The sequence below is a fragment of the Hyaena hyaena genome, unplaced genomic scaffold, assembly GCF_003009895.1.
Source record: "Hyaena hyaena isolate Hyena2069 unplaced genomic scaffold, ASM300989v1 scaffold_23, whole genome shotgun sequence".
Classification (NCBI taxonomy): Eukaryota; Metazoa; Chordata; class Mammalia; order Carnivora; family Hyaenidae; genus Hyaena; species Hyaena hyaena.
The window spans coordinates 1-72089 of NW_024080655.1; the positions used below are offsets into that span (position 1 = coordinate 1).

General features: G+C 36.6%; 7 protein-coding genes across 7 annotated transcripts; all 7 read right to left on the reverse strand.

The window, feature by feature from the left end:
• Nucleotides 1–4124: 4124 nt before the first annotated feature.
• On the reverse strand, nucleotides 4125–5039 carry LOC120228485 (olfactory receptor 4C11-like). The gene has a single exon (XM_039226910.1). The coding sequence runs from the start codon at nucleotides 5037–5039 to the stop codon at nucleotides 4125–4127; it is 915 nt and encodes a 304-aa protein (XP_039082841.1).
• Nucleotides 5040–10432: 5393 nt separating this feature from the next.
• On the reverse strand, nucleotides 10433–19101 carry LOC120228380 (olfactory receptor 4C15-like). Its single transcript, XM_039226693.1, has 3 exons — nucleotides 19066–19101; nucleotides 14095–14193; nucleotides 10433–13147 (listed from the first exon to the last, which is right to left on the reverse strand). Exon 3 carries the CDS (start codon nucleotides 12650–12652, stop codon nucleotides 11717–11719), a length of 936 nt encoding a protein of 311 aa, XP_039082624.1. The 5' UTR covers nucleotides 12653–13147; nucleotides 14095–14193; nucleotides 19066–19101; the 3' UTR covers nucleotides 10433–11716.
• Nucleotides 19102–23487: 4386 nt separating this feature from the next.
• LOC120228465 (olfactory receptor 4C6-like) lies at nucleotides 23488–24458 on the reverse strand. The gene is given in 3 exon segments (XM_039226830.1): nucleotides 23488–23554; nucleotides 23556–24013; nucleotides 24015–24458. Coding segments are annotated over 3 exon segments (969 nt in total).
• A 10464-nt stretch (nucleotides 24459–34922) lies between these two features.
• LOC120228445 (olfactory receptor 140-like) lies at nucleotides 34923–35849 on the reverse strand. The gene has a single exon (XM_039226801.1). The coding sequence runs from the start codon at nucleotides 35847–35849 to the stop codon at nucleotides 34923–34925; it is 927 nt and encodes a 308-aa protein (XP_039082732.1).
• A 6418-nt stretch (nucleotides 35850–42267) lies between these two features.
• On the reverse strand, nucleotides 42268–44184 carry LOC120228423 (olfactory receptor 4C12-like). The gene is given in 3 exon segments (XM_039226760.1): nucleotides 42268–42992; nucleotides 42995–43237; nucleotides 44091–44184. Coding segments are annotated over 3 exon segments (1062 nt in total).
• Nucleotides 44185–53520: 9336 nt separating this feature from the next.
• On the reverse strand, nucleotides 53521–54510 carry LOC120228453 (olfactory receptor 4A15-like). Its single transcript, XM_039226813.1, has one exon. It carries the CDS (start codon nucleotides 54481–54483, stop codon nucleotides 53521–53523), a length of 963 nt encoding a protein of 320 aa, XP_039082744.1. The 5' UTR covers nucleotides 54484–54510.
• An 8795-nt stretch (nucleotides 54511–63305) lies between these two features.
• LOC120228442 (olfactory receptor 4A5-like) lies at nucleotides 63306–64256 on the reverse strand. The gene has a single exon (XM_039226797.1). It carries the CDS (start codon nucleotides 64251–64253, stop codon nucleotides 63306–63308), a length of 948 nt encoding a protein of 315 aa, XP_039082728.1. The 5' UTR covers nucleotides 64254–64256.
• Between the last annotated feature and the right edge of the window lie 7833 nt (nucleotides 64257–72089).

Genomic DNA, 72089 nt, shown 5'->3' on the forward strand with positions numbered 1-72089 from the left:
GAGGAGTAGATGTCCATTTCTCAGGAGCAGTGGACAGGGAAAGCCCCAGGAGAACTAGGGCTCTGGAATGGATTTTGACAGGCAACTTACTGAAGATCGTGCCATATTCTGGAGTTATGTTTGGCACCGTTCAGTTCTGCAAAAGATTCTGTCTTTACTAAAACTGTTATATTGTGTCTCTGAGCTGTAAGTTGATTGCAGGGCTGGATCAGAGTTTGAAGGCCCAGGAATTATGGGAATTTAAAAAAGCCTTCAAAACTGGACAACTAAAGTCGAAAGAACCCACCCTTTAAAATGGAAGAGAAGTGCACTGACTGAAGGTGTGCTGCAGTCACAGGTAGATATGGCTTCATACTGTGCACACATGGAGCGAGGAGAGGGTACACTTGTCTGCTGCTCTTGGACATGAGAAGATTCAGCCATATACCTCCTCTGAGCTCCATAGTGACGTCCCCAGGAACACCCGTGCCATGGGAAGCCTTCCCAACATGACCGTCTCATGATGGCACTTCACTAGATTTGATACACAACACCAAGAAACGTCATTGCCATAACACCTCCAAACAACAAGTAATTGAAGAAGATGCCACGTCACGAGTGCCACCATAGGGTCACAGCTCACACTGAACCCCATCAGCTTAGTTTCACTCAATGTGACCCAAGGCTTCTCAGTGCAGTCATTCTGGAACTCATAATCTTTGCTGACTTCGGAATACACACAGCACAGCATAAATTATGCCATACTCAGAAGCTAAATGAAAACACAACATTTAAAATTTTTCACTATCGGAGTGCCTGGGTAGCTCAGTCAGTTATGCTTCTGACTCTGAATTTTGGTTCACGTTCGTGAGATCAAGCCCCAGGAGGAGCTGACAGCGCAGCCTGCTTGGGATTCTCCCTCTCTCTGCACTTCCCCTTCTTTGGCTCCCTATCTCTCTCTCTCTCAATATAAATAAATAAATATTTTTAAAAGTTATCACTACCGTAGTAGAATCATGCCTTTTTATTTACATTTGAAGCAGCCCAGGATTAGACATTTCAGAAATCTTGTGTTTCAGGAAGGCAGTTTTTATCATGACTGCCTAATTATGACCAAAAAGAACTTCTTCTAGGTAAAATAACATACATAATGAGTGGCCTGAATTCTCTGCCTTTTAAACCTGATTGGCAAGCTACCCTGAAAATAAATTACTTAATTCAAAGTATTCTCACAAAATGTCTTAGATGCCTAGAAATAATCAAACAGAAAATTTGGCACATATCAAAAGAAAGAAAGAAAGAAAGAAAGAAAGAAAGAAAGAAAGAAAGAAAGAAAGAAAGAAAGAAAGAAAGAAAGAAAAGAGAAAAGAAAAGTAACTGAACAAACCACTTCAGGCTAACATCTCAACTAGATTTTTTTTTTTTTTTAATCAGATTTCATATTGTCCCAGCTAAGGACTCTACGTTAAGTTTATATAACTGTGCTTTCCAATTGTGCCCATTTTAAAAATGTTTAATCTTTATTTTTGAGAGAGAGACAGAATGTGAGCAGGGGAGGAGCAGAGAGAAAGAGAGACACAGAATCAGAAGCAGACTCCAGGTTCTGAGCTGTCAGCACAGAGCCTGATGCAGGGCTTGAACTCATGAACTATGAGATCATGACCTGAGCTGAAGTCAGGTACTTTTTTTTTTTCTTTTTTTCTAGGAGACAGAGAAAGAGAGAGACAGCGTGAGCAGGGGAGGGTCAGAGAGAGAGGGAGACACAGACTCTGAAACAGGCTCCAGGCTCTCAGCTGGCAGCACAGAGCCCGACGCGGGGCTCGAACCCACGAACCGCGAGATCATGACCTAAGCGAAAGTCAGACACTTAACCGACTAAGCCACCCAGATGCCCCTGAAGTCAGGTTCTTAACCAACTGAGCCACCCAGGTGCCCCTCTTCCTTTATGTTTCTATAGCAATACTAAACTGTAGTAATTCATAGCAGAGCTAAATTTGTGGCAAAGCTGTCAAGGAAAGTAGCTTGTTGATGCCTTCTTTTACCCACCAGGAAATTCCTGCCTTATCCTCTACAGGATTTGTACTGTGATGTTTTTCAGGACAGAAGATGAACTTTAAATAAATTTTCCAGGGGTGTCTCCTGACTCAGTCAGTTATGTATGGACTCTTGATTTCAGTTCAGGTCATCATCTCATGTTTTGTGAGTTCAGGCCCTGCATTAAGCTCTCTGCTGATGGTGCAGAGCCTCCTTGGGTTTCTTTCTTTCTCTCTCTATTTCTGCACTCCCTCTCCCAAAATAAATAAATAAACTTAAATACAATACATATATATACATATATACAACATTGTATATATAATACAATATATATATAGTATATATATTGTATTATATATACATATCTTCCAAACTTCCAAACTTTTACTATCAGAGTTTGAAGAGCCACCTTTATCCCCAGGAAAGCATGCTTATGTAAAGCCTCTCAGATTGGCTTTAGATGATTTTATCTGCCACACTCTACACTCCAATCACTAGATAGAGGAAAATAGTCTTGATTATATTTACTACCAGAGCCAGACTCATTGTCCGCTCCCAAAGGGACTGGCTCCTGTTGTCTATAATCATTAGTTAACAGTACCTGTTAACTAATTCTGAAACTAGAATGGAAATCTAATGAGATACGTGAAAACTAAAAACCAAAACACCAAACTGCTTATCCCAGTTACTAGTCAATATCTTTCTCACCAGGGGAGAAAATCTCTATAGGAAGCCAAATTCTCAAGCAAAGTTTGCTTGATAAGGATGGAATTCAAGAAACCATAGCCTGAAACATTTCTCCCAATCCAGAAGTGTACATGCCATGCCAGACAGCCGAGCAATCTTATCCACTAGTCAGTGAAACACTTCTTTGCACTAAGACTGTACCTGATGCCTAATGAGACAAGTATTGCTTCTTTGACATATTTTCTGTATTTCCAGGTTGGAATCTTACTTATGTGGACATCTTCTCTTTGTGGACGGAATATTATAACAGTAGCTCTGTTTTCTCCGTCAGTTGTTTTATTATTCATATGTATGATCTTATTGACAAGGTGTTGGTTTTTATTATATAACTTTCACAATTGTATAAAACTGTCACCAATTCACCAACCAATGATTAGGGAAATTCCCACGGATTTATATTACAAATATGTATGAAACTAAGAATATGAACAAATGATAAACAAGATGAACAAAGAAAATAGATATTAAAGTAGATAGTATTATGAATTAATACAATGAATATATTTGTTATAAGTAGAATCGTCCTTTTTGAATAGAAGGTCATGGGGAGCCTGGGTGGCTCAATCAGTTAAGCGTCAAACTCTTCATTTCAGCTCAGGTCATGATCTTGTTTGTGAGATCAATCCCTGTGTCAGATTCCGGGCTGCCAGTGAGGAAACTGCTTGATATTCTGTCTCTCCCTCTCTCTCTGCTCTCACTCTCAAAAATAAATAAATAAACTTTTTTTTTAAAGGTAATGAACTATCTTCTTTTACATGTCCAAGAGGCAAAAAAAAAAAAAAAAAAAAAGTCCAATTTTTAAAGATGATGTAAAGAGAAGACAAGTATCAAGTAGAGGCTTAATTAGATGGTATGTATGCTCCTGGGGGAGGGGGGAGATCACTGGTTTCTTGTAGTGACTTTGGCTCTTCACTGTTAAGCCAGAAAAGATAAGATCCAGATTTGGTAGTGTCAGAACTGATTTGCCAACAAAGGAGGTCAGTCAAAATGAGGGGTCAATTTTTCAACACAGGTCAGAAACACGGAAAAGAGAAACACAAACCAGAATAACATACAAAAGAGGGAAGTAAAGCTATCGATACAACAGAAGGTAGCTACAAGCTGCAATGCAGACAGCAGAAGGGAAGAGTGGGCTTATCTCCCATAAGTATCACTGTACTAGATGTTTTGGCACTCTGTGAAATTGGCTCAAAATAATATGAGTCTGTGTTCCTTGGTCATTCTGCCTATGTCTCCAAAAGTCCTACCGGGAGAGAAGTCAATTGTCCACTTTGGGGTGAAAACGTTCTCTTTCTATTACTCCAATTTTATTTAAATTGTTACAGAATTAGCAATTGGAGTCCCCTGCTTTTTCCCACCTCAAGTCAGAGTTTGCTGCACCATAACTTCTTCATGGCATTTTTCATTTCTGCATTTCTCAGAGTGTAAATCAGAGGGTTGAGCAAGGGTGTCCCAATAGTGTAAAACACAGCCACCATCTTGTCCAATGGGAATGTAGTTACAGGGCGAGTATATGTGAATATACAAGGAACAAAGAATAAAATGACAACAGTGATGTGGGAAGTGCACGTAGAGAGGGCTTTCTTTCTTCCTTCTGCACTCTGGTCATTCAGAGAATGTAAGATGAAAATATAAGAGATAAGCAGGACTAAAAAACTCACCATGCAGATAGCCCCGCTGTTAAAGACAATGAGTAAATTGATTACATAAGTGTCCATGCATGCAAGTTTCAACAAAGGTGGCATATCACAGAAATAATGATCAATAACATTGGGTCCACAGAAGGGTAGTTTCAAAGCCAAGAAAATCTGTGCAGAAGAATGGATACAAGACACCACCCAAGCTAGATTCACCAGTGTACCACACACATGCCAACTCATAATAGTTGTGTATCGCAGGGGCTTACAAATGGCCACATAGCGATCAAAGGACATGAGGATGAGCACCAAGATCTCCATGCACCCAAAGAAGTGAACTGCAAAAATCTGGGTCATGCATTCATTGTAGGAGATGACTTTCTTCTCAGATACAGAATCTACTATTAACCTAGGAGCAGTGGTTGATGAGAAACAAGCATCAGCAAAGGATAAGTAAAAAAGGAAGAAGTACATGGGGTTCTCAAGTGTCCGGCTGTATCTTATAGTCATCACAATAAGTAAATTTGCCAAAAGGGTTGTGAGATACAGAAACAAGAAGACTGCAAACACTACTTTCTCCTTTACAACATTCTGTGTTAACCCAAACAGAATGAACTCATTCACACTGCTATTCAACTCCATGGCCACAGTGAATGCAGAAAAACACAGCTGAGAAATTGTTCATCTGCAGAGAAAATTGGCAAAATGGAGACTTAGCAACAGCAGTGAACTTGATCCAGAGTTGCACTATTAGTTCTAATTCCAACAACAAATAAATCAATGATTCTCAGTTTTATATGTATTATAATCACTTGGAGAACCTTTTGTTTTTTAATGCTGATGTTCACCCTTTCACCATGAGCATTAACTGAAGGTCTTCCAATGTAGACTGAAATTTTGAGAAGGAAAATAAATCTCTCAAGTGATCATGATCAATGTCAAATTCTGAGAACTAATGACTTTGCTGTATGAACTTGATCAGGTCACTTTAATATCTGGAAGCTTTTTATTCATTTGCAATTAAACATTCTAAAAGATACTTTATTAAGTATGTACATATGTGTATGATATATATGTGTATATAATGTATATGCAGCTCAATCACTGAAAAATAATATCCCTGTATAATTTTAAAATATATACACTTAGAGACTCTCTCATGAAAAAAACACATTTCTTAATTTGGACACCAGTTTGAACCTATTATCCCTGACCTCTTTGGTATCTTGGTTAGATTGTGTTATAAGAAGAAATTATTTCCCCAAATTCAGGTTCATGGTAGCCATAATTTTACCTTCTATTACTTCAGTTTGGGAAATTGCTATAATTTGTTTTTATTCTGTCTTACAATATTTCTGTACCTTTTAATATTGATATGAAATGATCTAGAATTTAATATGAGTTTTGAGATCCTCTTCCTTTCTGATAAATTACCAATCCTTCAATGAATCAATAACAACAACAAATCAGTCACCAATATGTACTAAGTACATGCTCATATCTGCAATCTATGTAACAGGGCCAGCAAAGTTGGAGGGATCACACACCTCTAGATAGGTATAATTAACTATGTAAGAATTACATACAACTCTAGGTGATAATCCTGAATTTTGGTTCCAAAAGTACAAAGATCCCTAGATTATAATTTGATTGGTCGGTGAAGTTTCAAAAATGAGAAAGATGTGAAGCAATGGTTTTAAATATGTTAAACTCATTCCCAGTATGGTTCTCTGAAACTAAAGTATTCCATAATTTTATATTGACTTTCCCTAAGTAAAATATATATTTCAAAATTACTACCTCAAATTGTCCATTTACCCCTACTAAAGTTATGCATCTAAGTAAAACTTAAAGTTTCTTTGCCTCCAGCTAAAATAATATTAATGCAATATGATAAACTAGAGATGTTATAATTATAAACTCTGATTGGCAGTTCCAATTATCTCTGACAGCTATAAAAAAGAAAATAAATTAATTATTACTTTGTTTTGAAACATTGGATTCCTAAAAAGGGATTTAAAAAAAAAAAAAAGGAGGGAGCCCTTGGCTGAGAAGAAAGGAGCAGTTATGTGAGAAGAGTCAGTAAAATATAATAAAGAAGAAACATGCATTGCTTCAGGTTAACATAGAGATGATCTCCATAGAAACTATACTGTCATGAAATCAAAGGTTGTAACAGAGAAGTTTGGGAGCAGATAATGTACAATTGTGAAAGCCAGGTAATGTAGTTCTATTTGTTTCATTTTAAATAAGCAAAAAGAAGTTTTGGGGATATAAAGACAAGAAAGTAGCACTTGATAAGATGTATGCATTTTGTGAGATCAATACAACCACTTAGAGTTTTATCACTGAATTCAGTCATCATTTCCAATACTACTGATTGTACTTTTTCTCTGATTTGGGAGGATGTCACGGTAAAGGAACACACTATTTTCTCTTCCTAATCCTTAAGTTTTATTTTTTACCATCGAAATATCTGTCGAAATTTTAGCCAGTTCAAATGTATATATACCAGTAAAATATATATATTTATATATATATAAAAGTATTTTATATTGCATATAAAAGTATATACAAGTATACTTTTGGTATATTGGTACCAAAAGTCTTCCCTTGGTTTTCCCAGATAAGAGACATCGGCTCCTAGATCCTATATTACTATGTGCTTTATTAAATATATATATAAATATATAAATAAATAAATAAATATATATATATATTCATAGGGATGCCTGGATGGCTCTATTGGTTGAACATCTGCTTTGTCTCAGGTTATGATCTCACAGTTGATGAGTTCCGCCCCAAATTGGACTCTGTGCTGACAGTTCAGAGCCCAGAACCTGCTTTGGATTCTGTGAGTCCCTCTCTCTTTCTGCCCCTTTCATGCTTGTTCTCTCTCTCTGTCTCAAAAATAAGCATTTTAAAAAATTTTAAATAATACATATATTTAAATATACATATTTCTATATAATTTAATAAGGCATTCCTAGATTATATATTATTCATGTTATATAATCTTACCATTCAAGAAATATTCCACTTTCGTTATTTTACTTGACCTGCACATTTTCTTGCAATGTAGGTGTGGGCATTTGCCCTGTGCACAAAGAACTCTATGTGCAGAGCTTCAGGTATAATACAGAAAGTTTTGCCAAGTACAATCAGGCTAGAACTTGAGTTGGATGATACTAGATAGCATCTCTCTCTATCATTTACCCTCCAGGTCATTTAAAATATCAAATCCCTATCCTCATGTAGATTGCATCCAAGAGAAGATAAATCCTGAGCCGTCAGAGAACGTTGCCAACTGATACCTAATTCCCAGTCCCAACTCCAAAATCAGGTTCTGTAAACTTCATGGTGAGGCAAAAGGAAAATTAGATGTTCAAATTAATAATGGTGAAGGGCAAAGAAAGAAAATAGAACAGGAGAGAGGAGAGTGACACTGAGCAGACACCAGAGAGATAGAGTCAGAGATAAGATTCAAAAGATATGTAGAAGGGAAGCAAAAAAAAAAAAAATGTTGAAGAGGGTTATTTCACTCAAGTTTTCATCAGGGTGTAGCTTCTTTCTTCCTGACCCACCACAAACCAGACAGAAGGTGTAGTTTTGGGTCATGAGCAAGGGTTAACAAAGCTCTTGAAAACCCAAGTGTACAAAAGTAACACTCCCATCTTGTACACCATTCCAAAAACATCACCGCTGACCTAAAACCTTTCAAATCAGAGGACCCCCAAAGCAGAAACTTCTGCCAGGTTGGCCTCAATGCCATGGTGCCGTTTATCATTCTTCACCCTCTACATTAAGCAGAGATCATCTGAAAGCCAGTATAACTTTGTGCTGAGGCCAAAAAAGTCTTAGGAACCCTGGACCACATCAACCCTTCATGGGTGGAAATACTGTCCAGGAACTTCACCATTTGTTAGAAGACACCGTGAATATTGATATCATCAGACAGTCTTAAGACACAACGTGAAGAAAACATCTCAGACAGATTGGAAAACTTACCCCTTTGCTTAAGAGGAAATAGATGACTTTCAATGTAGTAAATTTTTTTGTATCATCAATTTCCATTTACTTAGTAGGTGAATTATATGAAGCCCGAATAACACATGAAAACCATGCTTAATCGACACGTATCAATTTTTTTTTTTTTTAATCACAAGAGGTGATGGGGTGTAGAGAGTTTATGGAGGGGACTCTGCGTGTGGCCACACAAAACACAGGTCCTCCCCAGAAGCCCTAAGTTAGACAAAAACGATAAGGTTTGTATTGGAGCAAGGGAGGGGGTGGTGAAAAAGAAAAGTTTCTTAGTTCAGTTCCTCAAAATTTTACAGAGGAACCTCATTCCTGCATTCTGACAGAGAAATGCCTCTGAAGCAGCCTGTCTTCTCAGTTTCTTTTTTGGAGAATACAAATGAGGTAAGCGTTTTCTTCTTATGGTATTGGGTATTTATGACAATTCTCACAAAAGTCTGCAAATGCCTACGACATGCTTTTAGCCTCAGGAGCTCCAGGAAAACCATTACTCCTAACCCAGTCCCAAAGGATGTCCAATGAGCTACCTCGTTCAGATGGTCCAAGGGCAAATGCATGCTTTGGGCCCAATTAGTTAGCTCCAATTCACTATGAATTGCAGGTTAGGAAAGTCGGTTCACTTCTCCATAGGATTTGTTTCAGCTCATCTCTTCTAGAAGCATGAAAGTCATTGATGCTATTTAAAGGCTCAGATAGATAAATATGTCAGATAGCCAGACATGAGTCCCACCACTATCTGCTATGTAATTTTAAGCAAGTTACCCCATCTCTTTAATTTCCAGTTTCTCTTAGGAAAAATCAACTGGTAATAACCATTATTTTCAATTTTTAACAATGTTCAGTTCTCCCCTATTCCTAATCTTACCTATATTTTTTAGTCAATGAAGAGAGAAAGATGGGAAAGAAGGAAAAGGGAAGAATTTTTGAATATATATCTTCTGTATTTTCTTTTTATTTTTTAAGATTCATTCCCTTTCACTTACCATAGAGAAATTTGCTTGTGAATGGTTATAAGCTATTAAAGGTAGGATAGACTGCATTAAAAATTACTTTTCACAAAGCAAATCATGTGTTAGCCATCACCCTGGTCTAAGAATTGCATGGCAGGTGTGTCACTGTTCACTAGGCACCTTCGGTGAGGATGAAGTGATCCATTCAGGAGACAAGGGAATGACAGAGCGTGGTGACATAAACAGAAGTAGGAGAATACCACAAAGACTGCACAATGTTTCGCACTTTTGCTGAAACGTCTAGTGGCAACCAGCAAGGCCTAGTGTCTCACAGAAATGTCTGAGAGAAAATCACACCCCAACACTTGGCCTTTTGTATTAGAAAAGGACTGGAGGAATCCTGAGGAAGCTTTTGGGTCTGTCACTTAAAGTCTTAGAGCGTCAGCTTTCCCATAAATTAAATGGGAATATGAAGACCTACCTTTAAAAACGTTTTTGTAAATCTTAAAATATATAACACAGGAAAATAACGAGTCCCCGGATCATAGAAAGCACAGAAGAAATATACATATGCTTTTATTAATCTTACTTAAACATGAGGAACTGAGAACCAGAGAAGTGAAATAACTCACGAAGGTCACACAGCTAATTAGCAACAGAAGTGAGCCTAGAATCCACATCTCTTAAGGAAAAGTCTAAACTTCTTTTATTTTCATATGATATGCACAGTAATGTCATAAGATATCTGAGCCTGAGAAACAAGAACAACCAATGAATAAGCCCCTCCCTTAAACCTCCCAGTCAAAAATCCCTATTTTAAACTCCTTATATTTGAAGGATAACTAAGCTCTCCAGTTCTGGTGGGAAATTTTTGCAGACAGCAGTTTCCAATAAGATCTTTGAAGTGGTCAAAGGCAAGACGCCAAGTCAATGATCTCTTGAAGCTTCTTCAATCTCTAAGTGAACTGACCCTTAGTGCTCATTAAATTCCTTGTAGGCCAAAGGACTGAATGAGACCTGGATTCCAGGTTCTGTCAAAACAATGCCAGGGTTTTGTAATAGTTTGAGTCACCTCTGTCTTCATTAGGATTATTTAAACTCTGCTCATTTCAATCTGTATCTTACTAAAGTAAGGCTTCCAATGAATAATTCAGAAACTCTGGATAGATAAACCCAACTAATAAAGTGCAAATTTGAGGCAATAGAGGACTTTTGGGATTATAAATATTTTATGAATAAAAGTCAGATCACTGAGAGCAAGATTTATTGTTGCAGAGAATGGAAGAAGGGATAGAGACTGAAAATGAGAAAATGGATAGGGAGTAATGGCTTTATTTCCTATTTGAATTTTTATGTATTAAATTTAGATTTTAAATATGGGGAAATTTGCTAGAATGTAGAATTTATTTTTAATGGTCTGTGTCAAGGATCAAGAGCAAAGAGATCTAAGAGCTAGTATCAACAATCACTACACTCCATTGCCAAATTTGACACCTTAGTGTGTTAATGTTAAAGATAGATTTAAATGTGAATATGGGAAGATATCTTCTTATTGACTTACTCAACAATTATTTACTGAACTCCTACATCAGGCTGTTCTAGATGCTAATGATACATTATGAACCGAAAAAGGAAAAATTTCCCTGCTTCGGTTGAGCTTATAGTCCATAAGAGAAGGCTGACAAAAATAAAAATAAAAAATAAGAGAAGTAAATAGATTATGTACCATATCAGAAAACAATAACTTCTCTCAAAAATAAAAAGAATGAATAGTAGGTAGGGAAGTGGGGTTATGACATCTAAGGTGTGAGTTACTGTTTTTCAAAACATAGTCCTATGATACAGGAACGCTTATAGCTGAGGTCCTGAGAATGCACTGATCTCTTCCACTGAACCTGACTTCAGTGGAAGTCACTGAAATCAGTGCCCTATGCATAAACTTCTTTTCATTGGAAATAGTGTTAAGTGTCTAACCTCTTAAGATAGTATTGCCATGCCTCCACAAAAAATTGCCAAAGCAAGGGTTGAGTGGCAAGAGGTCTGATAGATAATTTCTCCCTTCAATCATTTTTTGTTTGTTTGATTGATTGATTTTTAGATTTTAGGTAAACATAATATCCAACTCTTTTTTAAATTTACTATGAAGATACTGAGATACCAATTCAGAGTCGATAAGTGATCTAAGTGTGAAAACATTTTTCATGATCCATATTACTGGGTTTTTAAAATTGCATTACTTTAGCTCCTATCAAACAGATACAAACACACAAAGGTTTTGTCTAGGGAATTTGACTCTTTTACTCTTTACCATTTTTTTTAAACTTCAAAGTTTTAATTGTCACTACAAACTACCATTATTCTGTTCCACATTTTCCTTATGGCATTTTTCATTTCCTTATTCCTGAAGGTGTAAATCAAAGGATTGAGCAAGGGAGTTAGGATGGTGTAAAATATAGCCACCATTTTATCGAAAGAGAAAGCAGATGGAGGTCGTGCATACACAAATATGCAAGGGACAAAGAACAAAACCACAATAGCAATGTGAGATCCGCAGGTGGAGAGAGCTTTCCGCTGCCCTTCAGGACTATGGGTTCTCAAAGAGAGCAAAATAACAACATAGGAGATGAGTAACAAAGAGAAGATTATAATGCAGATAGACCCACTGTTGGCGACCACCAAGAGGCCAAAGATGTGAGTGTCAGTGCAGGCAAGCTCCAGTAATGGGTACAAATCACACATGAAGTGATCAATGACATTGGGGCCGCAGAAGGGAAGCTGGAAAGTAAAGAGAATTTGTATCATGGAATGCAGAAAACCCCCCATCCAAGCTACACCCATCAGAATGGTACAGAGCCTCCAGTTCATAATGGTTGTGTAACGTAGGGGCTTGCAGATGGCCACATAGCGGTCATAGGCCATGGCTGTGAGGACAATCACTTCCACCCCAGCAAAGAAGTGTTCGGCAAAGAGCTGGGTCATGCAACCTCCAAAGGAGATGGTTTTCTTCTTATAGAGGGAGTCCACAATCATCTTTGGGGCAATGACAGTAGAGAAGCAAGCATCCAGGAAGGAAAGGAAAGCCAAGAAGAAGTACATGGGGGAACCCAGGAGTGCTGGGCTGCTGCTGATGGTTGCCACAATTAGCAAGTTGCCCCCGACAGTTGCAATGTAGCTGAACAAGAATACAACAAATACTATTTTCTGAACACTGGGATTCTGTGAAAGCCCCAGGAGGACGAACTCAGTTACAAAGCTTTGGTTTTGCATGATTTCCAAGAAAAAAGCTAAAAGCTGCCAGAAGGAACATGTACAGTCTACAATTATGAGAAAGAAAACTTTGTCTCAGACCAGAGCAAAGTAATACAATAGTCATAAGGAAGTTGGTGCATCCACATGAAAAATTATCTTCTGTGGTGCTGGCATTACTGTGAATCATACAAAAGTCAAAATTTGTTGAAGGTGGTAGTGGAGGTCAGGCAAAATTGAGGAGGAGAAAAGGTATTATTAAATACTTTAAAATAGCCAGTGTTCCAATAAGGGGGAAGAATGGAGGTACCCACTTGTAGAGAAATAGTTTATCTCAACTACCAACTCTGGTCACTTAGCAGTGGCTTCCTGGAGTCAACTGTTGTTGGCAAGGCTTCTGAGAAACATCCAGGTCCTGAGGAAACGACCATGACAATGTGGTCATCATGTCCACCATGAGCATGGAATGGGAGCCAGGGGGACTTGTATGCCGTCCCTGATAGGAGTCTGCTTGATCTGCAAACAGAAGAAGAAATAACATCCAGGTTAAGGGGCACTTGCAAATCATGGCTACTCCCCAAATATGTCTTTAATCATCTGAAATGAACTTGGCCTTTAAGATGGGTTCATTCATTCCTTATAAAATAGAAAGATACATGAGAAAACTCCATGTGAACACAGAACAAGTATGCATGTGTTAAATTGGAATTTTTTCATTTATCATTTTAAAATAAGAACAAAAGCTTTCTTTTAAATACCTATTTCAGAGTCTTGCCATGATTACAAAGTTAATTAATGCAATAAAAACAATTGTTCAGGGCCTATTGCCAAGAAATAGTCCATGTTAGGTCTTACCCTTATTTTACTAATGGGAAGCATAGCAAATAACAGATGCTGATTTCGGATTTTAACAGACAAATTCTGGCTTTAACAACCAACTGCTTCCCACTGTGTCAACAGAAAGGAGTAAGAACTTTCCTTTTCTAGCAAGAACACAAGGCAGGGTGGCCTTTCTAATGTCCATCCACCTGTAGCGGCTCTAACCTTCTGATTCCCTTGTTCATGTTTGAATGAGGCCCTTTGATGAAGGGCACAGAACAAATGAATGTAGAATCAGAAGATAATGACATAATTACTTGCAGATACAAATTAACAACAATCACATAAGTAAGGAACAGTAACAGCATGGTGAATATTGCCAGAATCTTAGGGCTTTATTAATTACTTGCTAATTAATTATATACAGTGGCCCAATGTGATTAAGTACAACTTGCCAACCTATATCTGTCTGTAATGAATATGACTTTATGGTAAAGTGGAGATGTTCATATATAACCTGCCTGCTCATCTAACAGGATTATGATGTGGATCAAATTGGAAAACATAAAAATGTTGCTTAAGTTAAGAATCTTACTTACCAATCATAACTACTTTTCTATTACTTAAAAACCCAAGCACCTTACCCACAGAAATCTTTTCCATAAGCCATCCAGATAATTCCTCCAACTTTTGACTTCATTTTCCATAGCAATACACAGATTTGAAGAATTTTATGTCCTCACCTGCACATATAGCAGAAATTTATCCATCCATATGTATATGTGTGTGTACATATACATATAATCAATGCTTATTAAACAGGTGAATAAAAGAATAATGGGCTTACTGGGCGAATTAAAAGTAAGCTGATTTTTATGAACACCACTTACAGCTAACCAAAACAGTTTACAATGTTAGTAATACTAGCAAATATACAACCATGTATATGAGTATTTGTTGTGTTTTACTATAAAATAACTATTTCCATTATTTTTTCAGCATACTAGACATTCCTAAACAGTGCCTGGACTGCAAAATTGATATCTGGTCATAAGCATTCACTAAGAAAACAAGAATATCAAACAACACTAGAAGGTCATTGGATCAGTCATTTACTAAAAAGTAAAGAATACCAAAGCAATGCATGATCTGGCAGTGATCAGCTTATCCTAGAGTCAAAGCAGGAAAGAAATGAGGAAGAACATCGGTTCCAGATTCATACAGACCAGGCTGTTCTACTTAGTTATGTGATGGAAAAAGTCACTTAAAATTCTCAGAGATGCTGATTTTACCTCTATAACTGTGTATAATAAAAATGCCTATTGGTAGAGTTCATGTGATAATCAGATAAGATGAGACACATAATAACATTTATGTGATTAGGATCATAGGAGAAAAATAATAATAAATGGTAAGAGCAAAGCCCCAGAGCTATTGACAGAGCAGAAATGACAATGTTTTTATTCGTCATTCCTGCTTTACCATGACCAAAGCTGAAAAGCATTTTTAGTACCCATTTTATTTATTCACAAGGATAATTTTTTTGGTCACAGTGAAAAACAATGTGACATCGTTTAAATGTGCAACCCTTTTAAATGACCTTAATAACCCCTGAATAAATCATTGTGGACCCCAAGACCACATGTGTCCACTTCTCTTTCAGATAGCTTCATTGTACAAAGAAAATCAAATTGGGTAAGGAGATAGAGAGGAAGACTCTAAATTAATCTAATAATTAAAGAATTCTTAGGCTCTCCACTTCCCTTGTCTGGGCATTTCTAAGAGTAATACCATTTTAGAATTAAAATGTTTGTTACATATAAATAAATCAAGCTTTGGGGGTATTTTTCAGTTAAAAAGATCTACAATTAGCATTAAAACTTTAACAATGGAGAGTACAGTGTCTTCATAGTTTATCATGATAAAGTTTATGACTTTATTTAATTTAAAAGGTAATTACCCCAACTGCAATGAGTTCCCCTGAACTGGATCCTAAAACAGAAAAAAGACTATAGTGGAAAAAACATCATGAAATATGAATAAAATCCGGTGTCTCATTAAGAGTAATATATTAATATTTCTTTCATAGTTTTTGACATATATACTCATGATAATATATTAGGGGAAACTAAGTGAGGAGAATATAGGAACTCTATAGTATATATACTCTAGTGTGTGTGTGTGTTTGTGCGTATTCTATATATAGAGAGAGAACTCTATCTATCTATCTATCTATCTATATATATATAGAAATGGCACCTTTCTTATTAATCTAAAATTACTCCAAAATATGAAGTTATTTAAAAATAATATAAATAATGGGGCGCCTGGGTGGCTTAGTCGGTTAAGCGTCTGACTTTTGTTTAGGTCATGATCTCTCAGTTTGTGGGTTCGAGCCCCGCATCGGGCTCTGTGCTGACTGCCAGCTCAGAGCCTGGAGCCTGTTTCAGTCTGTGACTCCCTCTCTCTCTGACCCTCCCCTGATCATGCTGTCTCTCTCTCTCCTAGAAATAAATAAAACATTTAAAAAAATAATATAAATAAATATTCAGTTTCTGCTGTCAAAAAACTAGGGATTACAGCTCCATTGCTTAATAGGCACGTGTCATTGAAGAAAACCACTAAGCCTCAGCATCCTCTCCCATAAAATAGATTTAGTAATGCTTGTTCAAGCTGCTGGCTCACAAAAGTCAAATGACACAGTCATTATGCATGTGTTTTCCAATGTATAATCAAAAGGAAGATGTGAAATATTGATATCAGAGCTACATTTATGCAGTGTTTACACCCACAAAGCATGCAGAAAAGTTTAACCCATCATGAGATAAAAATGTGTCTTTAAAATCATGGTTTTAAAAAATTATTATTAATTCTAAAATTGCAATGAAAATCTTTCATTCATGGAATCATTTGGAAAATATCTTTTTAAATATTTTCAGAGTCATAAATATATTTTTATTCCTTGTAGTAGTGACTCTCACCCTAAAAATAATTATTCTAAAAGTGAAATAAGGTGGTGTAATGTTTTCTGTTTGTTTGTTTCCAACAACAGAAGTGTATTCTCTCATAGTTCTGGAAGCTAGAATTAAAAAGCAACGTGTTAGCAGGGCCACATTTCCTCCATAAGCTCTAAGAAAAAATCCTTTCTTGTCTCTTCCAGCTTCAGGTAGTTCCAGGTATTCTTTGGTTTATAGGCGCACAGCTTCAATCTCTGCCTGTCTTCATGTGACTTTATCATCTGTCTCTTCACATAGCCTTCTCCTCTGCATCTTTGTCTTGGACTTTGGTATCTCTGTCTTCTTTTCTGTCTTGCAGGTATACTTGCCATTGGATTTAGGGCCCATCTGGATAAATCTCATCATGAGATCCTTAACTCAAGTACATTTGTAAAGACCTTTTTTTTTTTTTTTTTTTTTCCCCAAATAGGGTCACATTCACATGTTCTGGTAGACGTATCTTTTGGGACATGTTATTCAACCAGCTCTAATAGGATTCCCCCAAGAGCTGATATTTTACTTATGCTATCTGATACATTGTGAATTCTCCAGACTGAAGCTCAAGTATTACGTATGTATCAAGATATTATAAGATAATGGGCTATCAGAATATGGTGACATTATTGAATACTGCACAAAAGTCAGTAGACAGAATACTTTACTTTTGGGCTCACTTTTAATATAGGAATAATAAATTTACCTGCAGGAAGCCTAGGAGTTAAAACAAATGATTTCCTGCGGTTTCTTTTCTTTGAAATACCTTTAAATCTTTATTTTAGCTAAGGTATTTTGGGTTTTGAGGGTTTCTTTAGGTTTTATTTAAGTTCTAGTTAGTTAACATACAGTGTTATATTAGTTTCAAGTGCTCAATACAGTGATTTGACACTCCCGTATATCACCCTATGCTCATCACAAGTGCCCTCCTTAATCCCCTTTACCTATTCCACCCATCCCACTACCCACCTCCCTTCTGGTAACCATCACTTTGTTCTTTATTATTAAGAGTCTGTTTCTTGGTTTGCCCCTCTCTCTGTCTCTTTTATTTTCCCCTTTGTTCATTTGGATTTTGCTTAAACTAAGGTGGCGTAACTTTTATAATGGAAGATGTTGTCATGTCATTTATAATAGCGAAAATTTGAAAATACCCAACATGATGAAAAATAGGAAGATGCTTCTGTAAATCAGACTACTATAAACTGATAGCACAGGATGCTGTCAATAAAATGCTAATCAATGTGAAATAAGAAAAACAAAAATAGTATAATAACTGCCCATTTGTACAGACATTTTAATAAAAATTTAAAATCAAGAAGTGATCATTCTAAGACAGTGGAGTTTTATTTTCAGTATGTATCTAGATATAACTATAGAAATTTAAAATTAAAAATCAAGTTTAAAATCCACATCACCATATTTTCCATCACGTTAACAGTTCAGAAAAAGGAGATTGGGGGGCTGGGGCACCTGGGTGGCTCAGTCAGTTAAGTGGCAAACTTCAGCTCAGGTCATGATCTCACGGTTCATGAGTTCAAGCCTTGTGTTGGGCTCTGGGCTGATAGCACAAAGCCTGAAGCCTGCTTTGGATTCTGTGTCTCCCTCTCTTTCTTCCCTCTGTTCTCATGCTCTGTCTCTCTGTCTCTCAAAAATAAATAAATATTTTAAAAATTAAAAAAAGGAGATGGGGTATAAGGATAGTTTTATTAACTGTCCAGAATAATTAATTTGCATTTGGTGGCATTAATATGGTAACATAACATAAATTCCTTTTTTTTTTTATGTTTCATTTATTTCTAGGAGAGAGAGAGAGAGAGACAGCATGAGCAGAGGAGGGTCAGAGAGAGAGGGAGTCACATATTGAAACAGGCTTCAGGCTCTGAGCCTGCAGCCAGCACAGAGCCCGACGCGGGGCTCGAACCCACGAACCGCGAGATCATGACCTAAGCGAAAGTCGGACACCCAACCGACTAAGCCACCCAGGCGCCCCCATAAATTCTTAAACTAAAGATGTTTGAGTATTGTAACCTTTTCATAAATAGCCGTGTCATTGGGCCCAAACTTTCCCAAAGATTCCAAGGTCCATCCTTTCTTGATAGCCATAATCTTTAATATGCTGCAGGTATACTAGAGATTGCTCAGGGGTCCTCATGGCCATGAACTAAGCTATTGGCCATTTCCTGGGGCTGTGACCTTGGGATTTGCCTCCCCACTAACCTCAGTGCCCACTATTTCCTTCCCATTCATTTTGTAACAAAACTAATCAAGCATCAGTCATTCTGAAAATAATAGAAATTCCTGTTTCAACTCTGAAGTGTATATTTAAAACTAGATGAGGAATTATTGGTAAGGTCATCATTAAAGTTAGTATTTTATAATTATATTACAAACAAATTTAAGATACATTTTATGTACTTATATGCACATCAATCACATTTGCATGTACTTTTAAATATACATGGTTACTACAAGTTAAAAGAATGGATTAAAACTTCATTATTAACAATATATTCTCCCTAAATTCCTAAAATCCACTGTATTTTTGATCCAGATTTTTATTTACTCCTGCAATAAAAAGAGTAAAATCCTCTCTGAAAATACAAAAATGTGAATCACAAGTCTCACCATTTATCAGTTTCTTGAAAGTTCTGGAGATGGCAATCTCATATACTCTATGGAGAAAAGTTCATTTGGTGGCTGACCAAAATGTGAAGCATATTTCCAAGTCTTACTTCTACATCTAGGAAAGAGAGGAAGAGCATATCTGGCAGAGGAGGTAGAGAATGTTCTACACTGCTTCCCAAGCACAGTCTTCAACATGGTCTCAGGGAAAAAAAAAAGAAGCAAAATTTCCTCCTTGACTTCCATCTAGGATTTAAAGAAGTTTCCCTGAGAGGCCATGAACCTGTAGAAATGCTTCTTAGTTTTCCTCAGGGTTTGGAAATTTCCCATCAGTATGATTTTTCAAGACACAGTTATCTGTAATTTGATTTGCTTAGGTATTTGCAAAACTTTTATGTCCCCAACCAATTAAAGGGTTTTTTTTTTTTCTTTTTTAAAACTTCTCCTGGGCTCCCACTTGAAGATGCTTTGGTTTTTCCTTCATACTCAGGAATAGAAAACTATGTATATTGGGATGGAATATAATATCTGTGTGCAGGATTAAGGCAAAATGCTTGTGTACTTACTAAATACAAGAGCTCAGCTCTGGGATGATCCACATCAGTCCATAAGTACCTGTAGTGTGTTGGGATTAGGATTAGATAACAAGTGCTCTTTAAGGAATAACACATTTTATAAATAATGTGCAAAGCTGTATGGATTAATTGAAATCTTTTTTCCTCCCTTGATACTAAAGCGTTATATGCTATGACTTTAAAACTAAAAATAATTTCTAGAGATAAAAGGAATGTTTCTCTTTCTATTTTTTTAAAGTAACAACAGGGGGCTCTTGAGTGATTCAGCCAGTTAAGCATTGACTTTGGCTGAGGTCATAGTCTCTCAGTTCATGGGTTTGAACCCTGCATTGGACTCTCTGATGTCAGCACAGTTGGGATCCTGTCTCCCTCTGTCTCTGCCCTCCCCCACTTGTCTGCATTTTCTCTCATTTTCTCTCTCTCTCTCAAAATAAATAAACATTTTCTTTAAAAGAAGGAATGACAGGTCTGCTTACTCTGATCCTTCAGAGTATGTAGCGCTGGGATTGAAGCTTGAAGGAAACTTGGACTTAGCTCATGAGATCCCTTCGGAGAGGGTCCATACCAAGGAGTTTGTTGTTCTATACATTTTTGTCTTCTACCTAATTTTATGTCTATTCACATCTGAGGAAAAAGAAGCAGAATTGAGGTGATTCACCACAAAAGTGAACATGCAGAATCACCTTCACCTGTGGTATTAACAGGCACATGTTATTTTCTTTTAACTGACACTTTAGAAAGTTTTCCTGACCAGAAGAACCATCTGACCAGGAACACACTTATGGAGAAAATGATCTTTTCAACACGCGACTCCACAGCAGAACTCCAGAAATTAAATCCTGGAACCCTGCTTCCTACTTCGGACCACAGTTGGCATCTTCTACTTTATTCTATGCCCTGCTTTGATTAATCCTTTATTATTTGATTCTGTTAGAGGAAGTGAGTATGATAACTCTGAAATAATAGTGTGATGATTGAATGGGACAGATAATATAACAAGCATGTTGTCCGTGCAAATATCAGGTAAATTTAAAAACTTGAGAGAGAGAGAGAGAGAGAGAGAGAGAGGAGAGAGACAGAGACAGGTACAAAGAAATGTATGAAATTGGGGTGGAGAGTACAAGGTAAGGAGGAGATAAAATAGCAATTTGTCCCTTCAGAATTGATCCAATAGATCATTCTACCCACAGATTTAAAAGTCCACCTTCATCATTTATTAAGTTACAGAATTTATACTAAATTTCCAAAGATAGATAGTTTAACCTCTGCACCATTTTTTCAGTTCTTTAAAATTCTTTATTAGCAGGCCGTTAGCAAAAAGTATACAAAGAAAAGCTTTATGGTATATTCTGATATGTAGAAGATCCAGTTCCATCAACTTCTCTCATATTGTTTTTATTGCCAAGGCTGTTCAAACATAGCTACACATACACACAAATTTTAATATTAGTTTATCAATTTCCACCAAGATACACATTGTCATTTTTTGCAGGGGTGTTTAATTTACCACAGAAACTGGTGTCTCCAAAATCAGGGTCTTATCTAGGGTGTAGAGAGCAGCCAAATGTTTTTTCGCAGGACCCCTGCATAGGTAAATACTATAATAATAATAATAATAGAGTAAAATCTTGGTTTGTGAGCATAATTCATTCCAGAATCATGCTTATGATCCAAAGCACTTGTAGTATATCAAAGTGAATTTCAAGAACCATTGGCTCAGTTGTAACCATGTGACATTTGGCATCATGTCTTACTTATATTGCAAGACATCACTTGTTTATCAAATTAAAATTTATTAAAAATGTTTTCTCATCTTGTGGAACACTGCTAGAATAAGTTACTTGCAATCCAAGGTTTTACTGTAATGATAATAATGATGATAATGATAATAATAATTTGATTCTTAGGTCAGTGTGAGATATAGTGAATTACTGACAGAATTCTAGAATTTGGGGCAGAGAGGAGGTACTTTGGATTTGTTTATTGTCCAATTAGACACAGAAAGATTCTTCCTGGTGTGTAAATATCTGTCTTACTCTTCAGATCCAGAATCTATCTCTTCTTATTCTCTCCGGAATCTCTGTATGTTGGAATAATGCCTCTTGTTTGACATAATTATGTCCTCATAGAGCCAAGGTCCTGGGCATAGAACCTGGAATACTTTATAATATAGGATAGGATAGTAAAGAATCCAGAGCTTTTAGGGCATCTGGTTGGTGCCATGTGTAGCATAGAGAGCCAAAGAGCACCCCAAAGGAGGAAAAAAGGATAAGACCCATGCAATCAGGCTGGAGTACCCCACCAGAAGGCACTACCCAGTTCCAGACATTGGAGAACCTAGCAAACTTCACAGAAGACATTTCCAAGTGTGGAACAAAGAACAGAATCCTTGCTTGCCCAGGTATAAGGGTAGTATTATTAAAAATATAGGTTCTTCCCACCTATGAACATAAAGTGTAGTTGATAAAAGAAATGAGATCAAGGGAATATTTTATTTTAAAAAGGAAAGATAACAGACTGCTTCTTTGCTGATGCAAATGATCCATTAGTAAGGGAAGTGTGGATGAAATAAGAGATGCCTCTATGTAAGTAATAAGGAGATGAAGTCCAGAGCACAGATTAGTGAAAAGGATGTTTGCCTTCAGATAGGAACACAGATAATGTGTTTATTGGAGTAAGTAGGAAGGCAGCATATAATTTAACAGATGCTGATAGATTGGTAGGTATAGGCACAAGTCTGTGGAAGTGTTCTTATGTCCTAATTGTTCTCAGTGAAATAGGAAGCAAGTTCATCTAATGTTTCCCAATAAATTTGATGCCTGCAATAGAAGCACCATTTTACCCTGTTTTGTTATGCCTTTGCATCATGAATAAGACTGAATTTTTTCAATTCTAATATAGAGATAATCAAATGAGATTTACAAGCTAACATTAGTAACAACAGTTTCCTATAAAAAAAAGTAGTAAGATCAATATTTGTTTCAGCTGTTAGGGTTTAAAAAGTCAGGCATTGAGCTCCTAAATAATATGTTTAGTGAGTAAAGGTATTTAACATGAATTAATTTGGGGAACCCATAGGGCAGATACAAGAAGAAATTTGTGAAATCTGACAGATAATAATTTCAGCACAAATGGTAAGAACAACTCTTACCTTTGTAATAGAAGATGTGGGCTTTGGACCTACTTTTGACATTGGGAAAATTACCATACACATTATAAATATGAAAGGCTAGGTATAGCATTATGACCCTTCCAGTTCTTTAATTCTATAATTAAAATAGAAAAATTATCATCCTAAGTTTTTTAGACAAGTTATTATGCTGTCACAGGCTTCTTCTTCCTTTTGGACATGAGGCAAGGTCAAGAAATGTGAAGTGAATCCAGGAATGAAAAGGTAGAGAGTAACTGAGGGGAGAATGACTAGGGAGAGTTGTCAGGACAGACTTATCTAAGGTTGTGGGAGTTCATCTGAAAATGGAAAAAAATGAGATGGAGCTGACCAAGCTAAATCTCTAGAAAACACAATTCCAATTCCAGCAGTGAACAGGATACAAACAAAGGCCGTGAACTGGAATTTGAATTATTGAAAACCAGGCTTGAATTATTAAAAAAAAACAAAAAACAAAAAACAAAACAAAACAAAAAAACAACAAAAAACAGGTTTGAAAACAAAAAGGAAAAAGAGTGGCCAGAGTCTTGTAAGAAAAGTGATGGAGCACAAAATGGACTGGAGAGGTAGGAGGTAGGGTAATTGTAGTATTTTAATATGATTTGCATACTTCAAAGATGCCATTGGCTGCTGTGTGCCCAATGGATTGGGATGAATGGTGGGGGGGAGGGGGGCAAGACCTCATTGTCCTTGTAGAAAAGATTTTTCCTTAGCATGTAAGCTAGTGACACCCCAGGGATGCTCGTTTCATGCACAGTTTCCTCATGGCATTTTTCACCTCTGTGTTCCTCAATGTGTAGATCAAGGGGTTTAACATGGGTGCAACAATAGTAAAGGACACGGCCATTGCCTTGTCTATGGGGTAAGTGGCCACAGGCCGCACGTACAGGAAAATGCAAGGCACGAAGAACAAGACTACCGCAGTGAGGTGGGAGCCACAGGTGGAGAGGGCTTTGCGCCCCCCTGCGGAGCTGCAAGACTTCAGGGAGCAGAGGATGACCCTATAGGAAGCCATGAGGATAAGGAAGATGGCCACACACATCACCCCACTGTTGAGGATGACTAAGAGACCCAGGGTGTGGGTGTCCGTGCAGGCGAGTTTCAGCAATGGAAACAAATCACATATAAAGTGATCGATGACATTGGGACCACAGAAGGGTATCTGATACATGAAGAGAAGCTGTATTCCTGCGTGGATAAACCCCCCCCATGCAGGCCCCGCCCAGTAGCAGGCAGCACACCCGAGGGCTCATGACGATCATGTAGTGCAGGGGCTTACAGATGGCCACGTAGCGGTCATAGGCCATGACGATGAGAAGGATGATCCCCACACCCCCAAAGAAATGCTCCGCAAAGAGCTGGGTCATGCAGCCTTCAAAGGAGATGGTAGTGCTCTCGGAGAAGGAGTCCACAATTGTCTTGGGGGCAATGACGGAAGAGTAGGTGACATCCATGAGGGAAAAGGAAGTAAGGAAAAAATACATAGGTGATCTCAGGCTCTGACTCGTGATCACGGTTACCACAATGAGTAGGTTTCCCAAAACCGTGGACACATACATGATTAGAAACATAGCAGAGAGCATTTTCCGCAGCTCTGGATTCTCTGTAATGCCCAAAAGAATGAATTCGGTCACATTGCTTGGATTCTCCATTTAGTATGGGCTGATATAAGCACACTGCAGTGTGCTTGAAAATCTACAAAAGAATATTCTTTTCATTTAGTAATCACTGAGTGTGCTGGATAATTTTTTCACTGTGTCCTGTACCTTCTTGACCTACTTTTTTCTCCAGCCACTGACAACAGCAGCCAACTGCTAACAGGATGATAGCCTGACAATAGCTCCATCCTATGGACCCCTCCAACAAGACCTTCACTCCCCAGTACATCTCTTGTTTTCTGTCCCATTATTTGTTGCTTGAGACACTTGGAACACCCCACTTCATCATTCTGGTGCATACTCATACCTGGAAGTGTGAAGGGATCAACATACTTTAAAGAAATCCTAGACCATTAATAAATAGAAGTCAGTGAATAAATGATAACCAGTTTAACACAATCTTGGATTAACTTTTCTTCCTTCCCTATTTCACTCACATCATTCACTGCCTCTGGTCTATTTTCCAGAATAGACCACCTACATACGAGCCCGTCTCTCAGCCTCTGATCTTTGGTAACTTCAAGCTAGGAAGCTAACATTCATTTATCACTAGACATACTCAACAACCAAGAATACATATATTCTCATTCATTTCTTCCATATATTCTTTGAGCACTTAGAATGAGCTTGTTGACAGGCTACAAGCTAGGTCATATCCCAAGGACTCCCCACTTATTATAAACTATACTCTTTCCATGTACATGTCATCTTCTCAAATTGGACTATTATTACATATTGCAAATATTCAATGAATCCCTACTATGTCTCAGGCAGTAGAATACCCTACAATACATTCACTTCATCTCAGAGATAAAATATGGAGGCTTAAAACAATAGAAAAAAGGGTGCCTGGGTAGCTCAGTTGGTTAGGCATCTGACCTGCTTGGGTCATGATCTCTTGGTTTGTGGGTTCGAGCCCCATGTTGGGCTCTGTGCTGACAGTTCAGTCTGGAGCCTGCTTCAGATTCTGTGTCTCCCTCTCTCTCTCTGCCCCTCCCCCACTCATGCTCTGTTTCTCTCTGTCTCAAAAATAAATAAACAGAAAATAATTTTTTAAAAGAGTATGAAAGAATGACACTAAGTTCCCATGGTTAGAAAACAATGAAACCAAATTCAAATCCAGCTTTTCCTGGATCAAAATCAATAGTAGCAGCAAACAATGTTGCTTCTCTTAAAATTCTATCAAGTGCTGGATATGGTAGAGACATTTGCTTCATGATATAATTTAGTATCATAACAAACCAGTGAGATAGACTTATGCTTCCTGTGCTCATTTTACTAAATAAATCCTACAGTAAAATTCAACAACAAATTCGATGACAATTCTACCATAAAGAACATGTTCTAATTATATATATAATCCAACCCTGAAACTAGAAATTACAACCAATTAACTTTAACATTCTATGACTCTAATAATTTTCCAGATATGCTGATTAAAGAAAATAAAACTGTGTCTCTTTCACTGCCCAAAGAAGACCCAGATCCAACTTAGCGGATACCATCCCTGCACATGAGCCTGTACCAGTAAAAATTATTTCTTCCATTTTTCCTTGTGAAGGAGTGCCCCCAGATGAAACAAAGAATTTTAAAGAATAATCAAAATATCAGTAAATGAATTCATTTATTTTTTTAATCACTATGTGCCAGCAAGGTGCTTGGTCTGTTACATACATTATTGAAATTATTTTTCATATCACAAGAGATGGGTGCTATCACAAATCCCATCTTGAGGATGTGGAAACTGATGTTTGGAGTCAGTAAGCATCTCATCTAAAATGAGTGAGTGTTATGAATCTGTGCAATCTCCTTTGAAACACAAGCTCTTACCCATTACACCATTGCTATTGAAGGAATCAACAGTAGCTTCAGTCAGCTATATACAAGTGTTACTACAACCAAATGATACAGTAGAAGCACTGTTCCAATAGCAATCTTCTCTTTGTTATGAATACTTAAGTGGAGGCTGCCTGCCACTTGATAGGAATATGTTAGAGACCTATCATGTTAATTTTATCTCCCTATGTGGATGCTTAAGGATAGCTAATTTATTCTATTTCCATAAATGTCTAATGCTGTGCCGTGTACACACTAGTTGTTTAATTAAATTTAATTAAATCCATGAAATTGGATTCAACCAAGGAAGACAGCATCCAAGGATAATGCCGAAGCAATACTGATGCCTGTCTTGCCTCCAGAAATGAGAGAGTGCCATTGTCCGAGCCAGGCTGCAATCCTTCTGGCATCTAAGTTCATATATCGCATCTTTCAGCTTTCTCATTTCTACTCCTAGACCTACATTAGCCAAAACCAAGAGTGGAGCCCTACCTTCGATTTCCAGTTCAGTGTTGAATCACCACCTTCTGATCCTCTCTGTAATAATGCCTTCTTTTTCCAGTATTTCTTTGGAATACCTTGGCTAAAAGACCGTTGATACAAAGAAGTGAAGAACTGCATTTCTTCAATTTTCTAATGATTACCTAGACAGTAGATATTCTCATTCCATAACATGTCCAAAAATGTGAAGGATAGAGGAGGTGTCTTACCCTTAAAGAGGAAGACAGAATGAGTACTCCTGAAACAATGCACGTACAATATAAGTTCCAGAGGGAAATTATCAGTCTGATATAGATTTCAAAGAAGATTGATCTAAGCCTTGACACGAGAAGTTAGAAACTTCGAAATTTTTAATAAAGAAATTCAACAAGAGAACAGCATGACTAAGGCATGAAGAAAGGAAAAACATAACATATGTAGCCAAAATATGTGAAATTTGACATCATAAAAACCTACGTTTCATTCTGGACCTTCCAGGGATATAATTAACTAGAGTTACACACTGTCTTTAAATCTCAGTTGTTGTTTTTTTCAGAGTTGTTGTATTAAATATAATACAACAAGTTCCTAGCATTACATTTTAGGTTTAGATATTTACATTTATAAATATTAAAATGTGATAAAATATTAAATTAAGTTATAGATTAAATGTTTATTAAATATTTATTATAATGCTTGTTATATTTTTGGTGTCTCATAAAACTTAGTTACATACACTCCTACTAACCTAGTTACGAGATGCCTTGAGTACGTGTGCTCAGCAAAAGTGGAGTTCAGTTGGAATTAGGTAGTAAGAGTATAAAGACCTATGTAAAATTCCTGATTTCCCACACTACGGTCAGTTCTCACTTCTGAGTACATAAAAATAGACCAGACAACTTCTCTGTGCCTCATTTCCATTTTCTATAAAGTGGGAAGGTAATGTTACCTATCCCAAAAGGTTGTTGTAAGGACTAAATGATTTTGTAACTGTAAAGGGCTTAGATCAGCATCTCTATTTCTTTTCCTAGAAGGATGAGAAGGATGCTGACCTCAAACTATTTTAAAACAGATCCTCTGCTTTTGGATTACGTGTTTAGCCAGGCTTCTAGTAAATGTTATTAGATCTTATTAGAAGTATACATATGCTTCTACTAAATGTTCAGTTTAATTTTTATAAATTACATAAGTAAGACATAGCCCTTGGAAAATATTTCATATGGAGAGATAGAGTGATAGAAAGCTTAAAGTCAAAGGACCACGCCCAAGCATAAGCCTATTGGACCCTCTGTTAATAGTTTGGTGAACTCTCTTCAGATGTGCATTTGTATGTAGGAATATTGTATGTGCACATTTATGAATTTTACTCTAATAAAAGCATATAAATTATAACAATATTCTTGACATTTTAATTTAACAATTTGGACATTATTTGTTAACAGTTATGAGTTTTCCTACATTTTAATTTCTATGTATTATTCTGTTTCATGGTTGTACTACAATTCATGTAATCAGTTTGTTTTTGCCTGACATTTGTGCTATTTTTAGTATTCTGTCCTATACCCAATGATGCAATGGGCATCACTTTATAGACGTTTTTACTTCCTGGTTTGAATATTTCTCTTGGAGAAATTCCTAGAAATGTCATCACCCAGATCAAAAACTATGCATACGTTAAACTTGATTCTGTAACTTTGGTCTCTTTAAATCTTGAATGTACACATCAATAGTGTATGAAAGAGTAGGTTTTCCCACAGCTTTACTCACACTGAATATTATCAATCTTGATTATATTAACCAAGTGATAAAGTAAAAAAAATAATACATTACTTTAATTCACATTTAATCATTCATTCATAGAATTTCATCAATGACCTAAACAATAAATATATTATTGGTCTCCAAATGAAGGCGAAGTAAATTTACTACATAAATGTATGCACTGTGATATTAGTGTAGCACGTATTTTGCTAGTACTTGATACATGTTTTCTCATTTAATTCTCACATCTGGCTATGTTTAGACATATTTTATGGCTGAGAAAAAGCAGAATAATTAACTTGCTTATGCCTCTATAGTTAATAAGTGATAGAACCCATATTTGAATCCAAAAAGCCAACTTTACAGCTGACTCATGCTTGTAAGTGTGTGAATTTCTTACGGAGTCAAATAATTTCTTCAATAAAATCTGAACCACTAGAAGGTGATAGCAATGCATTTATGGATGCCCCTGAGTTGTCATTTTTAACAAGCAATCAATAGCCTTGCATTTCTCAGAATATCTGTGCCCAGAACATATGCATCATCAATAGAATGTCTCTAAGAGCTTTAAAGGATTATTTTTGTCAGCAAGTCTTCCTAATTCATTTTGCTTTCCTTGGGAGATAAATGGAGATGAAATTATGTACAATAGCACCTCTATGGGTTGGAAATTACTAAACCATTGTAGATACAAAACTTAATGTTCTCTAGGGATGTTTCCAGAAGGATGGGTCTGAATCTCTAAACAACTGTCTTGATTTCACAACCCCATTCCCGAGCAAATCATCAGCATCACCTTCAGTACCAACACCAACACCCTGCTGTGGGCAGAGCTGCTCACATATAAATGTGTGTGTTTATATAAATATATATTTAAATCTAATTCTTTACATTAAAAATGAAAGCCGAAAATTTGAAGTATCATTAACTAAAACAGGAAGAAAAACACCATGTAAGTTCTTTCTCAAAGGTGATTAGTGGGAAAATAAAGGCTAAAAACAGTTGGTACAAGAAGAAAGCAGAAACATATGTACTATATATATGTATATGTATGTATGCTTGTGCACGCGCGCGCGCACACACACACACACACACACACACAGTTGCATGAAAAAAGGAAACATAAAAATCTCTCTAAAACCAATCTAGATATACCAGCTATTCCTGTTCCTCCCCTTCCTCAGAGCACATCCCTAAAACACAAACACACTCTCATGGTTGCTAATCTCACAACTTGGATTAGGCAGACACTTAAATTTTGATAATTTGCAAAAGGAGATTAAAGTAAATCCTGTAAAAAGTGTTGATAGCTCAAGGCTCTCCATTCTGAAGCCACAATTTGTGTGTATAGACAAAACTGTTGAACTACTGACACATTTTAAGTATTATTGTATAGGTGTATAAAGTGATTCAATCATTTCAGCAATTTCAAAGTAGTAGTTCAAATTGAGAAGAACATGTTTAATACTCAAGGAACTTGTTGAAGTCACCTTCAGTACTCGAACTGATGTCATCCTTGTGACCCTTGTGACCTCCTGATGGTTCTAGAAGGTAGAGGGCAGAGATTGTACAAGTAAATTTTCCAGGATAATGTCAGGGTAACCAAAGTTCTGGCTCCATCCAGGATGTACTTACATGAACTTTCATCTACAAAAGAGCTGCCAATCATGACCTATTAGAATTTCCACTTAGCAGATCGAAGTATACAGGCAAGTAAATCAGAACATGCGCTACAGACAAATCATCTAATCATTTCATGGGGAGCCATTTCTATAGGACCAGACTTTCTAATTATTTTGGAAGAAAGATTTACAACAGATGCTCTAATTGTCCAAGAATTTAAATGGGAAACAACCCTTGTAGATGGCAGAGAAATTCAAATGTCATCTAAATAAGAAAAGTTACAAAAAAAAAAAAAAAAAGACAGCTAAGCTACGTACAAAATCATTCATGGAACTGTGCCTGCCATTTGGTTGTATTTTGAGCTTAATTTGTAAAGAGTTTCCAGTCCACATCTTAGAAGAAACACTGTTAATAATAAGATGTTCTCCTCCGAGTAATAGAAGATAAAAGAGGGCAGAGTACCATTTTCAAATGGCACAGAATTTCCACGTGTGCAGACTTGCGTCATTCCGGTTGCATCCCCTTGAGATTGTGTCTCTATTGACTGAGGAGCTAATCACCATACCAATGAATTCCTATCCACTCCTGCAATGATCCATTTTTCCCAGGGGCAGAACTTCACTGGAACCAGGCCAGGCTGATGCTCCACAAACACAACACCAGATCCTGATATTAACCATTCAATTATCTGCTCTGCAAGAAATCTCTCTTCTTCAATAACAGAATGCCCACCCAAAAGTCCATCTGCTTAATAACCTACATGAAGAAAAGTCAATATACACCTAGCAAATCTGGGAAACAAACTTTTCCATTACTTAGTTTGGTGTCCCCTTCATCTTTTAAGACTCTTATTAAACTTGTGTTACACCTAACTGCAGGACAGTTGTCATTATTAAGGATTTTCAAAAATATACTTCAGCCAGAAAAAATAAGGACTCAATTCTTTCTCACTCCATAACAATAGTATTCTCAAATAAAGTGTTTTCAATTTAGAAATATTTGGGATGATAGCCTTCATTCCTTTTCCACCTTCAATAGTTAAAAATATCAATATGCTACATTCACAACATAGTACATAGAATACAACAGTCACCTGAGGAAGTCTCCAGAAAAGGAAGAGTCTCTCAGTTTTACCAAATATGATCCACACAGGTGATGGGTCACCCTCTGTACTTGGATTATTTTCACTAACATCCTAGAATTACTCCATGTTCTTAGCTAACCATTTTTTTTCATTACTGCCCTCCTATGGCCCTGTTTTAGACATTCTAATCACCCTCATTAAAATGTTAACACCATAGATATATTATCCATGTATATACCTTATGTATATCTGTGCTTCATATATAAAAACAGTAAGATATTTTTATCCCCCAAGAAATTATTTTTACCTAACTGAGAGAAGTATACTGTACCCATTGCAAAAGCATGTGTCAGAATAGCCTACTTATAAAAAGAAAGGTGGAGAGCTCTGTGTGGCTCAGTCAGGTAAGCATCTGACTCTTCAATTTGGCTTAGGTCATGATCTCAGAGTCATGAGATTGAGCCCCATGTTGGGCTCCATGCTGGGTGTGGAGCCTGTTAAGACTCTCTCTGTTTCTCTTCTTCTGCCACTCCCCCATTCACACTCTAATGCTCTTTCTCTCTCAAAAGAATAATAATAAAATGAAAATATAAAGAAAGGGGTGAGAGGAAATAATGTGGTTAAATGTGAGCGTGACTGAAATTCTAGCTGTGCTCCAAACAAGTACACACATCTATATCTAATATCCAGTTCTTCTCTTCTGCACCACCCCCTTAATATAATGCTTTTCATCATACTTATTACAGTTTTCATTCATTTGTTAACTTGCTTATTAACCATCTGCCCCCCACTGGAATTTAAGTTCCACACAAACACAACCTGTTTGTATTAGTCAACATAGCCCCCAGAACTCTCTGGCACACTGTGGACATTAAATAGTATTTTTTTTAAATAAATGAAGTAAGACTTTCCTAAACTTAGTTGATTTTGGAGTAATTTTTCAAGTAATAAATATTAACACTATGGAACAGCAATAGTAAAAGCACCATAGAAACAACAGTTAGTGCTTCAAAGCACTACCCTCATGCCCAGACTATCAGTCTCCTCAATGACTGAATCACTTGTTTTTCCCTCAAACATCTCTCTCACCCATATGTCATTCACTGTCTTTCAAAGGCAACCATTTGAATTTCATTTCCTGAGTCCACTACATCCCACTTTTCATAATGTCCACGAAGGGAAATACATCTGTGGATATGAGATCATCAAGTAGTTTTTCTTGGACATGAGAAGAATGAAGAGAGTACAAGTAGCCTGGGAATCAGGGCTCAGGGGAAAGCTGAAGGGAAGAAAGTGACCCCCAAATATGGAAAAAAATAAGGCCTCAAGGACAATCTTCACAATGTGGCCAATGAGCAGTTCTGTGTTTTAGTATTTTCACGTCATGCTAGCAAGGAGTAATGTGAAGTTGGAAGAGTAGAGGAGGCAGAACCTGAAAGTCTTGATGTTCACACTTAACCCTTACTGAATCTCATTTTTTGTTGCATAAATGGTGTAAAGACCCATCTAATAAAACTTTTTACATTAAGACACTTACAACATGTAAAGCACTATCAAAATGTGTGTGTCACAGTTGGTCTTCAACAAGAGTTATCTCATTCCCCTCACTTACTGCCTAATATTTTCACTGAATTAAAAGTCCACATAAGCCAAAGTATCCTTGTACAACAGATCCAACCATTATGTATATTATTAATTTTTCAAAGTGAATATACTTCTTTCCTCCTCTGCTGTTTTAAGTATCAGAAATAATCAGAGGGCATTTGGCCTTTATGAATCTTGATGATGAGATTCTTTGCAAAGGGTTATCTTAACATTCCTTCAGATTATTCACAAGCCAGCAAGACTCCCTCAAGTCTGAGAACATCAGACTATCTTACAGTTCTACTTTCAGGTCTTAATGCCTTCCAGGTTTGCTGTTGACAACTTATAATCTGTGTCTCTATAATCTTCTCACATGGTATAGCTCTAAGACACAATCATTGACTATAGCATCCCTCTCCCAATTTCCCCTTTTGTCTCAACGTAGAAACAACATTTACTCAATACTTTCCCTATCCTTACTTACCCCTGGCTTACCCTTATCTCCTATCTAATTGTCAAAATGAACCACATATTATTTGGTCTGGATTCTGTTGAAGTGCTTAATTCTCATCAGCAATTGCAAACTTGATCCCTTTTAATAGATTAAGTGTTGTTATATCATCTTTCAGGCCAAGACTTTGTGGGGAAAGGCTCTATGTCTTACGATTTGAGACAACCATGCACAAACTAGGACACACAGTCCTAGTACACCATGTTTTGGCATTACTGTGCGCTTGAATTGAGATACGACTCCAGATGGCCAGTGAGTTTGAGAAAGGGACATTTGTGAGAAGTAACACAAGTTGGACTGTTATAGTCAGAGAAGCTTTGTTTTGTAAAGTTTTATGTAGTAATGGAGTATGACCTGACAGAATCCATGTGCCCAGAGAAGTGCTATTGCTTAAATAGATCTCCATATGTGAGACAAGGCTACAACAAATTTGACACCATCTTCCTTGAAGTACAAAGTGAATCATCAAGAGTGCAGAAACGTTTCTTATCTATCCACATAAATACTTCGACAATTCTGTTTTTTTAGAAAGAAAGGAGGGTTGAGATCTGGAAGACCTGGATTCAAGTTTTTCAGCTGAAACTTGCAGACATGTGACCTGAGGCAAGTAAATTAGTAAACCTCTCTTGTCACCAATTTGCTTCTCTGTAAAATGAGGACAGTAATATTGGAACAACCAATTTTGTATGTGGATTAATCACCTGAGATGAATATGCTTGATAAGTAATAAAATGCTCATTTAATATAAATGAATGTATTACACCTCCAGAACAAAACCTAATCATATGCTCTTTTGTTGAGGTTAAATAAAACAATATTTACTGCTGTTGCTTCAAATGGTTCAAGTCTTGGTAAGGAAAAAGAAAATGTTTCCCTTATAGTAAATAAATGAATAAATAAATAAATAAATAAATTTAAAAAACTGTGAGTCATAAGAGCATTTTTAAAGATAAGACCAAATTGAGAGTAATTTCAACATTTCTGGCTTATTTTTTTGCCAAAAAAAGACCCCCTTAACTAAAGATAGGTTATGAATTATTCTCTTCACTTCGTGGGTGTCTTCCCTTTTGCCTTTGGTACATTCATAGGGCTAAAAACAAATCAGCAGTAATTTTTTCACTCCCCACCTGTCCCCTCCACATATATCTACCTAAGAATTTCTATCTTCTGTTTGATTCACCAAAGGTGAAGCAAAAAACAAAAAGCAATAACAACAAAAACAGTCCTATGGAAAAAACGATTTAATCCAAGTAACATATGCACGAAAAGTTTAGTAAAGTAACAGTAAGACTCTGGAGATAAACATACTCTAGAAAAACCAAACTTGGGATTTACAGTTGTTCTTTCCATTGCATATCTTGAATCTATGAACACTCAGGCTTTGGTAAAGTACATTAAAAACTATTAAAAGTACCTATTAAAAGGCCTAGCCACTAGTGAGTGGTAAATAAATATTACTACATGGGACTTTTTTTTCTGTCAGTGATCTGCAAAATTTATTGATTCTCTTTCATACTTTATGACAGATACAATCCTTCCTGTTTACATACACCACCACTTCCTTGGCATTATGAACAGCCTAAGTAACTCTTTTCTTCAACAGACTCTTCACGGCATTTTTCACTTCTGTGTTTCTCACCGTGTAAATGATAGGATTTAACATGGGAGTGAGGATTGCAAAGAACACAGTCACCAGCTTATCCACAGGGTAGGTGACCACAGGACGCATGTAGGTGAATATGCAAGGTACAAAAAAAAGCACAACTACGGCAAAGTGGGAGCCACATGTTGAGAGGGCTTTGTGTCGTCCTTCAGAGCTGTGGGAATTCAGGGACCTCAGAATGACTATGTAGGAGATGAGTAGCATGGAAAAAATGAGAAAGCACATGGCCCCACTGTTGGCTGCCACCACCATTCCCAGCCTGTAGGTGTCGCTGCAGGCAAGTTTCAGCAGAGGGAAGAGATCGCACATGAAGTGGTCAATGACGTTGGGACCGCAGAAAGGCAAGCTGACCATGAAAAGGGTCTGCACAGCGGCATGCAGGATCCCCCCTATCCAGGCCACCATCACCAAGAGGCGGCAGAGCCCCTGTCGCATGATGCTTGTGTAGTGCAGGGGCTTGCAGATGGCCACATAGCGATCATAGGCCATGACAGTAAGGAGGATGATCTCTGATCCTCCCAGGAAGTGCTCCACAAAGAGCTGAGTCAGGCAGCCGCCCAAGGAGATGGTTCTCCTCTGATACAGCAGGTCGATGATCATTTTGGGGGTGGTCACAGAGGTGTAGGAGGCATCTATAAAAGACAAGTAAGTAAGAAAGAAATACATGGGAGCTGAAAGCATGGGGCTGAGAGAGATGGTAATGACAATGAGCAGATTGGCCAGCACAGTAAATAGAAAAATGAACAGAAAGACCACAAAAAGTATCTTCTGCAAGTGTGGATTCTGTGTAAGTCCCAAGAGAATAAATTCAGTCACATTGTTGGGAGGTGGGAGGTTATCCATTCAAGTAGTAACACCTTCCTGGGGCCTGAATTCCCTACAAAGGGATAAAGAGAGATACCTATTAATCCATGAAAAGATTGTAGTCTGAAGTTCATGGTACAAAAACAGTCGCTGTAACTGTGGAGCATGTTCTGGGCACGCCTTGCCTCAGAGTTTGTTTTGATTCCTTCTTACTTCCTCCACAAGCTCTCTGTCTCTTCATACACCTCTTACCTGCCTGTAAATACCCAAAGGGCAACATGCGATGTGTAATTTACCTATAAACACCCAAAGGGCAACACGGGATGTGTAATTTACTAAGAAAACACTAGGCTATAAACATGAGTGGAATTTTCCTGGTTCCAACCCTAAGTGACTTCACCTAATCATTTCAGTGTCTCATACTTCTGAGCCCTCCTCTATGTCTGTGAGCTTACAAATTGTAACTCAGTTACAACTGAGCTACAACTGTAACAACCAAGTTGATTTACAACTGTAAGTCAGTTAAGTATCTGACTTTATTTCAGCTCAGGTCAGGATCTCAGGGCCATGGGATCTGGCTCCATGCCAGGTTCTGCCCTCAGCGTGGAGCCTACCTGGGATTCTCTCTCTCCTTCTTCCTCTGCCACTTCCCCATTCTCACGTGCACTCTCTCAAAATAAATATTTTTTATGTTTATTTTATGCTTGAGAGCGATAGAGAGAGCATGTACAAGTGGGAAAAGGGCAGAGAGAGGGAGAGAGACACAGAATTTGAAGCAGGCTCCAAGCACTGAGCTGTCATTTCGGAGTCTGACACAGTGCTGGAATCGATGAACCTGACATCATGACTTGAGCTGAAGTCCAACACTTAACTGCCTGAGCCACCCAGCACCCCAATAAATAAACACTTCTAAAAAATAATAAAAGATTAAAGTTTTTAAAAATAAAAATTTAATGTGGAGAACAGAAAGTCTGTTAGATAAGATAGATAACCTTATATACTTATATATATAAACATGTACACACAAATATATAAAGTCTATTATGGTAGGTGTGTATTATACATTCACTCATTCAACAAATACTTATTGAACACTTCCTGTGTATATAAATGTATATTTGTCAACATAAAATCATAAAAAGTGTCCCTGTTTAAATGCTTTTAGTAACCCCTCCCCCAACACTTTCTTACCAAACAGCAGCAGCGCATTCATTCATTCACACCCCCCCACACTCCTTTGTGTTCCTCCTACCTGCATTCTGGTGCCCTCTTCCCATCCTTCATAGCATCTGTCACCCATCATTCCTGGTTGCAGAATCTTGCATTATTAATGGAATGAGGAAATTGGGGGACATAAATCTCCCAAAGGAAACAAGGCAGAAAACATAAATATAACAAAATCTGGAGAGCTTGGGTGGCTCAGTCAGTTAATCGTCTGACTTCAGCTCAGGTCATGATCTCACAGTTTGTGGCTTCGAGCCCCGCGTCAGGCTCTGTGCTGACAGCCAGCTCAGAACCTGGAGTCTGTTTTGGATTCTGTATCTCCCTCTCTCTCTGACCCTCCCCTGTTCATGCTGTCTCTCTCTCTGTCTCTTGGAAATAAATAAAACATTAGAAAAAAAATTTTTTAATAAATAAATAAATAAATATAACAAAATCTATTCTGGAAGAAAATATTTCTTTTCCTTCCAAAGGAAAATGGATAAAGACTTTAAATTTTTAATTATCCAAGATGAAAATTTTACTCATATGTGAAAACCAAGTGTAGCAACCTCACTGCAGTCCCTTATTCTGAGGTGTCCTTCCCCAGCAGATTAGAAGAGACAACAGTGTACATAAAGTAGGAAGATGTAATTAATAAGTGAGTTAGAAGACCTATGAAGAAATAGAAATTATTTGGGCTATATTATTTGACTCTACAATATTCCTTCTAGGAATAAAACCTAAAGAACAATATTTTTAAAAGAGAAAAACCATTATGTATAAATATGTTCAACACAATCATTAAGAGCTGTGGAAAATTAGAAACTGCATACAATTTCCAACACTAGAGAAATGGATAAGCAAAATATACTGCACCTCTTTGAAGAATGTGACATTTTTAACAGACATTTTTTAAAATTTGCACAATATCAAAGGAAAATTCTAATGTTGTAATAATAATTGGGGGAATTTCAGATGCAAATTTGAATATATAACATGATTCTAACTAATTTAAATATAATATGTGTCAATAAGGAAAAAAGATCTCAAAATATTTTTACTTCTAAATTGGTAGTATTGGAGTTGATTCCGTATTTTGTGATGTTTGTCTTGCTGAAGAAGAGACTTAAATGTCAGATTAGCCAGGGGAGGGGGTAAGAGGTGATTACATGATCTATAAGATCCATTTAAACCTAAGATTCTATAATTATATGATTTTCGGGGGAGGAGGGAGAAACATCTCACCTATGAACTTGTCTGACATAGCTCCATGGCTAGGGTCTCAGGCAGCTGATAGTTAACCAAGAAATAAGTAAAGTTGTAAGATTGAAAATACAAACTAGCCCAGCTACATCAAGGGTCTTTGTTGAATTATAAATGGCACCTTTCTTTTGGGCCTCATAAGCACAAGTATGCACCCTGTCTATAGTCACATTCTGTGACATTTATTAGCCTTGGCTAATTGGACCTCAGGGATACATCACCATCATTAGTAGATCTTGCCAACAACCCAATTATTGCATGTAACTTAACGGAACATCAGAGGAGTTTTACAGCATTCATCTTTCATTTTTAATTTCTTCCTTTAGTCTGTGTGAAGACAAAACACGATGACAAGAGAAGAAAACTAAGTAAACCACTTATAAATTTGTATACTTGACAAAAATGAGCTTAATACAGAGTCTGAATATTTGGTGTTGTATAAATTAAACATTTAAATGAATAACTCTCTGATTTTTTAAACTTTCATCATAATATTTGTGTTTTGGTTGGTCTACCATTCATTGTGATAATTTTTAAATATTGTTTTCAGATGTACATAACTTGGTATGAACCCTATTATAATATTGGAACTTCCTACTAGCTACAGCTTCCATACTTCTTCAAAGTGGTTGTTTCTTATGCCAATTCTGAAATTTGATTAACATGATCATAATGAACATAATTCCATTCTTGAGTTATATTCAAAGAGGTAAAATGCATTTGTTTCAGTCATATAAATTTAATCACATAGTATCCCTATGAAATAGAAAAGAAATAGGCATCTATATTTATAACAAGGAAATATAAGATAGGAAATAAGAATGCTATTTGCCAAGATGAAAGAAGACAAGCCTCTAAATCCTGGGTCAGGATCCTTGTCCCTAAATTATTGTTTTACCACTAAAGTGTCGTGACACCTTTATGCTATCACCAACTGTGAGGCACATTACAGTTACCTACTAAAAGAAATAAATAATCAATTTTTGGAATGATTTTTATTTAATTAAATTCAGAAATATTCCTATATAGAAGCATACTCATCCATGTTCAGATATGCTTTCTTTAATAAAAGGAAAAACTCTGTACATAACTCTGGATTGGGTCCTTAATAGCAACATGTGTCATGGGGGAAAACAGTTTAAGATACCCAAGAACACATGACTAAAACTACTTTGATTAGACACTTGAGTATTATAGTGCCATGATAATATTTGTGATGGTAGATGCCAAAGACAGTTTGAATGAGGATGTGAACCTAAAGAGGAAAATAAGGAATATGTATTTTGCTGAAGTGTCATCTGTGAAAATGTCTTAAACTTGTATTTCAACGCTGGAATGAAAACCAGAGTCAGATCAGAGTATTAGCATGTACTTACAAGGCCATTGTGCCCAATGTCATGAAAGATTGCATGGCATTCACAGTGCCCATTAAGTGGTTATCTGGCCTCTACTTAGCTACAGTGGTCCATAGAGAGATTGCTTTAGAACCCCTATACTCTCTAGTCTAGCTTCACAAGGCCTAGAATAGCATGAGATGGAAAAAGAACAAAGTTAAATCTAAATAACTGAGGGTTTTCTATGAAAGTAACTTTTCAAAAGAGAAGTTCCTGGAGCTATACCAGGAAAGTCTGTTTCCAGAATATAAATCCAAAGGCAGAGTCGTTGGAAACCTGAGAGAGATAGCAACACAAAGTTCCAAACCAGAAGGGAAAACCAGAATGAAAGCAGAAGAAATTAAATATGGATCATATCACAGTTGATCAGAAACTAGTTGAGGTATGGTCTGATCTTTAATGGGTTCAGGGACTATTTCATAAAATTCTGGTACCTGCCAAAGTGTTCTTCATGCATTTCATGTAGCTTCATGCATTTCAATGGGGAGAGGAATGTGTTCTCAAAGTAGCGGAACTCGTATTGTCTTACCAATCCACAGACCCTTTCATCCTTGAAGGACATTTTCTAAGTTGTTCGCCAGAAACACAAAAATTGGGGGAGATGAGCCGTCATCTCATAACTCTTCCAATTTTACTTTTAATTGAAGTAGAAGTGACAATAACATTATTTATAGTAATAAAAATATGGGCATGGGCAGAACCACAGAACTTGGAAACACCTTCTAAATTACCTAGGTAAACTACTGGTAGAAATACAGACAGCTGATTCAGGTCATGGAATGAGCTAATGGCACAGTAAGAACTAAGACCCATGTCTCCTGTTCCTAAAGCTGATGTTTTTTTACTCTATATTTTCATAACCATAATATGCTTGTTAGATATTGTTACACCATGGAATCCATTGATTGTTTTCAATAAAGCATATGGCACTCATGGGAGGATGGATCTTTCTGTCAAAAGAGGAAGGTATAAGTACATCTGTGATATAATACACATCTGTACTTTGGTAATAGATTTCACTTTTTATAACAGACTTTATTTTTGAAAAAAGCCAAAATTAATTCACAAGAAAGTCATGTAACTTCAGTTGTTTAGCTGAGAAGTACTTTCTTTGGCAACTGTAGAGTAATGGTTCCTATTTTTTTCATATCTCTTATAAATGATCTCCTACAGCAGTTTCCAAAGAGGATTCCAGATTCAAGGAACTAAATGCAAAGTCAGCTTTCTAATAGTGAAATGATTTTACAAATATATTTTACTGTGTGTTTCTGGGAAACAATTACATTTGATTTTACTAATAATTATCACTCAAAGTGTCACTTTCTATGGCGTATAAACAAAACATATTTTTATAAACCAAACTGTAATCAAATACCATTCCCAGAACCTTGTATAATGAAAAGATCACAGGATACCGAGTAGGAATAGTTGCACTCAAGTCTGACTTACATGTTATATGATCTAGTTATTTAACCTTTCTTTTTTTTTTTTTTTTAAATATTTTTTATTTATTTCTAGGAGAGAGAGAGAGAGACAGCGTGAGCAGGGGAGGGTCAGAGAGAGAGGGGGAGTCACAGACTGAAACAGGCTCCAGGCTCTGAGCTGGCAGTCAGCACAGAGCCCGACGCGGGGCTCGAACCCACGAACCGCGAGATCATGACCCAAGCGAAAGTCGGACGCTTAACCGACTACGCCACCCAGGCGCCCCAAGTTATTTAACCTTTCTGATTTTCTACTTTTTCTTCCTGAAAATAAACAACACGAGAATTCAATTTTATAAATTGTGACCATGGGAATACACTTTAAAAATTCCACATTGGTTTAAATACAATTAATTTCTACAATCCCTGACAACTTTTACCCAACAGAACAAGAAATAAAATATGATTTTAAACATTAGGTATACCAAGTGTGTGCCAAGAGAGTGTTGGCAAATACCTTCTTCCTAAATTATAGTCCACACTGTCCTATGCCAGTAGGCAATTCAGCTTTCTGAGTACCAACTGCTTATATACACAAGCCATTACACAACTCTGTAATTATAAAGGAACATTTTTAAGTCTGTTACAAAACAGGAGAAGTTCTGATGAAATGCTGCCTTTTTTCTGATACTTATTTAATGGTTGAAAGACCACCAAATTTGGATTTAGAAAAATACAGAGCTGCATACTAGCTCTGTCTGACATTGGGCTGGTTATTTACTGTTTTTGAACTTCATTTTCCTTCATCCGTAAAATATGAATAATCTTAATAATACCTAGTTTGCAGAGGTGTTGTGCCACATGAGAGATATAAGGTCTTAAAAGTAATAAAATAGGGGCTCCTGGGTGGCTCCATCGGTTGAGTGTCTGACTTCAGCTCAGGTCATAATCTCATGGTCAGTGAGTTCGAGCCCCACGTCAGGCTCTGTGCTGACAGCTCAGCGCCTGGAGCCTGCATTGGATTCTGTCTTCCTCTCTCTCTCTGCCCCTCCCTGGATCATGCTCTGTTCTCTCTGTCTTTCAAAAATGAATAAACTTTAAAAATTTTTTTTAAATAAAAATAATAAAATGTAAAAATTTGAAAGATCATGATAGAAGTAAAATCTTTGTAGTGGGTCATTCATTATCTGAAATTGCATACCTGTTTAATAACATTCTGATGGCATTTTTTACCTCTGTATTCCTTACTATGTAGATGACAGGGTTTAACATGGGAGTAATAAGAGTAAAAAATATTGTTACGACTTTATCCATGGGAAAAGTAGCTACTGGTCGCAGATACATAAAAATACAGGGCACGAAGAACAAAACAACAACTGTGATGTGGGAGCCGCAGGTAGAGAGGGCCTTTTTCCTCCCTGCAGCGTTGTGGGTCTTCAGGGAGCACAGGATGACCACATAGGATACCAATAGCATCACAAAAGTGATCACAGAAATCAATCCACCGTTGGCAACAACAAAGAGGCCAACAAAGAAAGTGTCAGTACAGGCAAGTTGTAACAGGGGGAAAATGTCACACATGAAGTGATCAATGGTGTTGGGACCACAGAATGGGAGCCAGAAAGTAACTAGAATCTGTCCAATGGAGTGGAGAAAACCTACTGCCCAACACACCCCTACAAAGAGGCAACGTGTGTGGTAGTTCATGATGGTCATATAGTGCAAAGGTCTACAGATGGCCATATAGCAGTCGTAGGCCATGACCACAAGGAGGACAATCTCTGAAGCTCCTAAGAAATGTTCTACAAAGAGCTGTGTCATGCAGCCACTGAAGGAAATGGATTTTGAATCAGAGAGCAGATCAGCTAACATTTTAGGGACTATGGAGGAGGAATAGCATGATCTATCAAAGATAAGAATGCCAGGAAGAAATACATTGGGGAGTCCAAAGTCTGGCTGCAGATTATAGTGACCACAATGAGCAGGTTGCCTGTGACAGTGACAATGTAGATGATAAGTAACACCAAAAATAGAATTCTCTGCATCTGAAGATTCTGGGTAAGTCCCATTAGAATGAATTCGGTCACATTCATCCTGTCTTCTTTTATTTCAATGATGATGATGAATACATGAGTGGAGAATTCACCTGTAAAGACAGTATTTTCAAAAGCAAGGTGATGAGAACTCTATATTTTGAGTTTTTAGATGAGTCCAAAGCATTTTAATAGCAAAAGCTATCTTTACATGGTGTGCCAAAGAGAAGAAACTGTTTTTTCCATTTTATAAAAAGAGCAAATTTTTGAGGCAAATTCAGCTTCTTACAAGGATGGAAAAATCCTTGTTGCACACCTGAAAAATGGTCACTGGGCCTTTGCTAGAGGATATCCAGGCACAGGAAGCTCACCATATAATAGACCTGATTGCCTCTCAGACAGTAAGAAATGTTAAAAACTCTTCGTTAAATATTTTCAAAAAGCTGCACAACTGTTGGTTTGGTCCCACACATGGTTGATGCAAGATTAAGTCTACTTCACCTTCTTTTCCATTTAAAAACCCTTTCCATAAGTGGAAGAGAAGTAGACCTATCTCTTCTTGTTCACCTCTTTATTCCCAGCAATTGGCTCAGTGTCTGACTCATTGTGGTGTCCAATAAATATGAAATGAATAAATAAATTGGAAGACTCTTTACTAATTTCTCCTGTGTTTTTTTTTTTCCAGTTAACTCCAAAAATGAAAGTGTTTACTCTCTTACTAAGGAAAAGAAAATCATGCAGTACATGGCTGGACCGGTAACTAGATACTGTCTTTCCATCCCTTCAGATCCACTCTCCATGTGTCCACCCTGGGCAGCTGCTTACCCTGGTCTGTTTCAGCCAGTTCTTTTACCTTCTGACCAGTAGATGGTCCCAGCTGAATGTAAGAAATCAGATGAGAAGAAAAGAATGTCAGAGTATGTATCGTCCAATTGACAGTGGTCTGTCAACCACTGGGTGACTCACTGAGGCAGAACTCTTTGCGATGGACCCTCCGGGTTCCTGTGATCACTCTCCCACCTTGGTCTCTCAGGTCTAACTGTGGTAACTGCTTTATCATCCTCTATTTTTCTCCCTTAGCCCTACCTATACCTTGATAAGTAAACACAATCAAACTCTTTTAAATTTCTCGTTTTAAGTATGCTGTCTCAGGACTCCAACAGATGGAGAAAATTTGTGTTCTTTCCTTTGTAAAAATAAATAAATAAATAAAAATAAATGAGAAAATCATTTTCCCTTCATATAAATTTATTTTATAAACTTACTTATAATTTTTATTTATTTTATGAATTTATTTATTTTACTTATAAAGCACTCCTGTATTTCTTTTGGTGTATAGCTGCTAAATGAAGTTAACTTTTGTCAGAAAACAAAATATTGTGTAAGGCAGAAATGTACCATAAAGATTACTGGACATCTTTGGTAGAAGTCTGTGTTATCTGTGGCACTCTTTGGGATTATATAATTCAGTATGGGATTTATGCCTCTTACCGCCTTGAGCTACTTTACAATTTTTTAAACTTATAAAACTCCAGGCTCCACACTGTCAGAGCCTGATGTGGGGTTCAAACTCACAAACCGTGAGATCATGACCTGAGCTAAAGTCGGATGCTTAACCGACTGAGCTCCCCAGGTGCCCTACGGTAATATTTTCAATTCTTCTTTAGGCTGATTATAATCTTACCAGTTCCCTCATTAATTAATGATTAAATACAATCTTTTTCATATGTTCCTTTTGTGTAAAAGTCATGGTTTCACTTTCTAAAAAATTATTTTGCTTTTTGATCTGAGAATAGAGACCATTATATTTAGGAGAGATAAGCTAAAAGGCTCATAAAAATCAAGATATTCTTAACCTCTGTGTTATTTCATCATGGGTTTTTCTGTTTTATTTTGTTTGAGGATTTGTTTCTACTTAATCAATTTGTAAAAAGTCTTTTTTAAAACTTGTTTTGGGGGCGCCTGGGTGGCTTAGTTGGTTGGGCGTCCGACTTTCGCTTAGGTCATGATCTCGCGGTTTGTGGGTTCAAGCCCCGCGTCGGGCTCTGTGCTGACTGCCGGCTCAGAGCCTGGAGCCTGTTTCAGAGTCTGTGTCTCTCTCTCTCTCTCTCTCTCTGACACTCCCCTGTTCACGCTCTCTCTCTCTAAAAAAAAAAAAAAAAAAGGAAAAAAACTTGCTTTGAAGACACATGGAATCAAAATATGTTATTAAACTATTTTTTATTAACCTCCTAATTCCGGTCCCATCCAGACTTCGTTAATGGAAGCATCCTCATCAACCACAATGAAACCAAGCTGCTGAACAAATTACATCAATTTAGCCCTGGTATGTGTATGTGTGTGTGTTTGGGGATGGGGGGGAGAATTACACAATGAAATATAATTTTATGATCTATTGAATCATTCACATATAAGTTCATACTAAAGTCTTGGAAGTCTTGGAGCTTTAACAGTAAAAGATAAAGCCTCTACTTTCATGAAGCTTATATTCTAGTAAGTAGAGACAGAAAATAGCAAATAAAAAAGGAATTATGCATTATGTCAAATTATAATACTTGTTATGAGAAAAATAAAGCAGGGTATATGATATATGGTCCCTGGATATGATTATTTTCTCCAAGGTAGTCAGAGAAGGCTTCTTTCAGAAGAGATTGCATAGACCAAACTTGAACAAATGGGGAAGGGCCCACAAAGATATCCAAGGGAAACCGTTTCCAGATAGGGAAACTAGCAAGTGAAAAGTCCCTGAGGAGAGAGGATGGTTGATACTATTGATCAAAGGAGGCAGTGTAACAGGATAGGAATGAATAAAGATTAGTTGATGACAGATCTTGTAGGGCCTTGCAGGTTATTGTAATAGATTATTCTGACTCAGATCTGGAGAATAGGTCATAAAGGAATAAAAGTAGAAGCAAACTAGTTAGTAGGTTATTACAACCATCCAGCTGAAAAGCAATGAGTTTGGACCAGTATGGTAGTAGTAGAGGTGGATATATTATGAAGGCAGATACAATAGAATTTGTGGATGGACTTAACACAGATGTAAAGAGAGAAAAGAGTAAAAACTACTCCAAAATTTTTTGGACAACATCATCTAAAGATAGTGTTGATTACTAAGACAATTTCATATCTATAAGTCATCACCAACACAGCCAACATTTGCTTGACTGTTTATCAAGTGTCAGGCATATTTGATATTTATATCAACACTGAAGTCAGACACTGCTATCATCCTCATTTAACAGATGAATTATTTAAGATGTAGAAAGGGTAATGAAGCTGTTCAGTGTAAGTCAGTGGGTTGTAACACTGAAATAAACAAGCAAAGGTAATTCCGTAAAATGCATTTAACCTCTCAAACTCTTCACTATTTACTGTAAAATGAACATACTTGTTGGCTCAAAGGATATTTGTGAGAGCAGAATAGTTACTAGCCCAGTAATTGGCATAAAGGAGATACAAATGATGACATTGGACTATGACCATTAATATTATAGTGTTATTTCTATGAGGCCGTTCTATACAACCTAAAGCAATGAATTATTCAAAAAGAATAAGAATGTTTGTTAATCATTTATCAGCATGGTTTTTAACCACCTCGCATGAATCCTTTTCTCTTCTTTACCAAAGTGATTTCATGTACGCTGTTTCACATACACTCCACATTAGATTTATTAGTTAATCTTGGCCTTCAATAGGTAAAGACAGTGTTTGTTACACATGATTACAGTTTTAAAATGAATGTCAAATATAACATTTCAACATAAAGAAAGAGATTACTTGCAAGTGTTGTCATTCACTGACACTCTTCCCTTCAAATTCTTTTTTCCTACTTTTTTTGCTCATTACCCCTCCCCAACAACAAAAAAAAGATCTCTACCTATCCACTGCTCTCCATCCCTTTTTCACATCTCTAGATTTAGTTTCCCTAGGGTTATCTTTTAACCTGTAATGGTGTATACTCAAGCAAATAATAATTCTCCTTTTAAAATCCCAGAAAGTTCTGCTTCAATGTCTTCTGAAAAAAGACTAGTGAGAATAATCTAGTAGAGGCATAACAACCAAGAAGGTCTGGAAATGTGAACAATTGCTGCAGGTGATAATATGAAAACTAGGATGGCTGTACTGTAGGATTCCAAACAGCTTCCTTTTTTTTTCAGCCACCAGATTAAAAAACAAAGGTCTATTAACAGGTGTTCTGACGATAGATGAGATAGGGAAGCAATTTTTTTCTGTTTAAGTCTGCGTGAGTCAAAGAATCCAGTCGTCAAAAAATCCAATGTTTTATCTCTTGCAAACATGGTTGTTTGGATCTTTGGCTTACCTTTGAAATTATATCATCTTAACATTGTAGAGAATTAATAGAGAAGCTATAGAATAAGATATATTTTTTGGTTTTATGAAAACCATTCTCTTATTTCTCAGAACCCATCATTCATTCATTCATCCATTGATTTGTGTACTGTCCAAACTTTCGTTGATTCACATGTTAATTCAGTAACGGTATATCAAGCCCCTAATATGTGTAAGTGGCTGGAAGGGGATCTACAAAGAGAGATGCAGACAGGATCCTGCTCAGAAAGAGTGCATCTTCTATGATATGGACAACCAATATGCTAATGAAAAAGAGGGAAAATGCTAAAAGTGTCAGAGATGTGCATTTCAAAGTATGTAGAGAGGCCATATAACCAAATGTGAATGCCCAGGGAGACGGAGCATTGGATCACATGCTGGGACTAGTACACTGAGGCACTTCACCATTTTGCACTGAAGATTAAGTGAATACTTAAAGTAGGATATAGAATTCTAAATGCTTCATCTTAAAAGAACCACCTCAGTTTCCCATCACTTCAGGAAAGCAAGAGACTGCTATTTCTTGCATAAAGAGATTAAAGGGGCTCCTGGGTGGCTCAGTCAACTAAGCATCTGACTCTTGATTTCAGCTCAGGTCATGATCTCACAGTTTGTGGGTTTGAGCCCCACATGGGGCTCTGCACAGACAGTGCAAAGTCTGCTCAGGATTCTCACTCTCCCTCTCTCTCTACCACCCCCCCAATAAATAAATAAACATTTCAAAAAAAGAGAGATTAAAAATTTGGAAGCAGTGAAGTTCCAGTTATCTCCTACATTTTATCAAATAAGATCATCTCAACTCTCAGAGAGAGAAATCCTTTGCTTTCATTGCTTTCATATGTGATACCAGAAGCCACATCTTCAACTCATAACCATGATATTTTCACTAGCCTTTCCTATACAATAACACAGGGGAAACAACCAAGACTGCCTCTCCCAGCAGTGTTCTCCCTCATTAAGAGCAGAACTGCATACAAGTCAAGAAAGGAAAGGTCTGCTACACCATCAATTAATAAAAGCTAAAAGTCATTTCAGTACATTTATATACAGCACCCCTTTTTGCTTTCAGGAATTAAAGAAACATTTCTTCAAAATCTTTTAATTCATAGAAATAGTTTCTGTTACTATATTGTTATATATTGTATGTTGTACTTTTGTTGGAAAAGTATACAGATAATTATGTAAAATTATGCATGAAAAATTCAGAAAGTAAATAAAGCAAAAACAGTATTATTTTATAGGTTTTTTGGTAAAGCTGAAACTAACATTTTTTTCACCTACCTGTATTTTATATTTTTCTATCATGATTATGTTATTCTACTTTTAGAAAAAACTTTTTAAATAAAATACCATTTTGAATGTTCCAATAGCTCTTTTTCATCTCCATTTTTATTTTTGTGGTGTCAGAAATATTAAAGTTCTGAGATGATAAGGACTAAGAAAATTAAGCTCGCTTTCTTCTTAAGAGAATGAATTATTTGGTAATTATAAAGTTCTGTGTGAAGGTTAACCATTATTACTATAAGTAACAATCAAAAATTAGTATTGACTATTTCATATATGCCATATATCATGCAAAAAATGCAAAATACCTCAGTTAATATGTTTTTAGAAAGAGCTATATGTGGTCAAAAGATTCTTCCTTCTATTTTACAGATAGGAAAATTCAGACATGGAGAGGGTAAGCCTTGTGCCCCAGGATATATAGTTAGTGAGGAACAGACCTAAAGATATAATTCAAGTTCATCTGGCCTCAAGTCTTGATCTTGAGCTTGGTCTCACATTAACTCCCATGTAAAATCTTACCAAGATAGTTAGCATGAGTCTTCTTTAACATTCATCTTTCAACAAAGGCTTTAAGAAGAGACTGTTTCTCACCCTAAGTTGTGGAGACATTAACAAATAAATTCAAAAAACCTTTGGGAATTTGAAATATGTCAACTTCTTCCTCTGAGAATTTTCCATCTACCTCTCTTTGGAGAATTTAGAATTACTATTACTTATATATTTTGTCAGGTCAGTTAATAACATATAGCTGTCTCTGTCCATTTCTAATTTGCTTTAAATTTGCTATTAAAAGGTGGTATCATACATCAAGCATTTACTATTTACAATCCTCTCTCATATTCAATTTCAAAATAACCCTAGAAGATGAGTACATTATTCCCAACATATAGATGGAAAGACTAAGGACTAAGGCTTAGAATAATTTCTTTCACCTTTCCAAGATAGTGTAACTAATAAGTAGTAGAACCAAAAGTCAGTTTCTGCTGTTTCAGTTCCACAGTGTTATCTGCCTAATTTAAGAGCTCTCCAACTTCAAAAGTCCCTAGAGGTGTCTGGGTGGCTCAGTCGGTTAAACATTGGACTTCGGCTCAGGTCATGATCTCACGGTTCGTGGGTTTGTGGGTTCGTGGGTTTGAGCCCCACGTCGGGCTCTGTGCTGACAGCTAGCTCACTAGCTCAGAGCCTGGAGCCTGCTTAGGATTCTGTGTCTCCTCTCTCTCTGACCCTCCCCTACTCATGCTGCCTCTATCTCTCTCAAAAATAAATAAAACATTTAAAAAAATCAAAAGTCCCTAGAAAGTGTTGTACCACTTTTGACTGTAAGATAAATACTAATCTTGGATTTCATATTATACTATGAGAGTTTCCTGAAAATTCAAATACATGGAAGCCAGAATTTGGTTAATCAATCAATAATCATTGGCATTGGGAATTGAATGAATTATTGAAGAGTATCTAATTCATTCTTTTTATTTTTCATATGAAGAAACTGAGACCCAGGAAAGGAAAGAAAATTTCCCAAAATTACACATTCATATGGTAACAAGGATGAAAATTTAAGTCTGATGGTGACAAATTAAGGATACAAATTTAGCTTTCTTTTCTTTTTTAAAAAATTTTTTTAGTGTTTTGAGAGACGGAGATAGAATGTGAGCAGGAAAGGTACAGAGAGGGAAGGAGACACAGAATCTGAAGCAAGCTCCAGGCTCCGAGCTTTCAGCACAGAGCCCGATGTGGGGCTCAAACCCACAAGCTGTGAGATCATGACCTGATCTGAAGTTGGGTATCTCACCAACTGAGCCACCCAGGCACCCCTAATTTAGGTTTCTTATATCCCAATCTACTTATCTTTTTCCTTCATGGAATAGCTGATATTCTCACTTGCTACAGGATAATTCAAACAAAAGACATTGTTTTGCTTGCCTACTTTATTTAAGATTTATTTTAAGATTCCATGTTCCACACAGAGTTTGCCTGTCTCTCCATTTAATTCCCAAGCCAAACTAGTAAATTAAGTGAGAATATCGTAAGCCTCACTCCCTTAATACATCAAATCTCTGGTAGCCCAAGGATATGGTAATGCTTTTTTACTTACTGTTTTGAAAAGAAAGATTAGTTCTAAATACTTCAACTAAGTCCTTCATTCCATGAAACTAAACACCAGTGATCAGGGACCCAAAATAGAAATGTATTACTGTTGAATATAAGTAGTCTAACTATCTATGCAGAACTGGCCCACTGTGATCACTTTGGGCCAATATTCTTTCACCCTTGGTCTGCTTTCTTACCACTAGACCACAGCAGCATACTGCCACCCAGGAATAAGCATTAGTTTGGAACATGTTTACAGCATCTCCAGAAATGTTTGAGTATTTCTCTTTTTCCAGAGCAGAGTTACCCTGGCAAATGGTGTCAGATACTTTAGAGAAGGGTTAGGATGAAGATATACACCCCTATTTTTGGTGATATCACAGAGTATTTATTCAAGGATATGTGATAATTCTTTCATTCAAGAAGTTCTGGCTTTGGAAATTATTCATATCTTGTGATTGGATGAGGAACTATTATCTTCCTGAACTGAATTATTGTGATTCAATTCAGGCCTTTATTCACCAAATCTAGATTACTTATCATCATCATCATCATCACCCTCATCATATTAGTCTGCTTAGGCTGTCATAGCAAAATACTGCAGACTGGGGGGATTAAACATTGATATTCCCACAGTTCTGGAGGCTGGAAGTCCAAGCTCAAGGTGGCAACACAGTTGGCTTCAGGTGAAGCCAATTTTCTGGGCTTGCAGATGGGCCATCTTCTCACAGTGTCCTCATGTGGCTTTCTGTGCACACGAGAGAGAATTCTGTCCCTTCCTCTCCTTATAAGGATACCAGTTGAATCAGATTAGGGCCCCATCCTTATGATTTCAAGAAGTACTAATTATTCCAGGCCTCAATGTTCAAGACTTGCAAGCCTAGGTACAAGACACGTGAGTGAAGAAACTTTTCAGATGACCTCAGGCTCAGCCAATTTCTGCCTGCCACCTCATTACTCTGACCCAGAAGTACCCCTGTGAATGCCTATCAAATTTCTGACCCACCAAAACCATCTGAAATGATAAAGTGATTGCTGGTATTTGGGGGTGATCTTTTATACTTCAATACTATGTGACACACTGCAGTAATTTAGGTACTGTATTATTATCATGGATCAACTAATTGAACAATTTGGAAAGCTAAGAAATAGAAGAATAATATATAGATATTTCATATATGAAAGTGGAAGTGTTGCAGGGTAGTGGGAATGCAATGGTTGTTCAATAAATATGTCAGGAAAGTTTATTCTTACCATAAAAATGAAAGTATATTTCCACCTCCCCCCATACCTGAAAATGTATATCCTATATAGGTTAAAGATATAAATGTAAGAAGAAAAACTTTAAAATTTTTTTAAAGTTGTATTTATAAAATCAAGACAGGGAAGGACTTTGAGAAGTATATGCACAGATCTTTCATCCTGAGTCCAGTTTCCTAATCTCTGCATCACACTAGAGATGGTGAAACCTTGATCCCAACTGAGTTCATGCCGGGACCCAGGTGTCATTTCCTTCAGCTCTGCTAATTTTGAAGTATTTAATCCACTGTATTGGATTTTTTTCTGAATAAAAGATCTATATTAATTTTTATTTCCTTCATTGAATAAGAAATGAAACTTCATGGCAGGCATTTATTCAATACATATTAAATAAGTGGAAGCGTTAATATTGCTAAGCACACTAGCTGGATCAAATTACAAACTGAGAAAAGGATGAAGGCAAAAAATACCCAATATCGTGTCCAATCTGTGCTTTGAGTTGACTTCTCAACAACGTAATGCATAATGCCAGAACTTCAGCCAATGATCTTTGTATTATAGTAATCGACCTCCAAAACTTCCACAGAGCAATTGTAAACAGAGAAGGTACCTTTGATTTATCATTTAAGTCAAAACACAAAGCTTGCAGAGAATCAGAAAGTCCTTCATATGTAATGAAAACAATCTGGTCCCAAAAATCTTTAACATTTATTGCAATTTTTTAAAAAAGTACCCAGAGAGTATATTTTAATGCAAGTAGACCTTCGGGCTCAATCGTAATATGAGTCACTTATACATAAATTTTAACTACCAGAAGAGGCCATTTGATCTAGATGTATAGAATGGGTTGAAAAATTTAACTTTTCTGTCCAAAAATTAATTAGAATATACAAAATCAACCATATGTTACCATCACAGTATAAAGATAACAGAGTTCACTTTTTATGGATCTATACTCAGCTGTGAACATGTGTTGTGAAATTAATTGATTTGACCAGGATATTTATTTTTGCTGTAGGTTAAGCCTTCTTTTTTTTTTTTTAACAAGGTGAATTTTTACTTTTAAAATTTCACTGTCATGGACCAAAGGGGAACAAGTTCTACCAGATCATATTTTTGCATACCATGGAGGTGCCATACCCCACAAACAAGAACTTGAAATAAAACCAAAATTTGTTGCCCACTAAAGAATCTTAACACAGTATGATTGTATATATCAGGGATTAAATTTACACAGTTCTCTTGCTCTCTAAGGGATATAACATACTCCATTTTGATAAAGATTAATTTATAGACCTGTTTCAGAATAAATAGACTAAAGAACCCAAAGAAGATGATTTTTAAAATGTAATCACTGATAGTGAAAGGAGTCCTTGATTCTGTGAAAGAATGATTATCGTGTTCTTCATGAGCAATACAACCTTCCTCCAGCAAAGGTCAGATTTTTACTCCAAAGCTTCCTCATGGCATTTTTTATTTCTGCATTTCTCAGAGTATAGATTAAAGGATTCAGCATAGGGGTGATGAATGTTAAAACAACAGTCATGAATTTATCAATAGGAAAGGTAGAATTAGCCCTTGCATATAGGAAGATACAGGGAACAAAGAATAAAATGACCACAGTTATGTGGGACGCACAGGTGTAGAAGGCTTTGCATTTTCCTTCCAAACCATGAGTCTTAAGAGAGCATAATATGACTGCATAGGAAACTAGGAGAACAAAGAAGATGACAGTGCAAATGGCTCCTCCATTAGCTATCATAGAAATTTCAATGAGGGAGATATTCGTGCAAGCAAGTTTCAATAATGGATACATATCACACACGAAGTTGTCAATGACATTGGGGCCACAGAAAGGGAGCCGATAAATAAAGAGGAATTGAACCAATGAGTGCAGAAAGCCTCCAGTCCAGGCCACCAGCAGCATAAGAACACATACCCTCCTATTCATGATGATTAGATAATGAAGCGGTTTACAGATGGCTACATATCGGTCATAGGCCATCACCACCAGGAGAATGACTTCAGCACCAGCAAATAAGTGATCTAGAAAGACTTGAGTCATGCAAGCCTGGAAGGAAATAGTCTTCTTCTCATAGAGCAAGTCTACAATCATCTTGGGAGCAATGACAGTAGAATAGGTAGCATCTATAAATGATAAATAAGCCAAGAAAAAGTACATGGGAGAACCCAGTAATGGGCTAGCCATGACGGTCACAATGATAAGCAGGTTGCCCACTACTGTCACAATATAAATAAGTAAGAATGAGACAAAGAGAACTTTTTGCCCCTCAGGGTCCTGTGTGAGCCCCAGGAGGACAAACTCTGTCACATTGTTTCTATTTCCCATATGTCCTTCCGAAGGCATGGAACTCAGGTGTCAGAGGCTGTAAACAAAGGGGCCAAAATGAATTTGAGAGGATCACAAGCTTTATGTCAACACAATAAATGTTGACATAACATAGTTGACTCAACAATGTTTGCCCTGCAGGGCCTCACACAGGGTGACTTTCTAGAAAGTGAGAGTTTAGAATCTTTGTTCACAAATTTCTTGCATCAACTACAATGAGGAGACCAGTTTTCTACCTGAGAAGTACATGTGAGTGGGCATATCTGTGACATGATCTACTAAACAAGGAAGAGTCTGCTCACAAGGACTGCATTTTTTGACATTATATGTCATTTGTTTTCCTTCTTGAATGCTTTTTGGCCTTCTGAGATTCACCATGAAAACATTCTCATCTCTAATAGCTTACTTACAATATAATACTTAGTACATAGAGCATAAAATGATAACCTGACATTTAGATAACTGCCTTTCTGAGTTACTTCACTATGAGCTCCAAATATTAAAAAACAAGCCACCTGAAGCAGTGAAAGAACCAGATATATCATGAGTGCCCTTTAAAGTGTTTATAAGGAAAAAATAAAAAATAAAGTGTTTATAAGGGGAGCCTGGGTGGCTCAGTCGGTTGAGTTGTCTGACTTCAGCTCAGGTCATGATCTCATGGTTCACAGGTTTGAGCCCCACACTGGGCTTTGTGCTGACAGCTGGAGCCTGGAGTCTGCTTCAGATTCTGTGTCTCCCACTCTCTCTGTCTTTCCCAGCTCACACTCTGTCTCTCTCTCTCAAAAATAAACATTTAAAAATTGTTAATAATAAAATAAAATGTTTATAAAATTTACTTATTTTTATTTTTTATAAAAGTTATTTAATTCAGCTGAATTTTAAACATGTAGGAAACCAGCTGAGATCAATATATTAAATTCTTCCCACCCAAGAAAGTACAGTAAGAGCAATATTTTGTTTGAAAATATATACACGCATACACACATACAAACTGAATTGACACTTATTACAACCTAGATTATTGGGAGAAAAATGGGTAGTACAAATAAAGGTAAATGGGCAGTACATAGACATTTTTCCTACTTTCCAAAACTGTTTAGAATTGATTATTGCTAGCCATAGCTCAACTCAGAATGCCAACATAAAGATTTTAGGCAGAACCATGGTATAGTAGAAATAATTCTATACTAAAAATCTAAAACTGTTATTTGATTTTGCCCAGTCATCTTGGGAAAATCATGCTCCAACTCATGTTTTATTGGATTGACTATAGACTTCCCAGATGCCTAAGTTTCTGAATTCTTATTATTGAAAACTTTATCTTAAATGATATTGTAGCACTTGATGGCAGATCATCTTCAAAATAATCAGGGTGGATTAGCATGTGTTAAAAGTTATATGATTATTAAAGTAATAAATAGATTAGCCCAGCTGGTTTGTTCATATTGTGAGTTCTCGATTATCTGAGTCTGTGTGGAATACAAGACATTCTTTCTCACTTGAAGAAAATAAATGATCCTTTGGGCCTTTCAGATATGATCCATGACCAATTTTGCATGTATTGTGTATAATTTTTTGGCAGAATTATTTGAAAATGTGCTCCATTATAATGTCTACATTTGTAGACCATCATTTGTGAAGGAAAGGAGATTATTTTATTCTTTCTGCATCGAGACAAGCCAATTTGTATTCAAAATCAGAGGGAGAATAAAAATGTAGAAGAGAGAAAACAGAAAAAGACTGATAGCAATCAGCAAAGACCATAAACTGAATGAAATATGCTTTGAAACTGATGAATTTTGGTTTGGGTGGACTGAATGAATTGGAAGTAGAGGGATTTCAGATTTCCAGAATTTTCAATCTGGAGTTAGACAGGAGAGTAACCCAGCATCAGTACAGGGACTCACCCTCCAGAATTTTCATATTTCCAGAAAATCAAATTCTGAACAGTAAGCCATATCAGAAGAGACAAGCTGCTTAAAGGTGTTCCATCATTGGGGCTTCCACAGTTCACTACGTACGTACAAAATTAAATAGCTTCATTCACAATTATGAAGCTATGTCTGCATTTATAATGACAAATACTCACAATTCAGAGGGTTGGTCTGAGCATTCAAGAGATAGCTTCCAGTAAGAAAGTCCAACCCCTTGCCCTGTTGAGAACTTACAGCACTCATTTGTTTATAGCTGTGTTTTCCTCCATCATCTGTCAGATCTGCCAGAGAGTGAACATATATTTTTAATAATGGTATCATCAGAATCCCTATGTGTGCCTTATGCATTTTAAGGGATCAATGAATAGTTGACTATTAAAAATGAGCTTATGAACATAATTACTACTTTAGACTATTGAAGACTAGTGATTGGTTCAGAATGATACAATACAATATTTCTTTTAAAATAAATATAACTGCTTCCAACATTTGTTAGATATTACAAATTTCTAACCACATTCAGTGAGAACAAATAATCATTAAGGAATGCTCCAAACCCTTAAATCAATGATAACTATCCCACAATGAGAATTAAAATAAGATAAACTAAGATCTCCACTAATCCAAATTCCACATAGCCAGAAAAACAAACCATATATCTGTCATGCAAGTTGTAAAATACTGAGAAACACTCTCAAATCATCAAGATATTGGAAATTAGAGACTGAAATTTTGAGTTTCAGTCCAGATCCTTTTGAAACATTATGGTGGGGTATCTAGGTGGCTCGGTCAGTTGAGTGTCCGACTTCACCTGAGGTCAAGGCCATGGGTTCCAGCCCTGCATCAGGCTCTGTGCTGACAGCTCGGAACCTGGAGCCTCCTTTGGATTCTGTGTCTCCCTCTTTCTCTCTTCACCTCCCCCCTCCTTATACTTTGTCTCTCTCTCTCTCTCTCTCTCTCAAAAAAAAAAAAAACCCTTTAAAAAAAAAACAAGAAGAAACATAAGATGGCAAGCCAATGATTAGAAACATATGGTTTCTATTTAACTGTCTGGTTACTAAAATCTACTCCCCACATAAGCAATCATTTTTTTAATGATTGAGCAGTGACCATAAAAAATATGCAGCAAAAATGTCAAGACCCTAATAAACACCTAATAAGCTCATCATATTTTTTAAAAGGATATACTTTAAGGAAATAACACATTTTTCAAGTTAGCTCCTTTATAGCGAAGGAACAATGTTACTCTAAAACCTGAATGTGGCTGAGCAGACTTTGGGGACAAACACAAAATAACAACAATCAGAGAGGATGGATTGCCTTTCCCATAATAATCTTTGTGAGTTTTGTTTTGTTTTATAATTTTGCAGGGGTGGTCCTGGATGCCTACAGTGTACTTTATGTGAACTTAGGTTCTAAAATCTGGTTTGGAATTTAAGCTTCAGAATCTGCACTTAGCAACTGTGTGACCTTGAGCAAATTACTCAACATCTGCATAATGAAACATAACAGCATCTAACACATACTATTTTAAAGATTAAATATGATAATGCAAATGAAGCTATTCAAAAACTGCCTCACAATTAAGAAACACTAAATAAATTCAAGATATTACTTATCATTATTTGTTTCCCCCTTGTAACTTCAGTGCCACATCTCTTATAACTAGTTTTAGATGAGTTTCCCCAAAGTCCGCTGTCTTCTCTCATTACCCAAGGGAGCATTCCCTGAGGGGTGGATGGGTTGACCAGGCAGTTATATACAATTACAGAAGCTGTCCTTTCTTTACCATTTGCATCACTGTGTACAAATGCCCTGGCCTCTGTTTTTCTCTACATTTTATCTTCTCTTTACATTGTATCATTAAATCTAAATTTAATCAAAAGGGTCTTTTTATAAATAAGAGGTCAACTGGGTACATAATACAATGTGTCCATTTTATTCACAATATTTTTAAGACCCTAAAAATGAGAAAATGTCCATGTAATTAACCCATGGGCAGAAGTAGATACTGGCATTTTCTTTGATATTCTATACATCTCATAATTCATGAATTCTATTTCTAAAGACACTAAAATTCACTTTCTAATAAGGTACACATACAGGTCAATGAATCTAACAAGTAACTAAAATTCTCTGACCTCATGTTTCCAGACTGTAAGTTTTGAGTTTCCCTTGGTAATAAAGGGATATTAATTTAAATATCAAACTGTTGTTTGGGGTATATACACACAAGAATAGGAAACAGAGATTCAAACTGTCATTTGTACACCAAGATTCATGGCAGTATTATACACAGTCACCTAAAAGTAGAAACAATCTACATGTCCTTCAACTAACGAATGTATAAACAAATTATGGTATGTATAGATAATGGAATATTATTCAGCCTTAAAAAGGAGAGAAATGTTGATACATGCTACAACATGAATAAAACTCATTGAAGACACCATGCTAAGTGCAATAAGCCAGACATAAAAATATATTTTATAGCCTCTCTTGTATACGGTAAATATAATCATGAATAGTCATAGTCACAGAGACAGAAAGTACTATCGTGTTTACCAAGGGCTAAGGGAGTTATTGTTTAATGGGTGTAGAGTTGCAGTTTGGGATGATGCTAAAAGGTCTAGAGATGGATAGTGGTGTTAAATATACAATAATTTATTATGTATATTTTACCACAATAAGAAAGTACCAACAAAATAAAATGTCTACACAGGGTCAAAACATTTAAAGATGCTGTATACATGGTAACAGTTTATAAAAGGCTATAGTAATCCTTACAATTATCTGCAATATATTAAAACACAAAATAAATAATTGTTAAATTCTTTAAATTATATAAAGCAATCTTAAAAAGTTACTTTGAAAACCATATATATGTCATGTTGTACTGTTATACCATTTTGTGTTTTCTTTGTCTCTATATATTTAAGTAATTCTAATATAAAACATCAGAATAATTATTGCCATTGTATTTATTACAATCATATTTTATAAAATAGAGAAAATGCATGTACTACCTTACTCCTGGAGCATCCAACAGAAAACATTTTAGATCAAATGACAAACGTGTTCCTAAAGAAACAATTTATTACAAATCCATTTTGTCCTATTTTCATGGCAGTGAAGATTTCTTCTGAATATGTTACCTGGGTTTTCTGTTTTCTCTTTGGTCACTGTTCCAAATCTGAGCTTCTGCAATTCTTTGGTCCTGAAATATGAACACTTAGTTGCATGAAAATAAGTCAGGATTGCCAACATATCAACCCCAATGTGACTATGGAAAAATGCCAGGGCCCACTTAGTCACTATAGCCAGAAATGCTTTGTCACATAAAGATTTCTCTTTCTCTGCCTGCACAAAACATGACCATCTTCAACTTACACAGACATTTGACAGTTTGGATTATGGGATTATACAGAGTTGGCTTCAAGAATGTATAGTTGATATGAATGATGAACGATCAAGTTTGAAAGCCATCATCGAGATTATGTACCAAAAACGAAATGTAAAATTTCATTATATTTAACTGACCAAATTAATTAAATAAAGCTTTAGTAGCATTTTTAGTCCATAATGCAGCGGATTTTTCGGATTGTTGGGATATTTCTGACAGCATTTACATGACTGTTTTAATATGGTCCATGCCTAGTACAATAATGATGTGTTTTTACATCTTGACAACAACATTAATCCCCAAAGAGAAATCTTCTCCCAGGTAAGGAAATATATGACTGGGCACTTAATCAACAATGAACAACAAATTACTTCACGGAGTTGCTATAACATTTTGTCCCCAAGGTTGCTTGTTCAAAATTAAACTCACTGAGGAATCATGCTCTCGAGAACTGAGACCTTCTACATCATGCATGTTTTCAGAGGCTTCTGGCCAATCATTTCAGGAGAATTAAGTGGAAAAAAAACAGCAATCTAAAATCAAGGAGCACGTACTTATTAATACTAAAAATATAAGATTGCATGAACAAGAATTCTTTATTTTTTTAATTTAATATTATTTCTTTTAAGTTTACTTATTTATTTTGAGAGAAAGAGAGAGAGCACGTGAGCAAACATGAGAGGTGGAGGGGCATAGAGAGAGAATTCCAAGCAGGCTTCCTCACTATCAGTGCAGAGCTCTATGTGGGGCTTGAATCCACAAACTATGAGACCATGACCTGAGCCAACATCAAGAGTTGCTCAACCAACTAAGCCACCCAGGGGCCCTTTTTGTTATTGTAGAGTAAGGGAGAGGAGCAGAAGAAGCAGAAGCAGAAGAAGAGAGAGAGAGAGCGAGAGAGAGAGAATCCTAAGCAGGTTCCATGCACAGCACAGAACCCAAGTCAGGGCTCAATCCCACAACCTGGGATCATGACCTGAGTTTAAATCAAGAGTCAGACACTCAGCTAACTGAACCGCCCAGTCCCCCAACAATTCCTTATTTTCAAATTAATCAGTATATATTTGAAATTCTCAAGTTGAAGAAGACACTCGAGTGAGGTAAAAAGATGAAGTCTTCATATACAAAAGACATACTTAATAAGAATGGCACAACATTATTGGTAATCAATGTTAAAAGTTTCCATTTAACTTAGAGGAGGTAACACCCACATACAAAATTCCAACTCAGAAATTTTGCCCCAAAGAAGAGAATCTTTCTTAAAAAAAAAATAAGAAACATGATTAGGAAGTATAATTTGAAAGAGACCATTACAAAGTAATATAAGAAAAACAACCATGAAAACTAAACCTAGAAATATTTGACACTGGATATTCAGATGTCTTTTATATAACAATGTCAGGTCTTCAAATCTGAAACTCTATACACATGCTTTAAAAAGCATACTATATTTTTTTTATTTTTTTATTTTTATTTTTTAAAAGCATACTATATTTTTTAATGTTTATTTACTTTGAGAGACATAGAGACATCATGACTGGGGGAGGGGCAGAGAGAAGGGGAGAGAGAAAATCTCAAGCAGACATAGGGCTCGAACTCACAAATTTTGTGGTCATAACCTGGGACAAAACCAAGAGTCAGATGCTTAACTGAACTGAGCCACCCAGGTGCCCCAAAAATATACTATTTCTTTACTAAGGTTTATAGATATGGAAGTTTTCTGTCACTTGTTTGATATTTCCATTTTATTCATGACCTTGACACTTTCCTTAGCTTCCTTTTCTTGACCTTTGCCATATCTTCCTTTACTTCTCTGAACATCTCTAAGATAGTGTGTTCAAATCCTGTCCAGTCATCAGAGCTTTGTAGGGGCAATTTCTGCTGTTTTGTTTTGTTTCTTTGAATGTGCCATACCTTCCTTTGTGTACATATGGTATGTGTGTGTGTATATATATTTTTTAATAGAACATCAATAAAACAGGAGCACATTCTTTGAAAAAAATCAACAAAATTGATAAAAATTTAACCATTCATCAAAAAAAAAAAAAAAAGGAGATGAGTGAGAGAGAGATAGTTTGCAATGTTCTGGGAGGGCTGCAGACAGAAAAACCTGTTGCTGAATTTTTTACATAACAGTGAAAAACAAAATTTTATTTATTCCAAAGTAAATCATTATTAGTCAATCAGGACAAAGTACTTGAGTTGAATACAACTTTTGGGGAAAACATTGTTATACAAAATAACACATTTCTTTACCTATTTCTTTAGTATCATGAAGACAAAATAAATTCTATCTGCCTGTTGAAGAATAACAAAAAATGTACATAACAGCTACTGAGGAAAAGCATAAAAATATGTTTATAACAGGATTCATATGGTTTTCTGTGCTTAAATCAAGAACTAGTATCTGTTTTCATCATCAACAGTCCCATACAGGTTCATCCCAACCTGGGAAAACATCCAACATCCTTTTTAACAAACTTTCTCACTGATAGTGTCTAACCAAACACAAAAATACCTCCCATAAAAATGTCCTGAACTGCAGAAGCATAGGCATTTACGGGAGGAATGGAAATAACCTTAAAGACAAGATGCAGAAAGCAGCTACAGAAAATTGCTGTGCTGATAAAATAATGAACATTAACATTTATAAACCACTCTTTAGGCCCCAGTAATTTGTCTCAAGTGTTAGCCAAATTACTTTCAATTTAGTTTGGGCAAAAGTAAATTTTCTTTTTTTTTATTTTAAAAATTTATTTCTGAGAGAGAGAGACAGTGTGAGCAGGGGAGAGTCAGAGAGAGAAGGAGATGCAGAATCCAAAACAGGCTCCAGGCTCTGAGCTAGTTGTCAGCACAGAGCCTGACGCGAGGATCTAACTCACGAATCATGAATTGTGACCTAAGCCGAAGTCTGACGCTTAACCGACTGAGCCACCCAGGCACCTCAAAAGTAAATTTTCAAAAGTAGCTTGTTTTCACATTTAAAAATTTAAAACTCTTGGGTTGCCTGGATGGTTGAGTTGGTTAAACCTTTGACTCTTGATATCAGCTCAGGTCATGATCTCACCATTCATGAGTTCAAGCTCCACTTCAGGTCCATTGCTGACAGCATAGAGCCTTCTGGGAATTCTCTTTCTCCCTCTCTGTCTGCCTCTCCCCAACTCATGCTCACTCTCTCCTCTCTCTCAAAATAAATAAATAAACATTTTTTAAATTTAAAAACTATTATTTCTAAAGTTCCATTTCAATATAAACCAAGAAAAATAAGGCTACAAGGTGAAAGTAATTGTATTTTTACTTGTAATAGGACAAATACCTGTGTCTTTTATTCAACTTCCAGAATTTCCCTCAGGTTGATTCTTACCTCAAAAGACAATTTATTCTACTTCTTGATGACTTTTTGTAAATAAAGAGAAATATCTCTAGAGAATCCATTGAATTGACTAAACCCATTGTCAGAATTTACTACCTTTTTGTTGCTTTAGAACTACTCATAGATGTGTTCAGTGTCGGTGACACGTTTTTATTTTACTTTTGGTTAAATGTTTACACCAGAATTTTTCCATAGCATTTTTCATCTCTGAATTTCTCAACGTGTATATTAAAGGATTTAACATGGGAGTGATAACTGTATAAACCAGAGTTACGGATTTGTCAATGGACAAGTTGGAAACAGGTCTAACATACATGAAAATGCAGGGCACAAAAAAGAGGACAACTACTGTGGTGTGGGAACTGCAGGTGGACAAGGCTTTGCGCCTCCCTTCTGGACTGTGACTTTTAAGAGAATTTAAAATGACTCCATATGAGATGAGCAGAAGGATAAAGATGACCATGCAGATGGCTCCACCATTGGCAACCACAGTGAGGCCTATTAAGTAGGTGTCAGTGCAGGCAAGTTCCAATAATGGGTACATGTCACAGATGAAGTGATCAATGACATTGGGGCCACAAAACGGGAGGCTGTACACAAAGAGAAGTTGAACCATAGAGTGCACAAGACCTCCAACCCAGGCCACCACCAACAGCAGAATGCAAACCTGTCGATTCATGACAGTCAAGTAATGCAGTGGCCTACAGATGGCCACATAGCGATCATAGGCCATCACGACCAAGAGGAAGACCTCAGATCCCCCAAACAAGTGTTCTAGAAAGAGCTGGCCCATGCAAGCCGGGAAGGAAATTGTCCTTTTGTCACAGAGTAAGTCTATAATCAATTTGGGAGAGATGACAGTGGAATAAACAACATCCATGAGTGACAGATAGGCGAGGAAGAAGTACATGGGGGAGCCTAGAGAGGGGCTGCCAAAAACAGTCACCACGATGAGCAGGTTGCTCATTATTGTCACAATGTAGATGAGCAAAATCATGACAAATAATGCTTTTTGTCCTTCAGGATCCCGGATGAGGCCAAGGAGGACAAATTCTGTCACATTGTTATTATTTCCCATTTACTCTTTCTATACGGCCTGTTTCAGGGTTGAGAGCTCAGGAGAATGGAATCTGTAATGAAATTGTGAACAGGACTATAAATACGTCCATTGTTAAGAGCGTGTCTTCATCATTAGGTATTTTCCTACAGCAGTTTACACACAATAAATATTTAGTGATGTCTATTGAGTTCTTCCAAAAAGCCTGTTAGGTCTTCCCTTGATGATCCTATTTGTCTTCAGATGATCTTGTTGGTTTACAAGAAAGAAGTTCTATCTCTAAGTCTTAGGGGATCATCTATAGAGAGGAGCAATCAAAAGCTCAGATATAATCATAGATTTATTATAGCTTTATTTAAACTATCTATTTTTGGCACCAAAATCAGCAGTCACAAATAAGGAAAGGATCCATGCTTTCCAGAAATGTACTTTCTGGTGGTAGCAATAAACTACATAAATCAACATACAGTCACTGCTTTAAGGTGGTAGTAGTTGCAGTGAGTACCTTTACAGTGTGATTTATCTGGCACCAAAAATAGCATCTTTTCTGGAATAATTAACTTAATAATACTATGATATTCAACTATTAGATGTTCAGATTAGACTTTTATGTAAAGACTAGACTGAACTGTTTCAAATAACTACAAAACTATTTAGCACATTGCTCCTTATCACAATGACTTGGTCTGATTCTCTGACTATCAACTTCATAAGGAGTTGGAGTTCTCTCCATTTAATGTTTGCCTACTCCACAACATCTTAACACACATATACTATCTACATTTTCAACAAATACATTTGAACCAAACTGAAGAGACCTGCAAATTTCACACATTGTGACATTAGCATCTGTTTTTTTTTTTTTTTTTCAAAACTTGGCATGAACTAGGTAGTGAGGGAAGAGAAACAGACACTGAAAAGAGGGGTAGGGTACAATGGGATATGGTTTTATTTATAATGCTTCTTGGGTACTGAGAGCACTCAAAAATACAACTTTAGTGCCCAGCTTGCAAAAATTAGCACACTCAGGGGAAAATTCAAGCTCAGCGTAAGAAGGCATGGGTTTGAGTCATCTTCTAAATGTCTTACAAGCCTGCCTCGGCTTGCTCATTGGAAAATAAAGGGATCAAACAAGTCCATCTCAGAATCCTGTCTAGTCCAATGTTTTGTGAGACCTTTTGTACAGCCCTACCCCTTCTATTCTGCTGACATTTCTTTCTTTTTTCATGTTTTTACAATTAAATAAAAATTTCCAATCTTGTTACTGTTACTTGAAAAATGCTAGCCAGTGATAAATGGGATTTGATCATTACAAACAGCAAATCATGACTACAAGTTTCTCATTCAGTGTACACCTATTTAAGACCCAAAACATCCTTGGAGAGAAAGGGTAGTGCAGTGGTGACTAATGCGGACTCTGGAGCTTCTTTGACTGTTTTGGAATCCCAACTCCACTACTTACCATCTGAGCAACGTTTGGTAGCTTAACCTCTCTGTGCCCCAGTTTCATGATTTTTAGACAGGGGATAATGATAGTTTCTACCTCTTAAGTTTATTGCTTTATTACAAATAAAGCATCCAGATCATGCCTGGCACCTGTTTAAAAGCTCAGTAAATTATACTATTATTAATGTTCTTGAATGTTTCACTATTGAATTGTATCAGAACAAATTATCTGGATCTTTGTCAATTTGATAAGTATTATAGACATAGTCCTGGATAAAAAGAATATTGCACCTCTAACTCATGAACCCCTTGTTTTGCATAGGGTAAGTTTGTATGCCTTAGATATTTCCTATTTTATTACGTATGAGCAATAATATTTACCTATGATGAAATGTGTCTTGTCTGGAAGCAACCAGAAAACTAGAGAAAAAAGGTAGAAAATGAAAGATAGGAAGTATCAAATCAGGAAGGAGAAATTATATTTAAGAAATTGAATTTTTACAATTCCTGATGGATGTGGGGGGGAGGGGGGATGGGCATGGAGGAGGGCACTTGTGGGGATGAGCACTGGGTGTTATGTGGAAACTAATCGGACAATAAACTAGTTGTAAAATAAAAATCTTTAAAAAAATAAATAAATAAATTGAAAAGAAAAAAAAATTCTATGGAATTCCTAGTTTTAATATGTCCTGCTATAATGTCATCACCTAAAATTCTGATTATTAAAATGTGTGTCATAAAAATAAAAAAAAGAAATAAATATCCTCAGGTAAAAAAATATTAAAGTGATAACTAAGTGATGTTAGTATTCTTTTAAAAATATTATTCAGGGACACCTGGGCAGCTTAGTCAGTTAAGTGTCCAACTCTTGATTTCAGCTCATGTCAAGATCTCACAGTCCGTCAGATCGAGCCCTAGATCAGGCTCTGTGCTGAGAGCGTGGAACTTGTTTGGGATTCTCTCTCTCCTTCTCTCTCTACCCTTCCCTCTCTCATACTCTCTCTCTCAATAAAAAAGAAAAAACTTTTAAAAAATCTTATTCTGAAATATTTCCTTTAGTGAGGAAGTGCTAGAAGGCAAATCCCCCGAGCCTTCTAAGGGTCACTCAGGAGGCATCTTGGGAAGTCATAACAACTAAGCACAAAGCACTTCTTGTAAAGGAAAAAAAAATAAAATTCAAAAAAGAATAAAAGTACTGATTCCTCAGAGACCCTGCATCTGAAGGGAAGGGCAAAATTAAAAGAAAGAAGAATTGTACAGATACAAATACAAGCCCAGACTTTTGGGTTATTCGGTGCTCAGGGACATTAAAGAATTAACTAAACCTCAGATATAGACAAGTTGATTTCAATCCCATGGACTTGGAAGCAGGGAGGACATGCGGAGAAAGAGGAGCTTTCCTTAGAAGCCAGGTGTGACAAATGGTCTACATGCTTCATTCACATCGCTACTCCATTTGCTTGGGGAGTACTATCATCATGGAAGCTCTAGATTGATAAAGCCACACCTGTTGATGAACATAAGACTATAAGGCAGTCTATATATAATTTTTATTTTTCAATCCTTACTTTCTGCAGAAAATAGTGTTCTTGACTCTTATTAATCACCAATTTGGATTTCACCACGATAAATCTCTACTTCACGTGTAGAAATGAAGTATATAAACTATTCTCCACAGTTAAAGTCATCAAAGATTTGATACTGTAAAAACTGACTGATAGCCTTACTATACTTTAATAACTGAAACCATTAAGTAAACACAGCTCTATTTAAAAGATATATTTTACATAGTTTCTTATGAATATGTCTTTAAAAAGATAAATTAAAATCCTTTGGTAATAAAAGTACTATAGGGATTTACATTTATAGTTTTATGTCTCTCTGTGGCCAAAAGTTACTCCCAGAGCATGAGCTTCTTCATGAATATGTAGCATATGGTATTGATGAAAAGTATAAGATTCACACATAACAGCGCACATCAAGCTTCCAGAACAGAATAGGCGTTTCTTTATTCCTCTATATTCTAACACACTTGATATGACATACGATGTTAAATTCTCTAATTTAAATATCTAACAGTAATTACAAATATTAACATGCTATGTAAATTACCCCATGAACCAACTGTATAATTCCATTACTTAATTTTAAATGCATTATATGTTCCTCTTTCTTTTTTGGCAAAATAGACAATAAACATCTGTCAGGCTATACTACTAAAATCAAATACATTTTAGATACACTGATGAATTTCAGTTTTGCTAGCTTAAATTTCTCAATCCAGACGTTCCCAAAGAAAATATATAGTATTTAAGATATCTGCTACATTAAATACATTACACGAATTTTCATTAAATATACCTTGATTGTTTTAAGGACTCACCTTTTAGGTCTTTTCTTTGGTCATTAAAATAGTGCTTCTTTCACTGTGAGTAAATTGTAGATACTTCACAGATCTATGTTTGACCATAGAACACATAATAATATATGCCTGATAAGTGCATCTGAAAATAGTTCCAAGTGACCACACTTTCCATATTTCCATGAAGGTTCCACAACATCTCAGTCTTTCAAACAAGTGTAGGATTATCCAATGTGGATGTCTAGATTATAAAGACAACATATTTACTGTGCAAATATAATGGAACATTCTGACTTGCTGGGAATATGTCCTCAAAGCAACACAAAGCTGCTATGTCCAAAAGACCATGCAAGAATTACCTAATTAGAAGAAATTAACTTGGACAAGTCTGTTATTTGCCAATACAAAAATGCCCAAAATTTTATAACCTCAAATTAGCTACTAAAATAAACCTCTTATTAGGCAGTTATGGTGAGACAACAAAAAAAGTATTTTATTTTGAGGATTAGGATAACATTCATGTCTCTGTACATTAATCCGTCTCCGTGCCTAACACATAAATTCTGGGATTTGCTTCCTGGAAGGTCAATGACTGAGCAATCTCTCAGGTGGTAGGAGAACTCGTTACCTGAGAATTCTACTACTTGTCACTCATTCAAAAATGTATCTTTAAGGCCACTTCTTCCCTAACAGAAGGCATGTTTCTGCCTTTCCCCAGCTTCATCCAAGAGAATTGGGCTCTTCCATATGTCTATACAAGTTATGAGGGATATTTATGCACCAGAAAATATAAGAAGAAATCATCTAGGGAATTAACACAAACTCCAGCCTGGGCAGATATTTGAGTTGTCAGAAATCTCTTGGGCCATTGTAGCAGGAAAACAATTCTTCCATTTCTATGTTCAGACACAGTCTATGGCTTTTATGTCATTACTCTTTGTAATGAAAGAGAATATAGTCATTATAGATTACTTTATTAGAATATGTGGGACAAATTCAAATGAAGTAAACACTTCTGGACAGTTTTCTCTCCTAGAACAACCTCCAGAGAGGGGGAAAAAAAACAACTAGGCTCTAGCCACAAAGAAGAACAGACAGTCAAATATGTGAAAAGCCTCTAACCTAAACAGGAAAACAATGTTAAACAAACAATAAATTGTGAGCTTATAGTAGGAAACATTTAGGTAAGGGAAGTCATATTTAGCCAGCATAAAGAAGCACCAGTCTCAGACTGACTTATCCAATCATATCCTTAGCAAAGGAGGTCTTTCCTCTAGCTGTCAGAATCTCTGTTTAAGAAGACTGGGGCTAAGAGGCAGAAGGACTTGGGATGAGGGAAGTTACTGACGTTGACACTGCAGTTGTTGAAAAGATAGGTAATCACAGCTCCCGAGTCTGGGCCGCAGTGGATGCTGTTTATCAAAGCCTTAATCAATGTCAACTGAAACCATAATGATTTTAGGTTCATTAATTTAGACCCTTGATTTCATTCCAGGGTCAACTGAGTAACTACTTCTACAAGAAACAAATTATTTTCCAACAAGAGCCTGCTTGTACATCAAATCTCTGAGGCCTTCCACCCTTATTCATTTTCCCATGGTTTATGATGGGCTCCATTGAGCATTTTGATCTCCACAGATGTTTAGTTATATATTACATTTTCTAGGTCATAAGGATCATAGACAAAGAGTCACCAATCAACAAAACTAAAAGGCAACCAATGGAATGGGAGAAGATATTTGCAAATGACATATTGGACAAAGGGTTAGTATCCAAAATCTATAAAGAACTCACCAAACCCAACACCCAAAATACAAATAATCCAGTTAAGAAATGGGCAGAAGACATGAATAGATGCTTTTCCAAAGAAGATATCCAGATGGCTAACAGACACATGAAAAGATGCTCAACATCACTCATCATCAAAGAAATACAAATCAAAACCACAATGTCAAAATGGTTAAAATTAGCGCCTCAGGAAACAACGGATGTTGGCGAAGATGCGGAGAAAGGGGAACACTTTTGCATTCTTGGTGGGAATGCAAACTAATACAACCACTCAAGAACACTATGGTGGTCCTTCAAAAAATTAAAGATAGAACTACCCTACAACCCAGCAAATTGCACTACTAGCTATTCATCCAAAAGATACAAAAATGCTGATTCGAAGGTTCACATGCACTCCAATGTTTATAACAGTATCCAAATTATGGAAAGAGCCCAAATGTCCATCAACTGATGCATAGATAAAGAAGATGTGGCATATGTGTATACACACAGACACACACACACACACACACACACTGGAATATTACTCAGTGATCAAAAAGAATGAAATTTACTATTTGCAGCAACGTGGTTAGAGCTAGAGTGTACTATGTTATGCAAAAAAAGTCAGAGAATGACAAATATCACATGATTTCACTCAGATGTGGGATCTAAGAAACAAAACAGATGAATATAGGTGAAGGGAAGAAAAAATAAGATGAAAACAGAGATGGAGGCAAACCATAAGAGACTCTTAAATACAGAGAACAAACTGAGGGTTGCTGGAGGGGAGGTGGGTGGAGGGATGTGCTAAATGGGTGATGGGCATTAGGGAGGGCACTTGTTGGGATGAACACCGGATGTTATATTTAAGTGATGAATCACTAAATTCTGCTCCTGAAACCATTATTACACTATGCTAATGAACTTGGATTTAAATTTTTAAAAAGTCTGACTACCCTGATTGTGGTCCTACATTTAACTGGATAGGGAGAGGGATGGGTGGGTTCTTTCCAGTCACCATTTCTAAGCCACTGTGAACATAAATGAAGCTGCCCTGAATTCTGTAGACCCCTCAGGTATAGTTGAATACCACAGAGGGACTTCAGTCTATGTCACATGAAGCAGAAAAAATATCCAGCTAACCTCTGCCAGAATTGCTGGCCCACAAGATAATGAGGCAAATTTAAATGGTTGTGATTTTAGGTCACAAAATTTCAAAGTTTTAAGCCATGTAGGAAAAGATAACCAGAGCAAAGAGTGGAAGCTGGAAGTGTGATGCTTCCATAACAGAAATATAAAGCACATGGCATTGATCCTGGCCCCAGGAGTTGCTGAGAGCTGTAAGGGCTTCAAGGCATCTGTAGGTAAAGCCTTGTTGAAATACAGGATGGACTCTTCGTGGAGGCTGAAAAGAAAATTATTCATGTTACCAAGTGCTGGAAAAGTTTGACAATACCCTCACCTGTAGTAGTGTGGAAACTAGGAAATGGGGGTGGGGGGTGAGAGCAGGTGGATTTGACTGTGATTTCCAAGCATAATACTGAAAGTGCCAGCTGGTTCCTCAGCAGCGTACGGTATGTTGAAGTACGGATAAAGAGGGGTGAGGTGCACCTGGGTGGCTGTCAGTTGAGCATCTGACTCTGATTTCAGCTCAGGCTATGCTCTTGTGGTTTTGTGAGCTTGAGCCCCATGTTGGGGCTTGGAATTTCCCTCTCTCCCTCTCTCCTTGGCCCTCCCCCACTCGTGCTGTCTCTGTCTCTCTCAAAATAAATAAATGAACCTTAAAAAAAGAGAAAGAGAAGTGAGTTGAAAGCATAACTGTTAAGTTCTCAAGCAGAATTCAGGAGAAACATGAAAGGAGTCAAGAGCTGCTGGGTTCTGGCATAAAATTGGTACGCATCTATAGCCTCTCCAAAAAGCAAAAAACTCTCAAAGTAAGAAATGGCAGGATAGATATCATCTCAATGTTGTAGATTTAAGACTTCAAAAAGATTTAAGGTGTGTCTCCCAAATTCTCTTAGCTAGGTTGTCCACTTCCAAATTGTCTGGGGCATAGGGAAGAAATAGCAAGTCTCTAGTTCTTAGACTTTCTTTTTTCAACACACAAAGTCTAATTTTATTTATGTTTTCACATGGTTATTAGATGCAATTGATCTAATTGCATCTTGTGTAAGTTTAAGGTGTACAATATGTTGATCTGATATATACATATAATGCAAAACGATTACCACAATAAGGATAGTTAACACATATGTCACCTCACATAATCGGAATTTCTG

What these genes read in the sequence shown, in the direction of transcription:
- LOC120228442 (XM_039226797.1), bottom strand. Translation starts at nt 64,253, where the DNA reads ATGGGAAATAATAACAATGTGACAGAATTTGTCCTCCTTGGCCTCATC.
- LOC120228380 (XM_039226693.1), bottom strand. Translation starts at nt 12,652, where the DNA reads ATGCAAAACCAAAGCTTTGTAACTGAGTTCGTCCTCCTGGGGCTTTCA.
- LOC120228445 (XM_039226801.1), bottom strand. Translation starts at nt 35,849, where the DNA reads ATGGATAACCTCCCACCTCCCAACAATGTGACTGAATTTATTCTCTTG.
- LOC120228453 (XM_039226813.1), bottom strand. Translation starts at nt 54,483, where the DNA reads ATGCCTTCGGAAGGACATATGGGAAATAGAAACAATGTGACAGAGTTT.
- LOC120228485 (XM_039226910.1), bottom strand. Translation starts at nt 5,039, where the DNA reads ATGGAGTTGAATAGCAGTGTGAATGAGTTCATTCTGTTTGGGTTAACA.